This window comes from Diadema antillarum, unplaced genomic scaffold (genome assembly GCF_040938485.1).
Source record: "Diadema antillarum isolate AM-2024a unplaced genomic scaffold, OU_Dant_1.0 seq00000160_RagTag, whole genome shotgun sequence".
NCBI classification, from domain to species: domain Eukaryota; kingdom Metazoa; phylum Echinodermata; class Echinoidea; order Diadematoida; family Diadematidae; genus Diadema; species Diadema antillarum.
The window spans coordinates 2,988,933-3,052,242 of record NW_027271231.1 but is presented as its reverse complement, the minus strand read 5'-3'; the positions used below and the strand labels follow the sequence as shown (position 1 = coordinate 3,052,242).

The window sequence follows — 63,310 nt, the reverse complement described above, 5'->3', positions numbered from 1 at the left end:
CATTTCTTTACATACATACTGAATAAAATGTTGAAAAATCAAATGCTGCATAAATTGACATATGTGTATAGTATGATCTGAACTTTATTATGGTTGAGCATAAACTGTGCAGTTTTTGAAATATGTCTGTGTAATTTATATGTGGTGTGTGTGCTTGTGCATTTTTTTTTTCAGGGAATAGAGAAGATGAATCACTTTGGATGAGGATGAAGAATATAATGTAGACTATCTTATGTTTTAGACATATTCAAAATAGTAACAGGTGACAAAAGTTTTATGTATATAAGAGAAAAATATAGACTACACTACAGGAAAAAAAATGTGTCATGCCCTGACTGTATATAAATATATGTATATATATATATTCTTATTCCTTTGGTGTTCCATGCCAAAGACCCGGGCTCGATTCCTGGCGGAGACCAACTTTTCAACTCTTGCATTTTTCCGAAAAGGAGGAACAGTGAGAGGAATAATGATATCAAAGCTACGCACCGTTTTCTCCTTCCTTTCTCATATATATGTATATATATATATATACAAGTATATATATATCAGGGCTCGACACTAACGGTGGTCCGGTGGCCCAGGGCCACCAAAAATGCAAGTCAGGCCACCAAATTTCAGAAAAGGGCAAATTTGTTGGCCCGCCTCGGGCCACCAAAATATTTTGAAAAGTATGTCAATAAATTCGTAACTTTTTGCGCCGGAAATTAGCAGTTAAATTTGTTCAAAGGATGGATGAAAAGGACTGAATGAATGCCTGAGAGTGAGTGTTGCAAGTTTGTTGAAGTTTATTTATGAGTAGATAATGTCCAACTTCTAATTCTTACTATCATAAATGTTAAATATTTGACTCATTAAAGAAAAAGGACTTTTAATGTTCTTTACTGTTTTTTTTCGGGACACCAAATTTTTCTCTCGGGCCACCAAAAATTTGAAATTTATGATTGTGGTGGCCCCATCAGGCCACCAAAGAAAAAAGTTAGTGTCGAGCCATGTATATATATATGTTAGGTATGTGAGTGTATACAAATTATGTATTTAAGTTGTTCATTTTCTCCACCATCCATGCAGAAAGGAATACCCACATTACTTTACAGTAATATAATTTATATTTTGATGTGTTTATTCATGCAGTCAAAGAGAATTGAATGATGAAGAACGGTATTTGCCAGAAGCTTTCACACTGCAGCTCAGTAGTTTCTTCAGAACATTATGATGTTATATTACTTAAAAAAAAAAAAAACATAATGTAGAAAGCTACAAACCTTCCTGTTATTTGCCACAGAAAGGAATTCAATCGCAACGCTGCGTGGCAGCAATATACAGTACAAACAAAGAAACAACAGCATATACATTAATACAGTGGACACAAAAGTGGGAAGTTTACACTGTATACATATAGGAACTCTCCAGCACATATCAGCTTTGAAGAAGAGGTTTAGCGTCACAGTATTGAATGGCTTGGACGCTCTTTTGCGTCTCAATTTTTGAATTAGCTCCACGCATAGATTATTTTATCAAATGAGTATTTGTATTCTGGATGTTACAACAGGTAAACATTTCTGGTAAACGGAAATCTTTGCTTTTCCAAGGAAACCAGCTTTGAAAGTAACATGAAAGGACATTGTTTGAACATAAATTTTCCCAACTAGTTCGCGTTCCTTTTTCCAGTAGATTCACATGTTTTTGTCCCCGCCGAACGAGTTCGAGCAGGGGACTATGAAACGGGCTCCGTACGTGTGTGTGTCCGTGTGTCTGTCCGTCCGTGCGTCCGTGTGTGATCAAAATGTTCAAAATGCTACTCCTTCGCCATTTCTAACCCGATTTTGATTCTGTTTGCTTTATATAGCACTACATGGGAGCTTCAAAACTTCTACACAGAATTTCAGTCGTGACCTTTGACCTTGACCTTTGACCTATATTGTACATTTTGCTTCAAAATGCTACTCCTTCGCCATTTCTAACCCGATTTTGATTCTGTTTGCTTTATATGATAGCACTACATGGGAGCTTCAAAACTTCTACACAGAATTTCAGTTGTGACTTTTGACCTTGACCTTTGACCTATATTGTACATTTTGCTTCAAAATGCTACTCCTTCGCCATTTCTAACCCGATTTTGATTCTGTTTGCTTTATATGATAGCACTACAAGGGAGCTTTGAAACTTCTATACAGAATTTCAGTTGTGACCTTTGACCTTGACCTTTGACCTATATTGTACATTTTGCTTCAAAATGCTACTCCTTCGCCATTTCTAACCCGATTTTGCTTCCGTTTGCTTTATATGATGGCACTAGGTGAGGGCTTCAAAACTTCTACACAGAATTTTGACCCTTGACTTCTTTGACCTCTGACCTTGATTTTTGACCTGTATTGTACATTTTGCTACCAAATGCTACTCCTTCGCCATTTCTAACCCGATTTCGATTCCGTTTGCTTTATGTGATGGCACTAGGTTAGGGCTTCAAAACTTCTACACAGAATTTTGACCTTTGACTTCTTTGACCTTTGACCTTGATTTTTGACCTATATTGTACATTGGCTACAAAATGCTACTCCTTCGCCATTTCTAACCCGATTTCGATTCCGTTTGCTTTATGTGATGGCACTAGGTGAGGGCTTCAAAACTTCTACATAGAATTTTGACCTTTGACTTCTTTGACCTTTGACCTTGATCTTTTTACCTATATTGTACATTTTGCTACTAAATGCTACTTCCGGCGGGGACATATATTACGCACCGCGTAATTTCTACTTTTCCTTGTTGTTCTTGTTTTTATAATTCTAGATAGATAGGTGTGGATAAACCTGATCTTTTGCCATGGGTTACTTTTCCGATTGATATGTGGACCGGTATGCGGATAGCGTGAAATGAAAAGTAAATTGTATTTTGTCGATGTAACTTTCTACATCACGTCATGTAAACCTCACAATCTACCCCCCCCCCCCATAATCTACTTTGCACGTCAACAGGTTTTCTCACACATATCTATCATCTATTAGAATTTTTTTTTTAATCATTTGTTTAAAAAGCACTTGATTTCAGGAGGGACATCTATGAAACACTCAACAGTAATCTATAATGTATCTCCCGGTACAGTCCATCAAAACTTTTCCTTCAGGATCATTCACATCACACGTTATGGGCAATGTACAAATCGATATAGGCGTACTGACGGTACGAATATTATGTGTAGTGCCAGAGTACTGCAATTGTTCGCATAAACAGTAATTACTTCTTCTTTTTCGATTTTTTGTTTTTGTATTTTTTTTTTGTCATGGAATGTTTGACCTTTGCAGCCTCTTAAGAAACTGCATTGCATCTCTATATTTATTGCGTGGGTGTCTCTTTGCCACTAAAGTCATGAATGCCGTCCAAACGAGTATTTGGAAAATGTTCAAATTTGCTTGTTAGTTTTTGCAATGAGAATGATTTGGCAAGAAGAAAAACTGAAAGGTCACATACAACAAAATAGTACAAGGCATGCATGTATTGTACATAGATAATGTCTGCTTTGTGAGGCAAGCTGAATTGTGCAGTAAACATCAAGGAAAGAATAGCAAGATGGAACGTATTTATGCGAGAACATCGTTCATCTACCAGTCTACAAAATCTAACTGTCCATTTTGCATGCAATACCATCTTAATACATTGTATATCATACTCAGTAATTCTGCAATTGATGATATCTATTCTTTCACCTAATTGCAATCAAAAACAATAAAATCAAATGTCTAATTCGAAACTATAAAGATCTTATAATTATAGGCCTAGATGTTACACACATGCACAAACAAACATTAAGTTGCGCATTTGTACCTATTCAAATTAGTTGTGGACAACTGCAAATCTTGAGCCTTGAATAAATCGTTAAAGGCATAATTTACCATTTGCAGATGAAACAAAAATCCAGCATTAGTGCTTTGAAATAAGTCTAAATGTGAGTCAGGGATAGAAACAACCACTTTAAAAAATTGAATCTGTATAATCGATGTTAGGTGTTGTTAAATACACAAAATGTAAACAATAGCTATAATAAGAATGTTTCCAGACTAAACCGTCTACAGTTACGGTTTATTGCGAAAAACACTGATATCTCCTTATATTTTAGGCTTTATTGCAAAAATTTTATATGGTAGAATGTTTTGTGACACAACAGACCTAAACATTTGCATTAAATGTGATATCTTGAACATTTTTGAAATCACTGTTCCCAAAGGTAAACTGTGCCTTTAAGTCCATTCGAATAATTTGGTTACCTCTAAAATTATAGACAATGTGTAGTACACAAATAGTACAAGATTATGCCACACAATTTAGAATTCAAACTCACTATTAGTCTACTGTACTCCAAACAAAGTCATGATTATGCATGTTCTTCTACAACAAAAAAAAGTTACAAAAATGTATGTTCTTCCGCGGAAAAATAAAACTTCTTGTGTATCCAACACGATAAGACAAAGAGCTATGTTCATGTTTATGTTCATGTAGCAGATTTTGGTGACGTTTTCAACCTAGATCTGATGTAAAGTACCAGGTTATGTTTTATAGCTACGGAGTGAGTGTTAAAGTAAGGGAACTCCAGCTTCAGACATTCTGATGAAAGTAATTGATATGACAACTTGTCAACCTCAAGAGCAATTAAAAAGATTTGTTTTTCTCTCTCCATGTCTCGGATGTAAATAAATAAATAAGTAGATAAATAAATAAATGAACAAATTAATAGATAAATAAAAAGAAGCACGAACCATGGCATCATTTTCTTCCGTTCATAAAGTGGCTGTTATTGATGAAATGAAGAGGACCCTTATTATCCATTTAAACCAAATTTACATTTCTGTTCATCTACCGATCTGCGAACGTTATTACAAGCAAGCCCTGAACCTTGCAAAAGACTGGCAGAGCTTCTGTTTAGTTCGTGTAGATTGTGTCACCGTCACCACTAATATAATGATTTCACTTTCTGTTGCTTTGCAATATCGTACATATTGTATCTCATTAAAGAAGAAATCTACACCAAACTAAATAAACTGCACTAAAGGAAGAAAAAATCCCTACAGAACGTTCCAAATGAATGACAAAATCTTATAAGAAATAAGGAAGATGTGACATTTTGACATTTCGTTTTTCTTTTTTAAAAACATTTCTTGACCAGTCCTTATGAGTATACGAACGAGCAAGTTGATGATGTCATGCCCTCAAATTTTTTCATTTATTATGTTATACATGAAATTGGGGGGAAATTGTTTATTTTAGCTAATACAGTATATCAGAGGTAACATTTGTTCTTTTTTTTTATTTTGGGTGGTTTAAGGCAAGTTTAATATTTAGACAGCTGATATATGACATTTTGTCATTTTTCTACATGAAATGAATGAAAAATTGTGACAGCATTAAGACATCATCACCTTGCTGATTTGAATAATTCAGATATGTCTGGTCAAGAAGTGTTTAAAACAAGAAATTTCAGAATGTCAGAACTTCCTTATTTCTTATCCGATTTCGATCATTTTTGCATTGTTCTGCTGGGAATCTCTTCTCTGTCTCATGGAATCGTTAAAATTTTGGAGAGGTTTTCTTCTTTAATAGTGTTTGCCTTCCACGTGATCTGAGTGATTATAAGAGTTGTCATGGATCTCATCTCTTCACTGATCATAGAATGTACTTCCGGCATTGGGTTTCTCAGGCTCATCGCTTTTGAAGAAGTCCAACACACCTGAGATGAAGGAGGAACGCGAACTTGGCCTTTCCTTCTCTTTCTTTTCATCATCGTCTTCCTTCCCGTCCGTGAACCAACTCTCGGATGCCTCTACGCGCTTCTTCTCCTTCCGCTCTTTCTTCCGCGTGTCATTGCCATTTTCGTCACCATACAATCTCGCGAGTGCCTTTGACTGCGCTTTATTGACGTCTTTCTCGCCAGCGAACCAACTCGTCGACGAGTTGGGTCGCTTATTATTGTTCGCTGTCCGGCTCGTTGAGGAATTCGCTCTCTGTTTGTCTTTCTGCTTCGACTTTCGTTTCTTTTTCTTCTGGGACCCCACGTATGTTTCATCCCCGTCGCCATAGAGCATACTCGCTGCGGACACACTCCGTTGAGGTTTCTCCTCCTTTTTGGCTCGCTCGCTAGACTTTGGGTCTCCGTACTCCTCGTAGAATTTGTTTGCCGCTGTCGGCTGGACCTGGGAATGGCAGTTACCCATGGCGCTGTTGCTATATCCACTTACAGCGGCCAATCTATTGAGTGATATGAAGAGAAAACATTTTTATTCTGATATCCATCTGAAGTAAACACTCACCAGTGGCTGATCCAAGAAGGGGCGCACCGGGCGGCCCTTTAGTTTTTGTTAAAACAAAAGAAATAAAAAGAAAAAATGGGGGGGGGGGTGCGCCCCCCCCCCTACGGAATTCCTGGATCCGCCCTGCTCACCCAAACACACAATTGAACATCAAGCAAATCCCAAAGGTGCCTGATTATGCCTATCCCTCTCAAAACCCAATTAATGAACGAATATACATTGTAGTTAATATAAGTAAGCGAGTTAATAGAAACATACAAATCGATAAATGAATAACGAATGAGTAAATAAGCAAATGCACAAATTAATAGATAAATAAATGAATAAATAAAGAAATATAAAGGCATACATGCATACAAAAGTAAATAGAGAAAAATTACCCCCCCCCCCCCCCCCCCCCCCCCGGCTTTCCGGCAAGAGGAACTACCTAAACATCGAGATCTCACCAGCTATAGTAATTACACTCGCCGTAAGAGTTTAGCTACGATTGAAGAATGGTTCTTATATTATGACCCACCAAACAGCTTCATCGCCAGCGAATAGCAAGTTGCGAGACTCCGAGGTTTCGGTTATTCCGAAGGTTTGCAATTCCACAAAATAGTCAAGTTTGTTATTCTGTATTTAGGTTCGTTAATCTGCCAATGAAATAAGTTTCATTGTTTTGAAGAAAATCCAAAAATAAATTTGATGTGAATTAAAAACTACAAAATGGTTCGTCATTCTGATGGTTCGTCAATCCAAAAAACAAGAACTAAAGATGGTTCATTAATCCGAAAGACCGTTATATCGAAAACGAAATAAGGTTTGTAATTTCATGGTAAAGGCTCGTTAGTATACGCATACCGTTAATTTTTTTTTTCACTTGTTCGTATAATTTTGTTTGTCGTTGTTGTTTTTTCTGATAGTTCATTATCTGATTAATGTGCCCTCGCAAGAACAAAATTTATTTCATTTTCGGAATTATGAGCATTTGGTTAACGTAATGATATTCGGATCAAAGAACCCTGTGTCAGTTTCTAGGACTATGGGTTAACGGAATTGTGTGATTCGTATCTTTAACGTTATTCAATTTTCGGATTAACGACCCTTATACAGAATAACGTGAGCCCTACATTACCCTAAAGACATGCATGCATCTTTGTGTTTATGTGTGACTGTGTGGTTGGTTATCAATTAGGACTGTTCAGTAATATGTATAAAGTTCAGTATAGGAAATGCAAGAAATAAGTTAAGTTATGTTTGACGGTGATTTTTTTCAAACATGGCGTGAGAATAGAGATAACTGTGATGTGTAAGCAAACTTGACACCACTAAGTTATCACTCATGCATAAAAACTTGAATCCTGTTATTCAAAAAAATGGTATGATTGTTTTTTTTTTTCTTTCAAAATCGTCACAAAAATGGTACTTGTATAGGCCTATCCTCTGATCAGATTATCTCCGTTTTATTATAGCGTCTGTTATTCATTATCGTGATTATAGTCGTTATCATCAAATCTTCCTTTCTCCATATAATTAGTTTATGAAAAACCTTCTTCGTTATGTCGTCAACAATATCTTTCCCAACCCCAAAACAATGAAAAACCGTTCTCAACCTTTAATCATCTGCACAACACCATCTTCAACTCGCCTTGATATTCATTCTGATCACTGCTTACGTCCAAACGGAAAATGTTATACGACCATTACGATTAGTACATTCAAACGGTTAGCCTTCTTATTCTTGCCGTTTCCAACGCAGATAGAATGTATTCAGTACCGTTCTTTTTTCCCTCGGGTCAATTCTTGTCCATCCGATCTTACCACAGTATTTAAACGCCAATGAAACCTGCAGTCCAACTAACTCGCTATAATACGCTAAAATGCTCTGTATTTTTTTTTTTTCTTATTTCCTCTGGCCATATACCTCAATGTCACTTTATTTTGTTTATCTGTATCTATAGGCTTAGCAACAGTATTGTAAGCTGTACTGAGTTTTTATTTCGATGTAACTTCTTCCGAGAAACATGAAAATAAACGAGAAAAAAAATCCGTGGAACCACATAAAATCGTAATGGTGATTAATTTAGTTTTGTGATATTATTTTCGTGCTTTCTTTTCCTTTTAGAACTATCTTCGATTCCCTTCCCTCTGCCCTTTTCTCCATTTATTGACAACATGCTGCCGTCAGACGAGATCAATATCAATTAGTGTTAAATCGGAGTGTACGGTGATATCACCGTTACTGATCTGTACAATGTATAGCAAAATGTAGAAAAACTATATCACCGTCATGTCCCATCAATGGACAGCTGTTTATGCTTGTGGTTCAAACTTGTTTTCAAACTTTTTCCAGTTGTCTGCACGGCTATACTCATCATCCAAAGTTAATGTCAAAGAAACGAGATATTAAGTTATGGCTGACAGATCAAACGAACGTGCTATGTTAACGAGTTTAACGTTAGAATGTCAGAAAGTTTCTTACCTTTATAGAGAAGCACCGGATAAGGTCCGGTGTAGATGAACTACACCAATTCCATCATCTTCGTGATTTCCCATTTAAAGTCTATAGTCTCGTCTTTATTTTCGTCTCTCGTCCTGCATTTAGCGGCGAATCTAAGGACAACTGCTATAAATCCACAACACGCGGAGACGCTAAGGATTGAGGTTCTACTGATCTAAGTGGTCAGCTCCCCTGTGTCCCCGCGATGCCCGTCTCGATTCGGTGAGTATCCAGGAGACCGCAGTGTGTAGGGCGAAAATAACAATGCCACTGTGTTTGTTCGGCCGCACAGACCCATGCAGGTGTGCTTTACTAGGCGAGGCCCTTTTATTTCACTACAATGTCTTCGATCTCCACTCATTGTCCAATGAGAAGTGTGATAAATACGTTTCAACTGATCTATTTCTGTCACGATACATTTCGGCGATGAGGACTCTGCGATGGACTTAATGACGTCTATCATTCTTAAGCAAGAAACCCCGCGTAGCCCGTTTGGTTAAAGTTATACCTTGAATTCATTCTCATTTATGCATTGATCTGAATCAAAACAAGAAGATCTGCAGTACTTTTGACTACATATACTAAGACCTGCACCCAATATCCATGAAGTTTGATCTTTAATGAAGACCAATACAAGTGATAACGGTGAATTAGTAGGTCCTATATTTTTATCCTCTCAGAATATTCTTTCTGTCCAAATTCCTTGTTCAGAAGACATTGTCGTTTTACAGGCCTACTTTCCAAGGACTGTCATCAGCCGGTGCAGCCAAATTTGACCAAGAGGGATTGAACAATATAATATAGGTTTTCCCGGCCAATTTGGCACTTTTGACAGTCCAATTCCTTATTGCTGCATTCAATTTACCAAAATTTAGCGTAGATGACATGTTCGGTATTTCAATTTTATGATCACTCATATTCATTTTGGAACATTCAAATGACCTTTAACTTCATTCTAATTAACACTTTTTTTTCAATTGAAATTCGTTAAACACTATTTCGTTATTCGTTCATTTAATTTAGAAAGATAATTATAGTCACGTGATCACGTATATGCTGCGCTCGTTCATTCGAATTCATTTTTGGGCATCCAATTTAACATCTTTTGCATTCAATATAGTACACATGTTTATGCTTTGGTTCTTTCTTTTTTTCGACATAGTTATTGTATTGTAAGGATCATTACATTTCATATTTTCGTATTCATTTTAGAGATTTTGGCATCAGTTTTTTTTTTTTTCAATGTGCTCATTGAGTGTCGCAGTCCGAAGATATAGTGCATGTTGCCACAACCTATCTGGCCGTTGAGCGCTTTATTCCGAGTGTGTCGGCCAGTTATAGGAAGTCAAGGTTATAATCAGCAAAATGTTCATATAATTCTTTCTCTGTCTTCTTGAGATATACGTCTGTCTCTAACTTGTGCTGTCATGACTGTAAGAAGATGAGGTTAATTTGTAGTATTGGTACATGTAGTTCTATAGTGACATGTATGAAAGAAAAGGGACGGTTTACAGAACAACAAACTCGAGTTATGTACTGCTTATAGGTGTTTGGATGAAACAAAAAGTCACATAGAAATACACGTTTAAATGTTCTCATTCTTTCAAAAAAGAAATAACACGGCGTTAATCTTAATGAAAATGTTTGGAATTTGACTGCCCATTAGCAAAATTGAATGACTCAAATACCCTTTTCGGCGAGTAGTGGCGAATTTGAATGAACGAAGAGTACCAGCCAATTTGAATGCCCTTTTTACGAATTCGAAAGCCACATGTGCAAATTTCATTGATCAGAATGCTAAATTGAACGCACAAGTTGCAATTTTGAAAGACAGACTGTGCGATAACGAGGGGTTTTGCTAAATTGAATGAACCTTCTATCAACTGGACTGACAAAAGTGCGACATTGGCAGGGAAAACCTGTAGTGATGGGCAACACATTCTTATCCAATGTACGCGCATAGCAGGATTCGAACCCACAACCTCCTGATGATTAAGAGCCTACAGCCTTTTGTCCACTCTGCCATAACACAGTGGTCAAATCTGAACAGCAATCTTACGATTCTTGCACACCGCCATGAATAGCCACCGTGCAAGAGGGATACCACTGCCAAAATACATAAAGAATCGAGGTACAGGAAATGACAAGCATATAGTTCAAAGAGTTTTAAGAAAACTTTTACACTTCTCTTTTGGACATCTTTTTAGTTTTGCACACACACACTCACACACACACACACACACACTTTTTTTTTAATATTCTTTATTTGAGCTTCATTCAATGTGAAATCCATATTAACAATAAAATTAGTACATCCACCAACAAAAAAAGCAGCTCTATTCTTCTTTCTTGTGCTGCTAAATCATTTTTCAAACATACAGTACGATATATTTGATTCTTTTTACCAAATCATACCTTGTTTTTATAAGAGAAATGACATAAGAATCTGCATAATTCTCAGAAAAAGCTATTTTGATCAGCCTAATCAAGCCAATCCGAATGTGCCTTACCACTCACACACCGAATAAGAAATGTGTGCTACTCAATCACTTTTTTACTTAACTTCCTCCTCTCTTTTTTTTTTTTTTTTTGGCAGAGCACACGCTATGTACATAAATATATCAGATAAGGTATAACTCTGAAAAGGGGAAAAAAATTCTTGATCAGCTTGATCAGATTGCTCAATATCCACTTCATTACATAAATTCTCTTACACTCTCTTGAGAATACAGCATTTCCTGAAACATATCATAAAAAAGCATTCTTTACTTAACCGAACAAAACTCATCATTTTTTTTCTATCTAACCTATCAACCACCCCTCCCCTCCCCGTACAGCACAAAATAACCATATGTGTATATCATCAAAGCAAACCATATTCCTGCCTAACCCCTTAACCATTATTCTACTATTGCCTAACCACATCTACCTAACCCTAACCATCCCCACCTATTTCCCCACTAACCATTACTCTAATCTTGCCTAACTACATCTACCTATAACCCTAACACACACACACACACACACACACACACACACACACACACACACACACACACATATATATATATATATATATATATATATATATATATATATATATATACCTATATAGTCATCCCCAAGGAGAAAAAAGAATAGAAGAAATGCCGACAGCTTCTATGCACCTGCTTTTGGTAACACGTCAACGGGAGAAATCAATCAATGCCTTGCTTCTGAAGAAACGCCAATAATAAAAGTAGTAGTAGTTGTACTAGTAGTAGTAGTGATAATAATAATAATAATAATACAAATAATAATTACAATGACGATACTACTACTACTACTACTACTAATGATAATAATGATAATGATAAATTTGTTGTATAGTAGTAGTTGTACTAGTAGTAGTAGTGATAATAATAATAATAATACAAATAATAATTACAATGACGATACTACTACTACTACTACTACTACTAATGATAATAATGATAATGATAATAATAGTAATCGTGATACTACTACTACTACTACTACTACTAATAATAATAATAATAACAATAATAATAATGATGATGATGAAAATAATGAAAATGAAAATGAAAATGATATTGAATCTTCAAACGGTATAAGATCACTCTTATTCGGCAATAGATATAAGTTCACTCAATATGATATGTGTGGATTGAGTGAGTGCAGCAATATCAGTAAAACATATCAATGAAGTTTGAAGGAAATCAGACAAAAGTTATTAAGTTTTTAGGCTTCAGTGTCGTCATCCCTACAAGATGAGAAGACTGCAACAGTCAGTAACATAACTGCAAGACAACGATGCAAAGAAAACATCATGTGAATTCTATAAATATCATCTTTTAATCAAAAATTGACATTTCCTCGATTTGTAACTGGCACATGTTATGTACATTATAAGGATAATCGTTGTTCCACCTACTCAGTACTTTCGGAAAGATGTATCAGTCAAGAACTCTTCTATTTTACTGGAAATGTGATAATGATACAGAACTCTGCTTAAATTTCATTTGACAAATGCAAACTGAAGAAAACTGACCAGAAATGAATATGATTTATTAAGTGAAAAAATGAGCAAAGAAAATGGGATTCCATCGGGATGGAATCCCATTTTCTTTGCTAATTTTTTCACTTATATATTTCATTTGATGAACTTGCATGTCGTTTTACAGTGGTTGGGGTAACAGGGCGGTCGTCTATGTTAGCAGCAATAAACGTCCACATTTTGTGAATGTTCAGATGCGATTTTCATCTGAGTGCTAAAGTGTACCTTTCTTGCATTATACTCCCTGAAAGAGATACTGGATATTCCGGATGATGGCAAGCATTACTGAATCAATTTAAAATGGCAGAACATTAAAACAACAACAACAACAACAACAACAACAACAACAACAACAACAACAACAACAACAACAACCCGACATTCACCAAGCATTGTTTTAGCGTCTTCCGCTGTTCAAAGGATTGCTCAATTTAAAGAAACACTTTGATTTTTGTTTCCGTAGCCTTTTGTCATTCATGGTTTTTTTCAACGATTGTCCATAATAGCCTACTATTCCTACCTATCCTACCTAGCCTACCTATTCTAATTCCCTCCCTGTTTTCTTTTGCTTTGTTCCTCTATTCTCTTTCGCCTCTTGAAGGGATAATAGTGATGGTTGAGACCTAGCTTCAGGTTTCTAATATTCTTTTCGTGAGATAATGAGAAACCTCTTATGAAATGTGAAAGAGCATGTTATTCCAAGAGGAATTCAACTTTTATCTGAGAAAAATTGGTTTTGAAATGGCTGAGATATCCAAACCAGAGCGATCCTAATAAAAGGTGGGACCCACCTTTTATTATCCGATTCTATTGCTTTGTAAACCAAAAAACTTTGAATTCCTCATAGAGTAGTATGCTCTGTACTATTTCATAAGTGGTTTCTTGGTATGTTACAAAAAATTAAAAGCCCAATTCTGTTCTCCGACACTACTATACCATTCCTTTAACCAAATGGATGCATCTTCTTTCCAGTGTCTGACATTTAAAGGTGTCTGGACGTCATGCGTGTTTGCGGTGTTATACGTACATCAGCGGGTGGGGGCGTCCCACAGAAGCCGTCGAGTACAATCATGTTGGTCTGGCAACTTAACTTGCTTTGAATTAGGGAGGTTCACCTCCCTGCTTTGAATACAGCAGAAATGAGGTAGGCATGGGCCTCGCTAATTTCCAATCAGGCGCTCATCATTACCATCATCTCTTCTAGTTTTCTAGCTTTCTTTTTCCTTCATTTTCCATGCATACATTCTTTTCCGTTTGGATAAGAGTCCGTATGCCGATTGGGATGATGGCCATGATGACATGACACTGCTATCTATGAGTCTCTAAGCGACCATTGAGTACGCCATAACTACAAACATTATAATCATTGATGAAATTGTAACAATAGCAAAAAAATGATAACAGTTTAATGATAAAAATGATAAAAGGAAGTGGAAGATGAAGAAGAAAGGAGAAGAAGAAGAAAGAAAAGAAAAAAAAACAATTAGACAAAAATAAAGGCATTCGATCAACATTTTTTGGGGAAAAACAGAAGATCAAGAAAGCTGTTAACGCCAGTCAAAAATCTGAAAATGTATTTCGTTCCACTTAAGTTTGCTACAACTTCGGATCAAGAATTTACTCGACCTGATCCAAACATAGTTATTAACACTTGCATACCTGCAAACATACTAGTATGCACACCAAACAGAGACCTATTATCTAGGCCTATATTTATTGAGTATAAACCATAAACCTTTATAGACACGCAGTTGCGTCTTGCCCTTTCCTTGCTGGTTAAAAAAAAATAGTTTTACGGACTACAAATTTTCCTAACACATATTTCTGCTATGTAACCATTATGATTGATACAGAAAAGACATGGTCCAATAGATAAGGGCTCATCACGGGCACGCACAGTTCACAAGGGACTCATCATCTCCGGTGTTTCCTCTTTCAGTTGTCAACTCCAGCCTAGCTGCTTTGCTTGAAAAAAAAAATGTTTATGAAACAACAGACTGATGGGGGTATGCTAACGCTTTATATCACTTCCCCCATCCTTCGAATTGATCAGTGATACAGGGGCGGATCCAGGAATTCCGTAAAGGGAGGCGCAAACAATATTTCTGGTGCTACTTCCGAATTTATCTCATTTTTTTCTTTTTATTTCTTTAGTTTTAACAATAAATAAAGAGGGGGCGCGCGCCCTGTGAGCCACACTCTGGATCCATCACCGAGTGAAATAAATACGGGTACTAGGCTTGAGAGAGACTAAGTATTGCGTGAAAGGATCAGGCTTACAATGGGATGCTCTATTGTTGTCGCTCGGGGAAACCGTAGACGCTAAATTCTCAACAGATATGGGCGAGTACACTGCATACGCTCATTGCCAGGTAACTGGCATGCGTATTAATACTTCACCACCACTGGCGGGCATCACGATGAGTCGCGAATTGCATGCCCCTCACTAACATCGAGTGGGCGAGCAGAACGCATACGGATTGATTGATTGAGGGTTGATCGATACGGGAGGACCAAGCTAAAGATCTAGGTATATACCCCCTATCGAACACATCCTGAGCCGTAAAGGGTTGGACAAGAAACGCATCGAACTCGATTGCTGCGAATTGTAAGTACAAACACGATTTTTAATGGTCGTGAATGTAGGTAACGTCGATGTGATTTTTAACGTCGTTTTTGGTATTTTGGTAACCCCCATTCACAAAAATCAGACATGCCAATCATATCCCTTGTATGATTTGTGCATGAGATTATAATGCGATGTGGCCACATGTATGATACAGCATGATAACATTATTGTGTTGTTGTTTGTTTTTTTTTCGATCCTTAGTTAGAACATGCAGGGCGATACACGAGTTATTTACTCACGGTTTTATCATTATTACCAGCAACGTAATTTCAAGAGGGGTTGAGAGTGAAAATTGAAGAGACGGAATGAATGGAATAGCTCGTTGAATGAATGTGCATTGATCATGTATTCACACTCTCTTATACACGCTTGTTAAGATAGTGGACAGGTCTGATATACACATAATACTATTTTGATAACGACAGGGTCAGTGCGAGCCGGGAGCCCCGGGCATTTTGTTATATCAATGTCATATGAAATAAGATTGTGTTGATAAAATGATTTGTCTAATTAAGCTTTATATGCACAAAAGATTCAAGTTTTCTCATAGAATATTTGGCTAGAAGTTAATGTATCTATATTCCATGTGAAATGTAATTTGATTGACTAACAACCTGGTAGGTTCATAAAAAGGGTAACTTTATGCATGAGTGAACACCTTTGTTTTTCTCTTCAAAGGCACAAAAGTAAAAATGGCAAAAACAACAAAATGTTATTCATGCCTAAGTGCTCTTCCATGTAACAATAAGAACAAAAGATAAATTTAACACAATAAAAGCGCGACTTATAAGCTAAGCAAAAACTAACCTACAATGTACAGCTCGTATATGATCTCAATAATATCTTTGAAGCCCAAAAGATCAATAAAGGCTTAAATGATGCAGGAAAATTAAGAATCTTCTTTCAATTCCAAATTCAAGTGAAATGAGAAAAGAAGCAATATTAACATAAACGATGGGAATTTGAATTAATTTCTCATATTAGGAAAATTGAAAATAATATTTGGTCTTTTATTTGTCTCATGAATTCTGAAATTACAAATTGAAATTAAGAGAATGAAATACAGATTTTCTGTTCATTTAATCATCTTTGAGCTCTTTCTCCCCTGGAATTTGAAAGTTGAGTGGACAGAAATTCTTATTTTATCTATCTATCTATCTATCTATCTACCTATCTATCATCAATCAATCTATCTATCTATCTACCTACCTGCCTATCTATCATCTATCTATCTATCTACCTACCTATCTATAATCTATCCATCTATCTATCCATCTATCTATCTATCTATCTATCTATATATCTATCTATCTATCTATCTCTCTATCTAACTAACTATCTATCATCTATCTATCTATCTATCTATTATTTATCTATCTAATATACAATATGTATCTATCATCTATCTACCGATATCTAAATATCCATCTATCTATATACATGTATCTATTTACATAATTATCTATCTATCTATCTATGCATATATCTATCTATCTATCTATCTATCTATCTATCTATCTATCATCTATCTATCTATCTATCTATCTCTATCTATCTATCTATACCTACCTACCTATCTATCATATATCTATCTATCTACCTACCTATCTATACTCTATCTGTCTAACTATCTATCATCTATCTATGCATCTAACTATCTATCATCTAACTATTTATCTATCTATCTATCATTTATCTATCTAATATACAATATGTATCTATCATCTATCCACATATATCTATACAGTTGTATATCCATCTATCTATATACATGTATCTATATACATATCTATATATCATATATCTATCTATCTATCTATACATGTATCTATCTATCTATCTATCTATCTATCTATCTATCTATCTATCTATCGATCTATCTATCTATCTATGATATTCTTATATGTATAAAATAAGTTGTCCACTTGTTGGTGCAATAATATCATCAAAAATAAAACTGAAACCAAGTTCATGCTGTAATCACCAACAGTTTATTATTTTCGAGCGATTCGCTCTTTTTCAGGTGTTCTTGATTCTGAGAGAACAAGCGTCAATAAAGGCCTGACCATACCGACAGGTGTTATAGAAAGTATGTTGTGATGGTGATGAAAAGTGTTCAGATGGCACTTCGTGATGTTATTTTGACAATGTAGCTGATCATATTTTTGACACTGCGCTGGTGTTCATTCAACGATGACACTGAATGGTGTTGATTTGATATTGCTCAGAGTTAATACGATCAATTAAAATGGTATAACATCCTCCCAGTGTCAATAGGAAACCACACCAACTGGTGTTACTGGGGTATGGTGTCAATGTGTTCACAACTTTTTATTTAAAAAAAAAAATCAAGTACTTTAACGGAAAGTTATTGTTAGTCTTGTTGAAGTTCAAATTCGACAAGAAGAACATAATACATTTAGGCCTACCTACCTATATACATGTATACAAAAGTTTTATATTTTGAAGTGATACCCGGAGGTGTCAATTTAACACCAAAAATGAGCACTGGAAATTTAACACCACAGTTCGGTGTTTCATGCAGTGCATGCATTCACGTGCAGAAAATAATGCATTGCGCCATGTGTAATATACACACACTTATTTGTGCACAATATGCATTATGATAATATGCGTGTATGCGTGTAGAAAGGTTTGTGTAGTGATTTTGTGCTGTGTTGAGGTTAGGGTGGGTGAACTGAACACACCCATAGAATTTTATGTTTCTTTTATATGATTAGATATTCAAATGGAATATGATGACAGTTTATGTTTCATGATTCTGTTTATGTTTCATTTATGTGTATGACATACACAAATTGTACAAATTGTACATGAAATAGGGCCTCAGGGTAGGCCTTTCACAATACAAGTGGAATCTTGTCCAAGTGTGTGGAATATTAAAAGTGATAAATGACTAGATAAAACCTACTTGTACAAATGTATTTGTAATTGTGTGTGCATAATACAATTACAAATACTAGATTATATTGTTGATATGATTAATATAAAGAGACTCTACATTAGAGTATTTTGTTATTATCATCATTATTATTATGTATTGTAATGTTATATAAAGGTACAATAACATGGCTTTAGCGCGGTTTAGCGTGTTTCATAACTATGCAGAGTGGATGTCACAACATTTGCATGAACCATAGAACTGAAGAATAGGACTGGATATTCCCATCGTTCCACGGCATGGCGCCGCTGGCGTGGCGCTGTTGGCATTACGGTGTTGCCCATAAAAATATAAGACGTCCAGACTTTGTTTTTACTATAAATATGCTTGGTACAACCATCATACTTCAATACACTTATCATATACATTATAGATATAAGTAATAAATGTATTTTGAGTGTTTAATTTACAATATCTAACCAATTTCTGCAAGAAATATATTGGTATAGGAATATAGAGCCTCGCAGTAGACTAACTCCCATTTGCTCGTCAATTTATTCCAACCTACAGCGTGTGTGCGTAGGCTAGGCGACCATGGGATGTGGTTCATCGAACTCACTGAATGTGCCGTCGGGTCCGGCTGATTACAAATACATGGTGAAACAGACTTGGGATAAAGTGTCTGCCACTGTAAATCCCGCCATGGCGGCCAAGCAGAGAAAACTAGTCGTCAAGAGATCAGGTTGGAAAACTGTTAGGATCTTCGTCTCATCGACATTCAAGGATTTCCACGCAGAAAGAGAAGTTCTAGTGAAGGAGGTTAGTACAAGAAAGCTTTCTCGGATTAATTACGTGATGACGACAGGCCTAGCTCCTGTCTGTACTGTGTAGATAGAGACCGTCGTAGTGAACGATGTAACGTTAGAGTAGCTGGCTGGGCTCTGTGTGCATGATACATCAATATCATGGTACGGGTACAGTTTATGCCTCTATGCCTGGTATCAAAAGGAGTTGTCAGAGACATAGTCCTTGGTTTATCAAGCAGTAGGCTCCTACTGTCGTGTATTGAACATTGCTGAAGCCTGAAGGGTGATTGAAATTGACATTTAGCTGTTGTGGTAGTTCCATAGCGTTTACACCGTCTGACAATGTTTGTGCGGATTTAACTGTGTTAGGTGTGTAACTAGAGTCAACTCAAGTCAGGTTGTCGCTGAAAAAGTCAGGTTGTCGCTGAAATTTGAAGTTGTCTTCATTCATCAGTGCTGATCTTGAGTGATACTGTAAAAGTGGTTTCTTTCGCGTACAGATACTTTCCCGGTTTCCATCGGTGCCGACTTTTTCGCGTGTGTTTATTATATTCACGGTCAGCAAAATCTGTGAATTCACAGTCGGCAAGAACTGTTTTATTATGCACATGAAAACCCAAACTATAATCCTAATTATTATCTTATTTATCAAATAGAAATTAAAATTTAATGCAGGCTTACCTGAAATCCCGTCTCTCAAGTACTTTTTATAACATGCTTGTACCTACATTGCGTGGTATCACTGTGTGTGTATTGACCATCAATACACTCAATGCGCTGAATCTTTGTGTGTGCATGTGCCGTAGGCCCCTACACTTTTATGTGCGCAGTAGCGTTGTAACAAGCGGCGAGTTCAAAACATTTCCTTGTGTGGTTAATTTCGCGCGACTTTTCAAAACATCTTCGCATGTTGTTAAATTCAGGGTTCAACCTCAAAGCGCAAAAAGCGCGAAAATAAAACCACCGCAAAAGAAACCACTTTTACAGTAATGTGTTAAAACATGCGATTAAAATGGCGGAGGCACATGTGTGATAAGCATCATTATAAAAAAAAAAAAATGTCCTGATCCCACAGAATTAAAAACAAGCAAAATTCACCTTATCAAGCCCAGCCATGCATGGAAATTACTCGTACACAGAATATGCATTTTTACAAAACGGTAGGACCTACACATGTATGGTAGATTTTACTAACTACCGGTATGGAGGTGTATCCTATTACCAAACAATTTTTGTTTTATTGCTCCAAACGGGCAACATTATGCAATAATTCAGCCAAAAATATCCTTATAGATAATTGAAATGCTGATGACTTTAGCTGTAACGAAAATACTTGAAAAATAAGCCAACTTCTAGAAATAATCCATATTTCAAATAACCCTTCCACAAAAGTTGTCTCTTTTTACCGACGCAAATCGTATTGTATTACCAAACGTGCGCCCTCTGTATGGGGAAAATTGTACATTGTATTTTCGGTCAATGTTTATTAACGCAGGACAATGAACATCGAAATTTTAGCAATTATTACGTACAATGTAAATTTGAGGTAAATTACATTTTTTTTTTTTTTTTTGCTGTAGTTTAGCAATTTTCGGCACTGGCTTCCCCTGTGAGATAACAGTGTGTAGTGCAATGAATGCGTATTCGAGTTGTTGTACGCGCTCCATTGACAAAGTACGAGTTCGGTAATAGGATACCGTTCGGTAATAGGATACCTGACTATACCTGTACATGTATGTAGGCGTATATTTGTACAAGAATAGACCACGCTTTGTAGAATCAACACTGTACTGTACATACAAGTGTACACCTATAACCTTAAACATTAGAAATTAAATGAATAAATTCTCAATATTTGTAAATGTTCAACCAGATCCTGCTGACGTTTATCCAGTACAAATGTAGTACCTGTTTGTTGTTGTTCATGAAATAATCCAGCAATTGTGACTCTTATACACGCTTGTACATGTAAGATGAAAGGGGACTATTGTTACAATGTTTTATCACAATTATGGTATTGATCAAGGCATAATTATTTTTTTTTAGATCATAGATATAGCCAGTACATTTATTTCATTTATATATACGCAATGTTTGTTCATTTATCAATTTTTTTTTGGACAAACTGAAAGGAGGCTGCGAACTCAAATGTGTACATCCTATAATAATTGCATACTTACACTGTATCTACCAATGTACAATTGTACACTGTACTTAAAGGGAACGTAAACCCAAAGAGCAATGTGAATTGAGTTAAAGGAGCAACATTTAGAACACATCAGTGAAAGTTTGAAGAAAATCGGACAATCGATGCAAAAGTTATGAATTTTTAAAGTTTTGGTGTTGGAACCGCTGGATGAGGAGACTACTAGAGGTTATGACGTATGAGTGGACAACAATACCAAGAAAATGTAAAGAAAATTCTACAAAAATCCATTTTTCATGAAAATTACAAATTCCATCAACTTGATATTGACATTATGTTAAGGGTAGCAATCATTTCTTGAGCTTTTTGTGTGATTGATGAGTGCGCACTAAGGTTTCTGCTGTTTAGTGCATGCAGTTTCGCCATTCAATCAACCACCGTCTCTAAAACACAATTAGTAAACAAACAACCAACTGCATTACACATTTTAAACAAAATCATGAAACTATCATATTTATGCCCCTTTTTTCAGGTAGAATTCTCTGAGTCTTTAAATACTAGTACACGTACCGGTACTCTATACTAAACTTAAGCACAATCATTGCTCCGTAATACCAGTAATACATTGTACTGTATACGCTATATATTTCGCGGGGGTTTTATTTTCGCGAATTTCGCGGGGGTTTTATTTTCGCGAATTTCGCGAGTCGGGAGCTATTTGCGAAATTAACAACACGCGAAAATATTACCTTCCAAAATGAATCCCTTGCCTTGATGATGCGAACATTTCAGTACTAGTATACCATGTCACGGCTTACCGAACAGACCATACTGGCTAAGCTTGTTTACGCTCGTCCACGTCTACTTACGAATACTGTAGAGAGCCAATCCATTATCGCAAGGGGAGCACTCGTCAGAAATCTAGCGCGATGGACTTAACCACTTCAAAAATTTTGAATTCTAACTTACTAGTTTGCAGAGTTTGGTAATACAAGTTTTTTTCATGCAGTGTATAACTAGTATCATTCTTATTTGCTAGTAAGTTGAAAATTCACACTTTCTTTGCCACTTCATATTTTCTCTGGTCCCCCAATCGCGAATTTAACACTCGCGAAAATGTGTGACAGCGGCAATTCGCAAAAATTTATGTACGTGAAAATTATAGCGTATACAGTAAGTGATGATTTTTACACAATTTCCTGTTTGTACGTACACTGTGTATGCATACTGCATAATAAATGGTTGGAAAGGAAATTCTTGTTTGATATCAAAATACAAACTACATTTTTCATTTTGTGTGTGTGTGTGTGTGTGTGTGTGTGTGTGTGTGTGTGTGTGCATGTGTGTGTGTGTTTTTGGAAAAATATATGTACAGTGTACTGTACTGATTTCAAATAAATTCGAATGGGCAAAATGTGCATGGGTGTGAATAAGCAGGAATTCATGCAAATGTATCCTCAAAGTAAAAAATTTGAGGATTCATACCAGAGGAAACCTTCAGTGAATACAATGTACATCTATTATTTTCTTTTCACAGTCAGTAAGAATGTATTTTAAAGGCATTATTTACCATTTGCACGGAAGCAAAAACCCAGCATTAGTGCTTCAAAATGGTTCTAAAATGTGAATTTGGGATAGTAAAAACCAATGCAAAAAAAAAAAAATTGAATCAGTCGTATGTATATTGAGTAGTATATTGTTAAATATAAAGAATATGAACAATAGATATGATAAAAAAGTTTCTAGACTAAACCATCTACAGTTATGTTTTTTTTTTTATAGAAAAGTAGGGATATCTCCTTAAATGTTTTAGGCTTTATTGCAAAATGTTTACATGGTAGGATGTTTTGTGATAAAACTGACCTACACATACATGTAAGCATCAAATGTGATATCTTGAACAGTTTTTGAATCACTGCTCCCAATAGTAAGCAGTACATGTACAAATGTACCTTTAAAGGGATGGTACTGTATTCATGGAGATGAAGATGGAACTTTTAACTTTTTACAAGATACTCCCCAGAAACCATGTAAAATGAAGTGTTGAAGAGCATACTGTTCTAAGAGGAATTCAAAGGTTGTTTTTTTTTTTTGGAAAATTGGTTTTGAAATGGCTGAGGTTTCCAAAAACAAAGTACAAAAAACAAAGTGATCCTAATAAAAGAGGGGTCCCATCTTTTTATTAGTATCCATTTGTTTTGAATATCTTGGCCATTTCAAAACCAATTTTCACAAAATAGATTTGCATTCCTGTTGGAATTACATGCTCTTTCATATTTCAAATGAGGTTTCTCATTATCTCACCAAAACAGTCAGAAACCTGAAGCCAGTTCTCAGCCAAAACTATAAAATCCCTTCAAGTCATCAGCATTCTCTGTACATTCATCTTCCATGAAAGGGACTGTCCACTGTCCTAAATGATGAAGCCAGTTGGTACTCGAACCACTGCCATTATACACTGTATCTATCAAGTGCACATACAGATGAATGTAGATGACGTACATTATGTACAATATTGTGAGATGATAGGTGGTCCACCAATGTCCTTTAATTCCTGAAGACTTGCCTCATGATACACATTTTTTTCCATAGTACCCTGCAGTGCAGCCATGAAAAAATACATTACAGTCCTGTGTACAACATCATAAATGTAAGCTCAAGTTCTGACCTACATGTGGAGACATTCTATACTATTAGATGAGCTCACTTTCAAGACATTTTTTTTTTCTCTCTCCCCCTCAACAAATCTTCTACATCACTTGTTGCACAATTAAGCCCTAAGACATGTTGGTAATATATTTAACATTTCTTCCCGCCTCCTCCCCCCCCCCCCCCCCCCCTTACAGGTTTTCCCAGATTTGAGACAGTGGTGTGAAAAGCGGAGGATCCATCTTGTTGACTGTGATCTGAGATGGGTGAGTAGAAATTCATGATGATTCTATGGTATTTCATCTGGCTAGGTACAGACACCTGTGCTTCACTACCTCTACTACATTGGTCCTCTCTCTTAAAGCTTCAGTTGCTTTCTTCTTCCATATATGCATTGCTTAGAAATTGCATGGTCTGAGAGATGAAAGGGTGTTGTTTTAAAAAAAATACATATATATATATATATATATATATATATATATATATATATATATATAGAATATATATATATATACATTTTGTATATATATATATATATATATATATATATATTTTATATATATTATTTTAGATTGAATGGTGATAATGTACGTAATACATGATATGTAAGAGCAATGGATTTCCCCAAAAACACGATAAAATCTTAGGTGTTAGAAAACAGTTAGAATGTCAGTATTTGTGTCATCTTTGATGCCATCTTATAACACAGTATTCAGTCATAGCACCTCATTTTGACATTTGTGAAAATCTGCATAAAATCTACCTAAAATGTGCATTTCAAAAGTTCATCGTGGAAATATGTGGGTGCTTTAGTCTTGATTATAGTAAGGCACTGCATACATGCATGACCGAAACTTCACACTTGCATGTATTCATATTGAACCAGTCTGTACACCTGCAGAAATCACAGCAGGTCATGGTTCAGTGCATTGACCAAACGTTGTACCATGCAACTGTGACAGTCACTACAGGTGTACAGGTCCTATACATGTACGGTACATGTGTTTGTTGTACATTGTACGTATTCGTAGTGTAAACCTGTAGGCAATCTTTTTGTGATCTCCACTGGCTATATTCATGTATACACAACCATTCAGACCACACAGATGCCAGTGAGTTATGAATGGGGACAGAGAGGCTGTACATGTCGCAGTTTATTGTCCAGTTGCTATGTACACAGACTGGTGTGGAGGGCAGGAGTGTTTGTGTGTGTGTGTATGTGTGTGTTGTAATTTACTGTATGGCTGCAAAGTGCTGCTGAGTGGTGGTAATGCGAAAACTGACAAGAAGGCACTTAGCAGGTTGCTTTCAGCCAGTTGCTCCAGCATGTGGGTCAGCACTGGTGGTGCCATGGTTACGGATAAACAGAAAGTGGGCGGGCAGGAGTGCTGCTAATGTGCGTAAACAGTGCATGCATCTTTTACGCATGAACAGCATCATGTAGAGTGTGTGAATATTGATGAGAATTAAGAAAGTCAATGAATAGCCATGGTGACAGGGTGTACTAGCATACTCTGCCATGACCATCCGGCCAACTGTAATTTTGCTCTCCTCCAGACAAGTCTTGGAGCAGAGCTCCAGTTATTATGAGCTGCAATATCAAAAGTCAATAATGAACGATGTGTTGCCACAAGAGTAATACCGGTAGTGTGTAAATCTCAAGTGCTCTGAACAGGTACTTGTACATTGTGAGGAGTGACTGCTTGCTTCGCTGGATATGATGAATAAGGATTAGGTTTTACAGTTTGTTCTGAGCACCAAATTTTTATCATGTCAATCTCTTTTCTGTGTACTACATCGTAGTTACCTCTGCCAAGGGAGGAGGTTATGTTTTCGTTACCGTTGGTTTGTGTGTTGGTTTGTTAGTTAGTTTGTCCGTGTGCATGCAAAATAACTCAGAAAGTAGTGGACAGATTTGGATGAAACTTTTCCGTGTGCATGCAAAATAACTCAGAAAGTAGTAAACAGATTTGGATGAAACTTGCAAGAAAGGTTTAGAATGATACAAGTAACAGATGATTAAATTTTGGTAGTGATCCGAGAATTTTGGGGGAATTTCTGGAGGATTTTTGACATTTTGGCTGGTACCAGGTAGGGTCAATGATCTTGGGAGTTCAGGCTGCGCGTATTGAGGTTTGCATGCGCACACTAAAGTGCGTGCTCTAGTTTCTTCCAGGGCGAGACGCGCAGTGCAGCTGAGGGTTTATGACGTAACAAGGGCTTCTATATTGGAAAATCGGGCGACTTTCAGCACACAATGCTATAAGTACATATGGGTGGAAATCACTTATCCATTGTATCTCTATGGAAGAGTCAAATAAAATCTAAAATCTAAATCTAAAATCTAATGGAAGGACAAGATCAGTGGTGGAAATGAGCTGCATGCTTGAGGAGGTCTGCGCTCTCAGAGTGCTTCTCTAGAACTACAGTATGTCAACATCTTTGTCAGGTGGAACTTTTGACTTCAATGCATTTGAAATCAGTCTGATGAATTGATATTGAGATGCGATGCGATTAACCAAGGAAATGCATATTATGGAAGTACATGGTACATACAGTGGTGTACATGTACTTTGCAGAAATGTTGTCGATATGTTAGGAGGAACTGAAATGTAGACACTTTTAGCCGAAGTTTGAAAAGACACAGAGCAAGACAGGTGAATCTGTCAAATGAGAATATCTACATGTATACAATCCATGCATCATTCCTGTTGTGTGATAAGATTTGCCATGAGTTAACAAAATTTACCATTTTGATGAAATGCCCACATTTCTTACATGTATAATGACTTTGCTTCTTAATGATGCTAAAAACAGGAAAAGCATATTGTGCTACAGTGTAAAATCATCATTCAGAAAAAAAAGAAAAGATAAAAAAGTGGCTGGATGCTCTGAGTTCTTGGGGATATCAATTTGAACTCGTGTTGATTGAAATTTAAATACCGTACTAAAACAGTGTGGGATTAAAGGGGAGTGACACATAGTGAATGTGTGTAGTCTGAATAAATCAATGTGTACAGCACCTACTGTATTTCATAGCAGTTACATGTAATATTTTAAATTAACTTTGTGTAAATCGTTTAGAAATCTTGAGATGGTACATTGAGTCAAATATCATTAGAATGGTAAAAAGAGACAGTACCTCACATCGACTGTGCACCACATACATACATTTGTATTCTCTTAATACAAATGTATACCATTAAAAATATTGTCTATTTCTGCTTTTTGGTGATCACTGTCACAAATGAAGGCCATGTTTCCAAATTTCCTGATGAATCAATGGAATATGTTGTATTTGACACCAATAGCTTCTGCTCTATGTTTGGTATTATACAAGTAAGTCTATGTTGTAATTAGTTTGTTGCCACACATAAGACTGAAATTCTGCTGAATAGTTTCCAGTATAATGTGTTTTACTCATACAAATTCGAGGCTTTTCTAGAAAGCATGTACAATCTCCAGATTTAAGTGTATGTTGATGGGGAAAAACAATAAAAAATGTCATTGCTTCATCACTATTCAGTACTGACGTCACCCATGGCATGTCTCAGAAACATGTGTTACTTTTTGTACCAATATGTGTGGCTTTTACTTTATTTTCGTGTACAAATGGAGGAGGTCACAAACACTTTGGCGAAATGTTGTTTTCGCTTAAATTGACACTGATGCTATCATAAATGCACTATTAACCAAGCGCAAAGTGACATTTTCGCATGTTGTTAAATTCGCGATCTGACATTGATTCTTAAAATTTGCAAAAATAACAGCTTATACAGGACTATGCCAAAACAACATTAAAAACACTGTTTAACTGTGCTCGTTGACAAAGCCAGTTTTATTTCACCAGCCAGCAAGGATGTCCTTGCACATCACTTGTTGCTCACAATGATAGGCATGATGTGTTGATTATCTCTACAGGGTGTTCCAAAAGACACAACATCAGAGGAGACTCTCAGGACGTGCCTGGGGGAGATAGACAGATGCTACCAGGATAACATCATGCCCTTCTTCCTCAATCTCACCAGGTATGTCAAACAGGAGATCCATCAGAGACAACCTTGAAGATCCTAGTCCATATTACAATGTAGCTTATGTGTTGATTTCTCATTCAGAATATTGTCTTTTATGAGTATCTCATTGGTATCCATCAGTAACTTAAGATAAGAAATAACCACAACAGATAACAGAAAAAAGGCACAGTATATACTTAAAGCTGATACCCAGGTTTTACATCATATTGATTTGATACTTGTCCCCAGTAATGTGATGTTATGATGTGCCTTTAATGAGTTGTACTGAGGTTCACCCCTAGAGTCTAAGTAACAGTGGTATGTCTGCAAAGTTTAAGTTATTTCTTTGACTTTATTCTGTACACGAATGAATGAGAGGAAGACTTCTGCAGCTGGTATTTTACTGCAATACATGATTTCTTGCTCCTCCCCCTACCTACCCCATAGTGAACGCTGTGGCTGGATTCCTACCTCACATGATGTGCCGGAGTCGCTGTCCAAAGAATACAGATGGATACACGGCCTCTCTGTCACCGAGATGGAGATTCTTCATGGCGCGTACCGGATAGACAACCCTAACTGTGAGCCACTGTAATAGATGCTATCTTTGTCATTACCTGTGCATGAATGTAGCACTGATATTAATGAGTGTTTGCAAGACACCACATTTGATGATGCCTTGTAAAGGGCAGGATATTAGTGCAGTGCTGAACATTGGGGCCAGTCCGATGGTCCCAGACCAGTAATCACTGTTGGGTCAGTAACTTATCTGGAATTGCCAAGTTTACTATGCTGACTTGACCACCAATGAAAAAAGCATCATATCTTCGGGCCAGTTGAAAAAAAGAAGAGAGCTAATAAAGTTTAGGTTCAGACCAACAAAAAGTGGAAAAACAAGGTATCTACTGGTTTGCAAGGAACAGGTTTGACTAGCAGAAAAAAAAGGGTTTGTTTGCAGCCCTGGAGAGAGAATGTTTTGAAGAATTTTGAAACGATACTATTCTAGGAGGTCAGAGCATTCTTTTTTTTCCCCAAACAACAAGTGTTTCACCACAATTCTCTGTCGCAGCAGCAAGGTATTAAAGTCAGCCTTCTTACAAAATATATGCAGTTGCACATTGTTACTGGGGTGACGAGACCTAATATCTCCATTCACATAATTATGTTTTTAGCTCACCTGAGCCAAAGGCTCAAGTGAGCTATTGCGATCGTTCTTCATCCGGCGTCCGTCGTGCGTCGTGCGTAAACTTTTTACATTTTCGTCTTCTTCTTGAAAAACCCAAGACCGATTTTCACCAAACTTGGCAGATAGCATCCCTAGGGGGTTAGGAACTCAATTTGTTAAAATGGGCACCATGCCCCATCCAGGAGGCCCCAGGGGGCCCCAATCCCCCCAAATTAAAGAATCTTAAAAAATTTGGGCCCTTATTGTACATTTTCATTTTCTAATTGAGAATGCGTGGTCAAATTTCAGTAGAGCTGTGAAAACTTTAGATTTGTGACTGCGTGAAAGGTGAACTTGCGATACTCAGGTGAGCGCTAGACCTGCGGGTCTCTTGTCTGACCATGTTACTCAATTTCTAACCCATTGAGGACGAGTCCCGAGCATACTCGGGCAAATATCTACGGGTAATGCTTGTTGTAGCAAAGTCAGCCTGTCCTCAACGGGTTAATATACAGTACATTACTGATATTTTACGCATAGACTTGTGTTTCTTTTCTCCATCCACAGCCGTGTTCATGATTCGAAACACATCTTTCTTGAAATCGCTACCCGAGGAGTTTAGGGATGAGTTCGTTGACCCCAACCCCATCGCACCCCACAAAATGGAAGTTCTGAAGCACATGCTGAAATCAAGATTGGTAAGGAATACACCAGAAAACAAGACACATATGTTAGTACATGTGCAAAGGGGGAAACCACTAAGATGCCTACTTTACCTCAAAGTCCGAACCATACACTATGGAACATTAAGAGCAGATGCCAAAAATCATGGTGTACTGTGTACATCCATCTCAAATTGAATTTCATACCTTTTATTAGCAGTGTGTGATCCATCGAACTAGCAGACAAAAATATTTCTTTATTTTTTATGCCAGATGACATCTGGTATTTTGTAATAAATAGTGAAAATGCATTGTTTAACTTACATGTTTTGATATTCAAAATCAATCTAACAGCTGCAGAAGCTGAACATGTGAAAACAAATACTAATTGTAAATGTAGTGACGTGTGCCCTGTTCATGTGATTTCATGGTGCGCTTGTAAGTGGTAGGTTGCTAAAGATTCATCCTTATTTTGTGTTTGTGAATTACTATGTGTACAGAGGTGCGGCCGTGCCAACAAAGGCAAGAATTATTCAAACTTTCATGATAACCAAGTTTGGCCAAAAGCAGCTGTTGCTGCTGTATGGTGTTACTATTGCAGCAAAGTGAAAATGGGAAACTTCCAGTTTATTTCAAACAGAGGAATTTTCATCATGGCCTTACACTCACAATGGCCCATTTGTCTGAGTACCAGAGTTCACAATTGTTGAAGCTTAAATACACTTTATTATTGTTATATGATTATGATATGTAAATTTTCAAAAACTTCCTTGTGAAAAAGTGGTGCAGTTCTTTGATAGATGTACTGATTGATTTGTCGGCTACAGGGTAATCGTGTTCACTGGTACGATGTGGAGTACGCTGGAGTAGACGAGGATGGGAAGGTGGAGCTTAGCGGTCTGCAAGACAACTTCTCGACTCGTGTAAGCAGCAATTCATTTTCATTTTCTCCTGATGTCTTCCTCCTTTTGCTTTCAGTGTTGATGCACTCTTTCAACTATAGTTTGATCTGTCATGAATGTTACCTGTGAAGGTCAGTTCGCTTCTCCATCAAATGGGGAATGTTGTTGTAAGTTTCTTTCTGGTTTTATCATCAATTCAACGATTTTGATATAATCTTTCTCTGGTATAAGACATGCAGAGGAATTCAAAGTTGCCAATTTGATAATGGAAAGATTATAGCTTCTGCAGAAAAATCCCCCCAACGTCATGCTGGAAATTCCATTTTTAGGTAAAAGTGTTTATTCTCTTCTGAAACAATGTACAAAGAAGGGGGGGGGGGGAAGATATCAAAATAAAACAACAACAACAACAACAACAACAACAGGAAATGTTGATAAGTCTATTTTCAGTATTGTGCATTTGAATGTTTAATATGAATACAGTTGCTTCTGTACCTGCCAATATATATTTCCACCCTATCCTTACAGGTGTTTGAGTTCTTCCAGGAGAGAATCAGTGAGCAGTATCCATTGATTGATATGAACCTTGACCCCTACCAGCAGGCCAAGGAGGCACATGAGGTAAGAGGAGATGCCTTGCCTGTCATAGCACCCTTATCTGTCACTCTTTTGAATGAAAACAGAAAGGATAGAGAAAAGGCCTGGCAACTGTGAAACCGTTTTACTATTTTAACAAGTAGATGAAGACAAATACATTCTGTTCCACAGAGTCACATATCAATTCATTATCAGTCGATTGAATTGTCGAATGGAATCCCTGGATATGCGCAGTGATTTCTGCATATATCTTCAATCATTTATGTTTAGCATGTAAACTTTATAGAGGAATCAAAATCGGCGCATAGTAGTTTTTCTGTTTTTCTTCAGTTCTCCATTTTTTGTTTCTTTTATATTTTTGACCATCATTATGTAGATTGAAACAAGAAAATTACCCCCACAAATTCCGAGTATACCTTTTATCCCAAATTAGCTTTGGAAAAAGAAACTTCTCATTGTTGATTTCCCATTACAGGAGATGGGAGGGGTAGGGAGAAGCTATGTTATCTCATGTGCCTACATGTTCTTTACCCCACCTTCCCACCCCAGTCTTTTCTCAAAAGTCGGGGCGGCACTGTCCTCGGCCGCGTGGACATTCTAGAGCAGATCCAAGGCTACGTGATAGAACCTGCTCAGGAGAAGACGCTGACCATCACTGGCGGTGCGGGCTCTGGGAAGTCATCGATCATGGCACGTACGGCAGACGTCGCCCAGACGATGGCCTTCAACAAGCGCATCCCAGGGTAGGTGGTCCCAGGAATAAAAACAGAAAAATGCAGTGTGAAAAATATTCAGTCCTATATTCAAGACATCCTTGAACGTACAAGTACTCAGGCTCAGGATGAAATATACTCTGAACTGAACTGAACTGAACTGAACTCTCTGAGATTCAGACATAACTGCTGCCATTATACTGCATGGGATAGAGCATTTCCCCAAATTGTCATACCATTTGGTTATAAAATATCATTTGGTTTAAAGGGGTTCACATATTAAACATGTCTGCTTGTATTGTATGGTGAATTGCCGAATAAATGATAATAATAATGATAACAGGAATATGCATGCCACCTATGCATGTGGTTTTCCTTGTCATATAGTGGACTCTGTAAGGGATTTCGGTCACAAACAAACACTCTTCAGCTTTTGGTGTCAGCTCATAGATCATTTCTAATGTCGGCCTGTATGGCTCATCACCTGTGCCAGGTGTGTTTAATTTTAGTCTCAGCATTTGATAGTGTGTTTGTTCTATTAAGTATGATTGTGTGAGTTTATGAAGTATCAGAGAGAGTGGATGGTGTAAAAGTATGCTCTAGAAATTTTGTAGAGAAGGTTGCAATTTATCTGAACTATTGTTCAAGTAGTTTGATATTGTAAAATATCAAAATTGTTCTGTGTTGTTTTGAACAGGGGTGGTGACACAGGTTGGCATGTCTTCTACCACTTTGTTGGCGCCATCCCAGGATCAACAGACCTGGAGCTGTGCCTCCGCAGACTCCTCAAGGAACTCAATGCTTTTAACGTAAGTTGTGAATTGCCGCACATACACTTACTTTGTAACTCCCTGTATATCTAGTAGAATTTTGTGTTTGAATTCCTCCCCTTTTTTTGTACATGGTCACTGTCATCAAAAGTTATATTGCAATATATCCTAAACCAAGCTAATCTTTCTGATATTTATCTTGTTTATCTTTTATATATATTTCCAGTGTATCCAAAGCACATTGTACATAGCATAAAATCACTATAACAAGTATCTTATCATATTTTGATGGTTAGATAACTGTGTAATTATATACAGGGAATAGGCTGCGAGAAGTAGCAAAATATCAAAGTAGATGACGTAATATAGAGCACAGCTGTGAATCATTTGCCAGCATCCACATGTATGCTTGATAACAAGATTTTGGATGTGATGATAGTGTGGCCCTATGAAAGAGCAGTGGTAACAGTGAGGCTATATTTGGTGAACAAGACCATATCAGGCTATATTTGATGAACAAGGCCATATCATAATATGATAAAGCTTTGAAAATTTCCTCTGGTATATGTTAAAGGTTGAAATTTAAGAATTCCTCAAAAACTTGCTGTTTCATCTCATCCCTGTTTCTACATTTGCAAACATATTAGATAGATTCTAACATTTACTGCAGTTTTGTATCTTCTTTGAAACTGAAACAGGTTATGCCTGTAATTTTGTGCCATATGGCTATGATTGCATGGCTATAATCGCTTCTACTGTGTGTAAATATGTTGCAGGAAGCTACAATGCCAAAGAACCTGGAGGCGTGCTGTCAACTGGCCTGCGGTGTCCTGTCCAATCCAAAGACACAGCCCGTCATCGTCATCATAGATGCCCTCAATCAGGTATGGCAAGCTTGATCGCAGCACTGTCTTCCATACTCGTGTACAGAATACTGTTTAACAAAAATGCTGCCTAACATGGACTACAGAACTGGCACTGAAAGATGTGTTGCAGATAATTGGTGATGCCCTTAATTAGGTACAGCAGGCTTGATCACTGCACTGTCGCCCTTACTTGTGTACAAAATAAAAAAAACATATTGCAGAAAGAGTGCCTTCTGCGGAATACAGGAAACCAGATCACAACATTTTTTTTCTCCTTATAGGCAGAAAGATGTGTCACAAATTTATTGCCTTCAATCAGAACAAAGAATTTGAAGGGACTTTGACAAGTGTCTAGCCCTCTATTCACAAAGAGACCCCTAGTTTTCAGTGAAATGGCTTGACCCTTCAAGTACATTGTACTTACTGGTATATATCTCTTTTGCGTGACCTTTATCCACCCCCTCTATGGCTATACCCAGTTTGATGACGACAAGTCCTCGTCCGTGCTGAGCTGGCTGCCCCGTAAGCTGGCTCCCCAGGTGCGGGTCATCCTCTCCATGATCAACGACACCCCGCCCCACAAAGAGCTCCACGAGAGGACCATCAAGCCCCAGGAGATCGAGGTCACACCCCTGGACATGCAGGCCAGACAGGTGGGTGGTGGACAACAACTATTGATTTCTCAAATTCATGAAATTCTTCCGTCGAGATGTTTTCATTCCAGCTGATTGACAAATTGCCATAAATTGACGTAGACTACATTTATGTCAATGTAGAGCAATTTGTCAATCAGTTGCAACTATTGATTGATTGTATCCTGAAGAGAATTTTATCAAGTTGTAAATTTCACCATAACGGGGTGTTCACCTACCTAAAATCAATTTGATTGATGTCCTTGTTCCTTTATTCTCTGTATTTTTTTTTTAAAGTGACGAATCTTAGAAAAACATTTATAATCTCTATCTTTTATTGGTTTCCTACTCTCTAGTTAACCTGTAAAAAAATAAAACAAGCAAACAACAAGATTCTGATTCATTTAAGACAATAACTAGTCCTTCCAGCAAGATACAGTGACTAGTCTGTACTTGATCTGTTGTATTTTGAGTTATACTTAACAATGTTATACAGTTGAACCTCTCTTATCCGGCCTCCCTTTATCAGGATCTCTCTATTATACGGACGCAATCTCGCCGTGATTTTTTTAAAAATAATTACGGGAGGAAAGGGGGATTCCCAACTCCTTGAGAACTCCTACACAAACACACATGAATTACATACTTATACTTGATACATTTCTTAATAATTATTTAGGTAGATCATCCTAAGAATTTATAAAAGAATAACGATTTCATTCTTGCAAACACGAACCTCTATTTTGTGGTCTGTTACTTAGTGTAACAATAAAAAGGTTGCAGTATACACATTACTACATGTGGTACTACAATGGGCTAAATCAGTACATGTGTATGTATATGTACATGTATAAAGCATTGAGTCTCCCGTATCCGGCCAAATCCCTTATCCGGATGAGCCCCGGTCCCGACTTGTCCAAATACGAGAGGTTCAACTGTAATCTCTTTGACCATTCAGCAGTTAGTGGCTGAGTTGTTTGTATTCCACTATAACATTGACTTGCCAAATCTGAATTGTAAACCAAGTCATGGCTCAATGCATGTGATAACACTGCCTGATAGATTTGATCCAGAGTCCAGTACACATCTTTATGAACCTTAGAGAAAGGTGACTGAATTCATCCGTTCAATTCCCTGCCAATGTCCACAGCAAATAGTGACTGAGATGTTGGGCAAGTACAACAAGAAACTGGATGAAGACCAGATGGCTAGTCTGCTGGCCAAGGAGTCTTCCCAGAATCCCCTCTGGCTGGCTGTGGCCTGTGAGGAACTCCGCGTCTTCGGTCTCTTCGCCAAGGTGACCGACAAGATCAACAGCCTCGCGGACGGCCTCCTGGAGTAAGCCCAAAGCTCTTCTGAAAATCTCTTTACTTTCATATGTACTGACCTAGCAAACCTTTAATAGTTCACTCCTTAACCTATATCTGCTGATCTCTGGGATATCGCGTAGTTTGTGCAGCAAGTGCTGATCTACGGGATAATCTGTAGCGGACATGGCTTGGATGGTAACATCATTTATATACTAGCTTATTATATCCTGTGAACTCGGACCTGACATCTCACAGTCCTTTGCCTGAAACAACACCAAACCATGCAGAATGCAGTACCTGGGATTTTGGTTTTATTAAGTTGTGACTTTCTGACCAATGTTTGATAGTTCCAAGAGGGAGGCTGTATTGGTATTTCCTCAGTGTCATTGCCAGTATTTTGGCTTTTTCTTGATGACCAAAAATGTTATCAAACCCTTTTTGACCTCTGCAGTGTCTACATCTTTCAGGTTCACATCTTGCTTTCTCAGTCTTAATTGTGCTAGATTGTGTGTAGATAATATTGATTCTGTCTTGAGCATGTTACTAGATGGAGTTGGCATGCCTGTGTATGGGATAAATTATGATTATTAATTGTTTAAAAGCACAAATGTACACCATTTGTTTATTCTCTCCGTTAAAGTATCAGAGCAAAATCTGTTTTACTCTTATGCTCTTCTTTCCTTCCTAGTGTGAATTCGGTTTTTCTTCCATGTTGTTGACATTGTGAAAACCTCCTGGAATTATGTCCCTTATTTCTGTGCTACTGCTGGGATGTTAAACATACCTACTCTCTCTCTCTCTCTCCCTCTGCTGCCTAGGCTCCTTGAACAGGTGTTTACACGGTTTGAGGAGGAGAATGGAGGCATGCTCCTGGTGGCCACCCTTTGTCTCCTGGAGTGCTCCGCCACCGGACTCCTGGAGACTGAGCTCCTCCTCATCCTGGGAGATGAGGACAACCTCATGCCAGCGGAGAAAGAGTCAGACAACAGCAAAGGTGAGAAGGGGTGAAATATGATGTTCTAGGGATGAATTTGAAGTGATGTTAGACCATGAGCATGACTCCGCGACGATACAGGCTTGTAAGGTGCCAATGATGGTAGTGGTGATGGTGGTGGTGGTGATGGTGGTGATAGTGGTAGTGATGGTGGTAGTGTTGGTGGTAGTGATGGTGGTAGTAGTGGTAGTGGTGGTGGTGGGGGCGATGGTAGTGGTGGTGATGGTAGTAATGGTGGTGTATTGATGTTAGTGGTGATGGTCGTGGTATATTGATGTTAGTGGTGATGGTGGTGGTGTATTGACGTTAGTGGTGGTGGTAGTGGTAGAAGTGGTGGCAGTGATAGTGGTGATGGTGGTGGTAGTGATGGTGGTGGTGGTGGCGGTGATGGTAGTGGTGGTGGTGGTGGTGGTATTAGTGATGGTATTGGTGGTGGTAGTGGTAGAAGTGGTGATAGTGGTGTTACTTGTGGTGATGGTGGTGGTGACAATGGTAGTGGTAGTGGTGGCGGCGGCGGATAGTGGTGCCGGTGGTGGTGATGGTAGTGGTATTGGCGGCGATGGTGCTGTTCCTGCTGCTCTCATTGAGGGTGGTGACTGGGGTTGTCTGCAACAGAAAGACAGTCCACTGTATTTCAATGCTATGATTCCCTGAAGAAACATGTAATATTTTACTGTAGGTGTTGGTTCATTTCGTGCAGTATAAAAGATAACAGTTTTTGAGATGTAAAACCGGTAATGCTATAGTGCTGCTGTCATAATAAAAAGATATTGGAAAAGGTCTATATGTCATTCATTGACAGATACGTAGTATTATAGCAAGGTGCAACATTTTCTCTGAGACTGTATTAACCTGTTGAAGACGGTTTGATTTTGTTACAACACGCATTTCCCATAGACCCTTGCCCGAGTATACTCGGAACTCGTCCTCAACGGGTTAAGCAACATCATCTCGCAGACTGGTAAGACTCATCTAGTTTCTTTAGTGAGCAACTAGGGAAAATTAAATTGCAGTTCAAAGCAGATGGTTCAGTAGGTGTGTTGAGCACCCTCAAAGTGAGAGATAAGTTGTTGGAGATTTGGGTAGGGTGTCTTGCACTTAGTATGGAGAGAGTGAAAATAGTAAACTTGATAAAATATCCTCTTCCTTACTGTGCTGAGCACTTTATCACAGTTGTGTGAAACCCTTTTGGTTTTCTTCCAAACAGATCACGGCAAGAAGGAGAAGAGTTCCAAGGATGCCTCACCCCTCCCGGCAGCCAAGTGGGCGGTGGTCTACCGCGCCCTGAAGCCCTTCATCAGACCCTTTGGAGACAGTGGGGAGGGGAGGCTGGACTTCTACCACAGGGCCCTCAGCAAAGCTGTCAGGAGAAAGTGAGTTGCACGTCTTAATCAATTTACTGAAGTGTTCATGTTTGGTTATTTGTCCTGCCCTTGGGAGAATTGATGGGCTCCAAACTTCTATACTTGGATATGATCTTTTTGTGGTAATGAAATAGGACTGTATGAATTGCTGTTGAAACTAATCCATTACATGGATTTTTTTTTTTTCATTCGCAGCTCAAAATTTGATAGCAATATTTCCATTACATGACTGATTTTCTTTTTTCATTCATAGCTCCAATTTTGATATCAGTTTTTACAAGAAGTAGTTTTGGTGTTAATTTTGACATTGATGATAATATTCTTTCACTTTATTTGATGCATTTAGCACAGAAATGTCCAAGCTTTTATCTCAATAAGATTCTATTTTTAATTAGTTGATTTCCTGAAAGAGCTGAGCTCAATGCAAAGGCTGGACATTTCAGACAGGTTAACTGTCCATTGTCAAAATCGAGTAGAGTTGGTTTGATGATCTTTCAGCAACTTTTTTTCTTTTGGTGCAGCTCCAAAATGGAGGGCTGTTGCTTTTAAAAAACAGGTAGTAATACTGTGTACAGCTGTGTTATAGCCTCCTCATCAAGCTGTCTGTATGTCATTCAAATGTGATAACCTTAATAACTGCGGCTGTCCTAACTCCTGCCCCTTGCCCTTCTCTTCTCAAGGTACTTTGACAACACCACTGCCAAGAGAGTGTATGACCGGTCATGGTGGCACAAGAGACTGGCCGATTTCTTCTGTGATATCAAGTCTGTGGACAGGAAGGTGGAGGTGAGACTCACTGAACTTTGACCCTTTCTGTACCGCAGACCCCTGACAATGGTGTACAATGCAATGGGATTTTCTGTGCCCATTGGCTCTCAAAGCACACAAAAGGGTCAATTATAGATCTAATAGCTTCCTTTAGTGTTATCAAAATTTGCTGTGTGTCAGAAAAAAAGAGCACAGTTACAGGCATTAAGGCTGTGACATAAGTCATGCTTAGTGATAGATAATCAGAAAGGCAACTATGTTGTGGCTAGCAATTAACATAAAGGGATTGTATAGTTTTGGTTGAGACCTAATTTCAGGTTTCTAACATTTTTTGGTCAGATAATGAGAAACCTCTTATGAAATATGAAAGAGCATGTAATTCCATGAGGAATTCAACATTTATTTGATGAAAATTGGTTTTGAAATGGCTGAGATATCCAAAACAGAGCAATTCTAATAAGTGTGGGACCCACACTTTATTATGATCGCTTTGTTTTACTTTGTTTTTGGATGTTTCAGTCCTTCCAAACCCGATTCTCTTCAAAAAAACTTTGAATTCCTCTTCAAATGGTTAGCTCTGTACTATTTCATAAGCGTTTTCTTGGTATCTCGCAAAAAGTTAAAAGCCCAATTCTCATCCCCACCAATTCTGTACCATCCCTTTAAGGTAGTTCAAGGTGTGTAAAGCTTAAAGATTTTGCATGATGAACGCATAAATAAACCAATTGCAAGTTAAAACATGACATAATATTTTCTTCATGAGGGCCACAAGTGAAAGACTAACAGTCCAGTCGTGTATTTCCTTTTTTTTTTTCTTTTTTGTTGTTGGTAGGAGCTACCCATACACCTGCTGGCCATCGGGGACTTGGACAGACTTCAGGATTGCCTGACTGACTGGGATGTCTTTGACAAGCTCTACAACGAGGACTACAGCACAGTACTCCTCAAGTACTGGAGAGAGGTATGATACCCTGACCTCTGACCCCTTACACTTTCCCTGTTTTCTGTTCCCCTCCAATTAATTTGACTGTCCTTGAGTCAATGGGGGATGGGAAGGAGGGGGTTGTTCTTGGTCCTTTGGCTGAAGACCATGTGTTGCATCTAGTATTCTTTAAGCTTGGCAAAGATCAGTTTGCCTTTTTACCATGGAATACAAGGGGAAACAACAGAAGGGGAAGCTTAAAATTTAAAACTACTATTCTGTCAAGAGGTTTGGCTCCATGTGGCAATTTTATGAAACAAATAGGGCATATCTTCAGATTAGAATGTATGCTCATGTAAGGTATACTGATTATAATAATTCTTGTGTGTGTGTGTTTCCAGGGATTTGGACAAGGTTGGCAAGCCAAAATGTTGGACATGTACCGAGCATCAATGGAGAAAATTGCCAGCGGGGACCTACCCAAGGATACCATTGCTAGGAGATACGAGCAGGTCGCAAGGGTCATGTAAGTGTCAACGGGTCAAAGGTTATTCTTTCTGCCCTCCTTCCTTCGTTTCTGTCTTTCTGAAAGTTTCCACCATCACTGGAAACACTTTCTCATGCAGTATCTTCCTGTCAATTTTCTGATCTGCTGGTCTGATTTTTCATCTGTTTATCAGTCTTTCTATGAATCTACCAGTCGTCATCTACTTTTGCAATATACATTCTCGAATTTTGTTTATTTGTCATATCTCTATGGGATACATGTGTTTATAAACTGTAAAACAAGATACACTTGTGGCAAGAAATTTTTGCGAATTGGAGCCAGTGGCCTTTTTTTGTGGCATGGAATTTTTTGCGAATTGCCACTGGCATTCAATGCATATAGTGTAGACAAGAACCTTCACATAAATTTTAATTTGCGAATCTTGGCTCTCACAAAATTTGTGAAATTTGTGTGTGCTCAAACAATCTCGTTTTGCAGTGTAACTCATTCATTGCTTTTTCTGGTGCTGAATTTTGTAATTGCAAGTGTTTATCCATTGAAGTGGATTTTTTTTTTTCAGAATTTAATTGATTTCTTGTGTGTCGACACAATATACAGACAGGAATTTATCATTTAACTGCATTATGTGACTATTGTGTTGACGTTATTGTCTTCCTAATATTTTCGTTTCTCACAGCAACCAATCTGGCACCCATATGGAGGCCTTGGCGCTCCTCGATAAAGCCATGAACATCGAGCTAGGTGAGCTGGGGTCACGGCCCGAGCGCATGGTAGAGCTCTACCACTTGGCGTGCACCATCTATGACGAGGTGAGCAGTGTGTTTTTGGTAGTGGAATGAGTTGAACTCAGTTCAGCTTGATCCAATTACTGAGTTGCTTTAAACATATCGAATCCCAGATGCCACATTCTGTGGCTTGGCGTTGTATTTCTTTGTCATGATTTTTTTTAATTTTTTTTATTTCAATTGTTATTATTCATTGTTGCACAAAGTGTACATTAGATAAATTGTGTTATTTTAGCAATTAGTAAGGAATGAGTCATAACCCATAAGGCGCACCTGGTAAAGTAGGGACTGCGAGCGACGGAGAGCGACACTCAGCGACGGGGACATATTGCGAGAACAATGAAGTGCGTCGCAGTATGTTTTCACTCCGTCGCTAAGCGTCGGTCAAAGCAGTACGCGCCATCATTTTGATGATACCGCGACGCTTGCCGACGCTTGCTGACACTTGCCGACACCCTCGAAAGAAGCTGTTGATTTTTTCTATGTTGCGTGACCTCCGCTCACGCAAGTGTTCGTTTTAATAGCGCCGACGTTTCGGGACATGGCGCTTGAGATGTAGCGAGATTTCTGAATGGTCACGGCCAGTGCTCAAATTGAATAGCGAGCGACGTGTCCAGACGCGCCTCTCCAGATTACAAAATGATGTTCGTGATAGCCCGACGATGAGCGACGTGTCCCGACGCTTTCCTTTGTCTCAACATTGGTTATGAGTTGATTTGCGTTTCGTTTGGCTACTGTAAAAGTGGTTTCTTTCGCGTACAGAAACTTTCGCGGTTTCCATCGGTGCCGACTTTTTCGCGTGTGTTTAAATTCGCGGTCGGTAATGACGGCGTTGTAACAACCCACGAGTTCAAAACGTAATTATGGGGTGTGATCTCACTGAACGGGGAACACTTTGAAAGTAGCGATCGAAGAGGGTTTATGAAAACACATGTAGGTCTACACTTAAACGCGAATGTATGCCTTAATTAGGCAGCTCCATACATGTAAAATTTTGCATGCATGAGGTGAGATCTTTTTTTATCTGTCAAGTGACTCAAGAACTAAATACAGTGTATTACGAAGTCGTCCTATTTCTCCCGTAGGAAAAAGTCAGAATGTTTGCCTTTACTTTTGGAAATGAACAGCGGCAACAATCGGCTCCGCAAGATGCTAAAATTAATGCCAGGTGTTTCATTTTAATTTTGGAAATGAATAATGGTAATTTCGTATGATACTAAAATAAATGTCGGATGTTTGTTTATACTTTTGGAAATGAATAACGGTAAGATTCAGCTCCATACGGTGCTAAAATTGATGTCAGATATTTGATTTTGCGATCGGAAATGCATAAGGATAACATTTTGCTCCGGAAGATGCTGAAATAAATGTCGAATGTTTGCTTTGACTTTCGGAAATGATTAACAATAATATTCAACTCCGTACAATGATAATAAATAAACGCCGCATGTTTGCTTTTACTTTCGAAAGTAAATAGCAACATTTGGCTCCAGAAGATGCTAAAATGACTATCAAATGATTGCTTTTACGTTCGGAAGCGAATAGCAGTAATATTCTGCTCCATACGATGCTAAAATAATTGTCGGATGTCTGCTTTTTAAATTTCGAAATGAATAACAGTAACATTGATTCATTAAAATTGATGTTTGATGTTTGCTTTGACGTTCGGAAATGAATAACAATTATATTCAACTCCGTATACGATGATAAAATAACTGTCTGATGTTTACTTTTATGTTTGAAAGTAAATAGCAATAACATTCAGCTCCGGAAGATGCTATAAATGCTGGATGTTTAATTTAACGTTCGAAAGTAAATTAGCGATAACATTCAGCTCTGGAAGATGCTAAAGTAAATGTTGAATGATCCCTTTGACGTTTGGAAATGAATACCAATAATATTCAACGCCGTGTGATGGTGAAATAAATGCCGGATGTTTGCTTTAATGTTCGAAAACAAATATCAATAACATTCAGCTCCGGAAGATGCTAAAATAAATGTCGAATGATCCCTTTGACGTTCGGAAATGAATAACAATAATATTCAATTCCGTACTATGATCAAATGAATGTCGGATGTTTGCTTATACTTTCGAAAGTAAATAGCAATGACATTCGGCTCCGGAAGATGCTGAAATAAATGTCAGATGATTGCTTTTACGTTCGGAAGTGAATAGAAGTAACATTCTGCTCCATACGATGCTAAAATAAATGTTGGATATTTGCTTTTACATCTCGAAATGAATAACAGTAACATTCAGCTGCGTTTGATGGGAAAGTAAATGTCTGATATCTGCCTTGACGTTAAAAATGAACAACAGTAGGCCCTACTTTTCGGCTCCGTACGATGCTAAAATAATATTGTCAGATGATTCATTTCACTTTCGGAAGTGGACAGCAGCATATAACATTCGGCTCCGTATGATAAATAAATGTCGGATGTTTGCTTTTAAATTTGGAAATGAATATCAGTAATATTCTGCTCCGTACGATGCTAAAACAGTAAGAGATTGTTGCTTTTACATTAATTTTGGAAATGACTAACTGTATCAATCGGCTCAGTTAGATGCTGAAATAGATAGCGGATGTTTGCTTTCACGTTCGGAATGAATAAGGATAACATTCAGCTCCCTAAGATGCTAAAATGAATGTCGGTAGTTTGCTTTTACATTTGAAAATGATTAACGGTAACATTCGGCTCCGTAAGGTGCTAAAATACTAGTAAATGTTGCATGATTGCTCTTACGCACAATCGGAAATGAATAACGATAACTTTCGGCTCTTTATTGTGCTAAAACGTTAATGTCGGATGTTTTTAAAATGTCTGCAAATGCTCCCACTTTCTCATTTCAAACGTAAGATTTGACCACCTAAATAGGCATCAACTTTTAAGTAACTAACAGTGTGTGGGATTATTCCGAAGGTGCCTTAGTCTGAACACTCTTAATCCGGCACGAAATTTTATTTATTTATTTATTATGTATTTATTTATTTATCTATCTATTTGTTTATTTACTCATTTATCTTTTGAGTTTAACAACGATTTAATATCGACCCCCGTTTCGTTTTCGAGTCGACGATTCTTCAAAAAACGATTCCCCCCCCCCCCCCCCCCCCCCCCTTGTTCGTCAATTTGGGATTTACGAGCCTTCGGAATGACTGTAACTACGTTTATTTTTTTTTTTCAGTCGATTAGGGGATGGGGGGGGGGGGGTGATTCAGAAAATAAATATAGAAGGGAGTGAAAATCTTGAGGCAAGAAATACAAGTAAGTGAAATTCTCAGTTTGATATCGTTCATTTTTTTTTTGCGTGATGTGTGTATTCTGGAAAGGGGGAAGGGTAATTCAGAAAAGAAATATATAGACGGCATCAGGGAAAATTTTGAGGCAAGAAATCAGTTTCTCAGTTTGACATTGTTAATTTCTTTGCGTGGTGGTTATTATTCCAAAAAGAGTCAGGTATGATGATACCGGATAGGTGTATATACTTATATTCCGATGGTTCGTTCTTCCGTATCCGAAAAACGCAAATTCCATGTTTGTTACTATAGTAATCTGAAAGTGTAGTAGGGTTTGTTAATCCGAACATTTTGTGACATTCCGAAGGTTCGTTAATCTGAAAATGGGAAATACGGTTCGTTAATCTGAAAACGAATAATGTGGTCAAAAATTTGTTTTGTTTTCGGATTAACAGCATTTAGAAAACCAAACCTTCCTTCGTTTTTGAATTGACGAATCTTCAAAACAGCAACACAGTTTTGTTGTTGCTTTTATTTTTTTTTCGAATAACGAGACTTCGGAAATTGCAAACTTTCAAAGTAACGAACAGTTACGATTTTTTGTTAATCATTAAAGCGAGTAGTGGAGGATAATTCAGAAAAGAAATATAGACGGGAGGAATAATCTTTGATTGATGATGATGTTGGTCATGTTTCTGAATGTTTATAGAAAAAGGCTGAGTGATCTGAGTGATGGTGATGATAAGTTATACTAATGCGAGTGTAAGACAGCTTGCAGAACATACTTCTTTCCCTTCCGGCCCATGAATGGTGCAAAAAAAAAAAATATACATACACCTCACAACAAAAAGAACCACGTGCTAGCAACCTTCGTAAAGTTAAATCTAGAAGTTCATTACCAGCAAAGGGGAAAAACACAACAGTAACTGAAGCAAAGAGATTGTGTAGGCACTCTCTGGCATTTACGAGAAACTTGACACCCCACCCTTCTCCCCTCCTTGTGGAAAATTTCCACAAAACCAGGTGCCAGACCCAAGGTGCCAGACGAAAGAATGCGCGCACTGGAATAAACCGCGTGTAAATAGCCTGGAAATATCGATCGAAGAACTAGCTCATGAGTTGTCATCGCAAAGATCATGATTCTAATTATAGCCTTTCTTTTGACCGTTAGTAGAAATATCGAACAGTTTATTATTGTGTACTTAATTGAGTATTTTAAATGTTTACTGAACTACAAATTGTACAGGAAGGGATTGGTTACTCACAGAAATATACGAAAGGCCTCGTATGCCCACACAAATTCACTACGAGTATGTGATGCAGCCACTACCGGGTTAGACAGCAAAATCCTGACAATTTCACGCTCAAAACTACGTATTACTTTGGAAAATTTGAAGGAACTTCACCTACGAACTGTGAAGTTATTTGGCTATCAACATTCGTTCGTTTTTGTTTTTTCCTCGTTTAAAAGACATAATTTCTTCGTATGGAACGTAAACTGTTTAGCGAACATCGTTATGGCAGACTTTGTGATATCAGTCAGGGGGAAAGAAACTGGAATAGTTAAGATGTATAGAATCCAATAAATAACATGAAAAAGCCTGTAAATAACACATGACTATGTTTTATAGTAAACAATAACTGGATATACCCAAAACATTTTGCATTGAAAGAAAGATATTATTCAGAGGGGTGAAGGTTCAGATGCGAGTTTCTTCACTTTGCCTCCCTCTACAAATTAAATTTGTTAAGATCGCAACTGCTGATCTGTAAATCAACAAACATGTACATCTGAACTTACTCGTTGCCCTATTGTGATGTGGAGCGAGTTTTACCTTGCATTTTAAAAGGCGAGTTTTCTTTCTGTTAAATCATCCTCAGTAACTGATCTCTGCAATATTAATGTACGAGTAGGCCCTTTAGCTTCTTACTTAGTCTAAACACGATTTCAGTCGATTTTGCTATTAACAGTTCAAGTTTTTGCGTTTGTAAACGGCATTCACTGGTGCTTGCTTGTTTGCTTGCTTGGTACATTTCTGTCATGCGGCTGGCAGTTCGTGACTTATATTTTCCACCTCTCTTTTACGGTCAGCAACGATTTGATAAACAAATTCATAGGGTTCATCAACAAGATGGTGCACATAACGTGATACAATGCGTATTCAGCACATTGGCGTGGTGGCGTAGGAAAATTAATGAACAAGCACTAATCTGTCATTTTTTTACGCATCGCACTGTGTCTTGCAAGGAAGGTGTCTCAGTGACCCCCTACACCACAGACTTTCAAGTACAGTGTACAGAGTAACTTTGATCAGAGACAATTACGGCTTGCCGATTTCAAAACAGAATGTCCACGCCACGCCTCGTGCGAACAAAAGACGGATTAGGAGGCAACTCATTCACTAACTACCCAGCCCTTGTCGCTGCATAGAATTGCACTGCGTCTGGTCAGGCTTACTAGCAATTCCCTCAGAAGAAGGTGACGGGCACTCTCCGCAGAACTCTAAAGAAGTTCTGTGGCACTCTCTCGTTTCGGGACAATTATTTTGTGATTGAAAAAAAAGAAGATTTTTGGGAATGAACTGGATGATAACACATTTGCTCCTGCGATAATTGTTCTTGCATGTATTTTGTGCATGTGAAAAAGCGTTCGAACTTTGTTTCCAGTGTCCCGTGGAAACTCGATTAGGCATAGGAGATCCTGATGTAACAAAATAATACCCGATATAACAAACTAATTTCTCCGGTCCCAACGAATTCATTTTCTGTTTTGTATTGTTTATTGTGTACTGATAAAGATTACAAAGAACAAAATATGTCTGTCTCAAGATCTCGTCATAGCGAGTTGCCACGTGTTGACTTTGTATAATTTTCGCGTGGTGTTCGCTGCTGCAAACTTCGGCGAGGGCCTTTACTCATTGTTTTATTTCCTCTGTTTCTCATACCTCGTTTGGTACGATTTCTTTTGTTTAATGTCACTTTATTCGTTCCCTTTGTTTCGAAGTACCGGTATGTAAAAATTCTTTCAGGTGTCTCTCTGGTTACAGCTCGTTATTCCGAAGGTTCGTTATTCCGAAGGCTCTTTATTCCTAAGATTTGTTATTCCGAAGGTTCATTGTTCCGAATTTCAGATTCGGATTAACCAATCTTCGGAGTAACGAACCTTCGGAATAACGCCACAAACTTTCGGATTAACGAACCTTTTTCATTTTCGGATTAACGAACCTCTAGGTATAGGGAATTTGCGTGTCTGCGTCTGATTAACGACCCTTCGGAATAACGAACCTTCGGAATAGCGAACCTTCGGAATAACGAACAGCACCCGTCTCGGTTACTGCACATGTATTTTCGTAACGGCGATTTCTCCAATTTGCTGTAGTACTGCATATTTCGAAGGAAGTTCGATCCCAGCCTCTTCGGTGTGCTGTGTGATATTTTGTAGTGTTTGTGTTGTTGTCTGAGAGGTTGTTGGTACTTTGTGATTAGTTTGCTTAAGTGTTATCTCGAGTGATGATGGTGGTCGTGTTCCTAATTTTGATACGAAAAGGGCCAAGCGATGGTAATGATATTACTGATGCTGGTGTAAAAGACAGCTTGTTGAGCTACGTGTCCTCCGTCTGATTTCATTTCTCCCTCTTTCACTCTTCTTCTCTTCCCATGAATGATGGGAAAAATACATACACCTCACCTTCGTTAAGTTAAAACTAAATGTTCATTACCAGCAAAGGAAAAAAAAAATAAGGGGAAAAACACGAACGGATTGTATGCGGTCGAACCTTATTTAATTTTCGAATGAACGAACCTTCGAAATAACGAAACTTCGAAATAACGCCACAAAATGTTCCGATTAACAGACCCTTTTTCATTTTCGGATTAACGAACCTCTAGGCATAGGGAATTTGTGTTTCGGCATGTTACGACACCGAGATAACAGTCCATGTGAGCACCTCTCCAAGTTTACAGCCAAGGGACTTTGAAAGCTGTCGTGCGTGTCTGTGGGTGTTAAGGTAAGTTAGTAATCGACGCTGAAAATTATCGAAGAGTCCGTCGACGTTCAATCGACGAGGGAATTGCAAACCCAACGGCTGCTTATAAGGTACCACCAAGATAGGAAAGAATGAATTTTATGAAAACCAAAACAAACGAATGAACACGAGTGTGAGCGCTGGTACCAAGGTATGTTGTGATACACATCGATAATAACATTTTATTGGTGATGCAGTTATGTTCCCTATCTATATACATTACTTTTTTGTCTTAATACTAGATGAATGATGATACTGTTGATTCGTGAATGGACAGAGAAAAATAAATCGTGATGAATGAACAGTCACTGATGCCAACATGTGAATGTCCAGACCCCCTTCTTTGATGAACATTTTAAACCTTTTCGTATTTAATCAGTGTGTATATAAAGACGAAATTTAGACGAAAAGTTTAATGACATAGGTTTAATACAGAATTTAAAACTGCTGTCATGAATGTGACAGCTTTGTAGAGCAGATCTATATCAGCAAGATGATGTTCTCTCTTTGAAAACAATGGTTTTACCAAGAATTACAAACAACGCACCAACGCGCGCTGGAAGATTAAATACTACGTTAGTATGCTTCATGATGATGACTACAATCGGCCTCGTATCTATACTTGCCACTAAATACAACTGTACTTAGTGGGTGCTGTTCGTTATTCATTATAAAGTAAAGAATGGCATTATAAAGTACAAGTGTATAAAGAAATTCGGCATTTTATATCCTTAACTTTTCCACAGCTGCGTGCAGTCACCAGCTGTCCGAAATACTTCCACAATCCCCTTTTCCGTTTCTCTGTCCAGCGTGCAGGCACTCTCTTTATTTCTTTCTTTCCCTTCTTCCCTTAAATGTGTGTGTGTGTGTGTGTGTTTTTTTTTTTTTTTTTTTGCTAAGGGTATTCCTTTCAATCGTATCCCCCTCAGTTTAGTCATGCCATGTTGTTGTGTCTCTGTTCTTTGTTTCATTTTGTCTTATTTCTGTATTATGTACATGTACTTGTACTTACAACAAGTATTTTTGAAGATATTTTAGAGTGGTCCACAATCTACAAGCAATGCTTTTTAGTGGACCCCTCAGTTCTCATTTTTTTATCCTTCAAACATAACTTTGTAATTCCAGTATGTGTGCATATCTTTGCAAGTTTGTTGATTACCATTGATTGTTATACTTTGTAATGTATATAATTATGCTTATGATTGAATTTGAGATTTACTTTGTGTTATGTTTTGTGGAATGAAAGAAAAAAATGAAAATGAGAATGAAATGAATCAAATCAAATCAATTCAAAATTCAGAAGGTTCGCTATTCTGAAGGTTCGTTATTCCGAAGGTTCGTTGATCCGAAATACGCAAATTCCCTATATCTAGACGTTCGTTAATCCGAACATTTGTGGCGTTATTCCGGAGATTCGTTAATCCGAAAATGAAATTCGGGAATAACGAACCTTCGGAATAACGAGCTATAACCTACTTAGTAGCACGTAAGGGACTATCACAATTTGCTGAAGGTCTCAAAGAACGCATTTAAGAGAAGAAAACGAATCACGTTTTACTTCCAAATCCGTAGTATTTAGAGTAACTTTACGCTTCATTAAGACATTGTAAGATAATGATTAATCTTCTCTTCTTTGTTTGCCAGTACAGTTTAGCGCTTTCTATTCATTAAAAAACAGCAGTCGCCATATCAGAGAGGGACTCCTCGGGACGCATGATGACGCAGTTAAGCAGAAAGCAAAATAAAATGTGATGTGTGTATGCTGTGGCGACGGACATCCAGTCGCTGGTAATCCAGAATGCGTCCGGCATGCAGGCATTCTCTACTTCATTCCCGGTCCACGCATTCTGCCTGCACTGAGAATGCCCTATTGTTACTCCCCTCAGCCTTGTGAATAGAGGCATTCCGTCGTATTCCGAGAATGGGGATTATAAAATCCTCTATTCAAGGCGTCCGGAATGCGTCCGAGAATGCAGACGCGTTATACTGAAACCATTCATTCACGAAGAATGATAGCGGCCTCGTGCACCTCTACTATTGTCTTTGACCTTCAAAAGAACTACACGCCGCCCTGTTGCGTTGTGAGAAAGAAAAGTCGCGCCATTATACACGTTGTGTTTCAGTGTGAAAAAAAAAATGAGTGAAAGTGTCTCTGGAAACTGATTTCTAACACAGAGATTTTGTTTTTATTCGATTTTCTGTATTGGTATGTTGGTTAATTTGTTTTTTTACGATATAATACTCGTCGCCTAAAATTGCGTTTCGTACCGCAGTTCGATACATTCGTATTTTTTCTTGCCAGATTGAGACGCCAACCCTGTTGCTAGGAGGTACCTACCAGGTATACCGTCAGGTCTCGATACTAGCGGTGGCCCGGGGCCATCAAAAAACGCACGTCGGGCACCAGAATTTCATATACAAACTGTATGAAGATTTTGGTGGACCGATCGGGCCACCAAGAAAAGTCGGATGTTTGCCTTTATACTTTTGGAAATGAACAGCGCTAACAATCGACTCCATAAGATGCTAAAATAAATGTCGGATATTTTGTTTTTATTTTCGAGAAATGAATAACGGTAATATTCGACTTTATGATACTAAAATTAATATCGGGTGTTTGCTTATACTTCTGGAAATGACTACAGTAAGATTTAGCTTCCTAAGGTGCTAAAATTTATGTCAGATATCTGATTTTGCGTTCGGAAATGAATAAAGATAACATTCGGCTCTGGTAGATGCTGAAATAAATGTCGCATGTTTGCTTTTACGTTCGAAAGTAAATAGCAATAACAGTCAGCTCCGGAAGATGCTAAAATAAATGTCGAATGATCCCTTTGACGTTCGGAAATGAATAACAATAAAATTCAACTCCGTACGACGATGAAATAAATATCTGATGTTTGCTTTTATGTTCGAATCTGTAGCAATAACATTTACCGCCGAAAGATGCTAAAATAGATGTCGGATATTTGTTTTTAATTTTGGGATATAAATAACGGTAATATTTGACTTTGTATGATACTAAAATAAATGTCGGATGTTTTCTTATACTTTTTGGAAATGAATCACAGTAAGATTCAGCTCCGTACGGTGCTAAAATTAATGTCGAGTATTTGGTTTTGCGTTGGGAAATGAATAAGGGTATCATTCGGCTGTGGAAGATGCTGAAATAAATATCGCACGTTTGCTTTGACGTTGGGAAATGAATAATAATGATATTCCACTCCGGACGATGGTAAAATAAATGCCGGATGTTTGCTTTTATGTTCGAAAGTAAATAGCAATAACATTCGGCCCCGGAAGATGCTAAAATAAATGTGGAATATTTCCTTTAACTTTCGGAAATTAATAACGATAATATTCAACTCCGTACGACGATAAAATAAATGTCACATGTTTGCTTTTACGTTCGAAAGTAAATAGCAATAACATGCAGCTCCGGAACATGCTAGAATACATGTCGAATAATTTTCCTATCTGTAATTTGCCCGTTTGCTTCATGGTTGTGAGGGTAGCTCGTTAGCCACGCTGGTCTGTAATTTCATAACAGCCCTGTCGCCTTAAAAACGCTTTGTAATACATTATAGGTCCTGCAGTATAAGATCAGTAACTTGTAATCATTCGTAGTGACGTAGAATGCGTTTGTATTGTAGCATCAGCACTGATTTTCATATTATTATTCATATCAGTTCAATTCTGTTTGATCCAAATCCGGTTAATTTCACATGATCGGCATTTGAGGACAATTTATGGAACTGTGCAAAAGTATAGGAGACAACATGCTCAGCAGACGATTCCTCCTTTTGATTCCCCTCTCCCTGTCTCATTCCCTCTCAGCTCACTTTGATCTTTCCTCTCCCCAGCCCACCCGACAAAGAAGAAGTTCGGTACAATACAAAAACAAAAACTAAACTAAACTAAAACTAAAACAAACAAACAAAGGAACATGTGCTAGCTGAATAAATGGGAATGATACCTATGCCCCAGCCAGGCAAAGCTTGTGGAAATTTCCATGAAAGCAGAGTGGATCAATCAATAAGTTAGTGTTGCCTGCCAGCAAAGGAATGCGCGTATGCATTCCTTCACACCCCACCCTTGTTGTAAACCACGTGTAGATATCAATTAGACAGTCTGGCCTGGGAGTGGGAGTGAGCCAGGGACATGTCTCTAGCACTAGTCTTGAGTAAAAGCCCCTTTTGAGTTCCTGTAAACGTCATATGATACTGTTTTGTCTTTCTTTTCGCCTAAAAAAAAAGCATATAGCGAACAGACCTCACCTCCCTGATATCATAAATGTTCACGTAGCCATGCAAAAGGATTGATTTATTCCTTCTCGGCGAAAACTGAATTAAATGTCCTTTGATAGAAAATTCGAAATCTAGCATGCCTGTATAAAGACTACCTTGGTACCTTCGCAATACCAGGCCAGCTAGAGATCCAGCCACATGTTCGATCGTTGAGAGCTAGCGAAGGAAGCAAAACGGTGAGCTAGTAGCGTCATGTACGTATACAAAATGCACCTCATTGGTGAAAGCGTGGGGCTGATGGAATGCATGCTAGAAGACAAAGGTTGTGAACCCTGGTAAATTAATCCTGTTGGTAGTGTTACCGTTAGGTTTTAACAGACAATAGAGAGATTAGACAAAGTCACCCTTATTGTTGATGCATTCTCAGTTTCATTCCGGAATGCCCGGCTTATTTCTAGGCCCTGTTAAGCTGAGCATTCCCAGGCGACGGCCGGAATGGGTATAGAATGGGCGCATTCTCGAGTGCATGCCACTGAGATAAAAGGTACAAAGTGTATTCCGAACGCATTCTGGAATACCAACGAGTGGATGTCCGTCGTGCCAGTAACAAAAGTTGTTGGGACCAGGGCTCGCTGGCCCTGTGAGAGATTTGACTTGCAACTGCAAATAAGTAATACAGTTTTGCCTGAAACTGTGCGTTGAATTAGAAACAAACGCAAATTGGCATTGGATTCGTCAAGGTTGCGTTCGATATTTTCCCTACGAAATCGAGCGTCCGCTTAGCAATGAACTTGCTTGTCGCTCTCGGGCGGGAACTTGCATGTGTTGATGCTTTACCTCTCACAACTACTGAAATTTCCCAAGCTCAGTGCTTAGATTATGTGCACTATACCACACGCTATATTATAACACAATACTTAATGCGTATCGGGGATTTTCGGAACGATATCGGGAGTTGTAGCGAACGAGTAGCGCGAAACAGTAAATTCGCGATTTTTGTAAGCATCGGGCAGCAATTCTACCTTCATACTTAATGCCGAATTTGGTTCGAAACTGCACTGCTGAGGAGCTGAATCATGTCAGACTTCATTTCTGTAACCTAGAAAATCAGTAAGTGTAATTTTCAGGTCAAAACAGTGCGTAGCCCCAAACCCTGTTCTATTGCTGATGGCTTCTCCGCTTCGTCTGCTAGTAATATGTAGCACTTTCTATTCCATTTGATTAGCGAAGGTTGCGTTCGATATTTGCCTATACGGAATCACGCTTCCTTTTAGCAATGAACTTCCTTGCGTTTAAATGAAAATTTACGTACGGTGCGGGGACTTGCATTTGATGTTTTAGCTCTCACAAGTCACAGCTGTGCTTCATAAAATTTCATCTCAAGCCCAGGGCGCAGATTGTGTGCCCAAGTATACTCGGACGCTGCACTACGTACACGCACGCGTATCGGAGATTCGTATGAGTAGCGAGCGAGTAGCGCGAATTAAACGGTAAACTCGCGATTTTTTAAAGCATCAAGCAATAGTATATTTATGGCATTTCCTCCTTAATACTAATTGCCGAATTTGGTTCGCAGTTGCATTGCTGAGGAGTTGAATCATGTCACAATTCATTTCTGTAACCTAAAATACATTAATTATTTTGCACATGTATCAGTAAGTGTAATTTTCATGTCAAAACAGTGCGTGGCCCCAAATCCTGGATTGCCGATGGCTTCTCCGCTTAGCACTAGTAGTAGCACTTTAGTTTTCTATTCATTACGAAACAATAGTCGCCATTCAACGAGGGACGCCTCGAGACGCATCGGGACGCATCGGTAGGGTAGAGGGAAGGAGCTTATTTCGCGGACGCAGCGAGACGGCCACCAGGTAAGCTCCTTTTCGTACATGCAACGGTCCACTTGTGAGGGCTCGTCTTTTACAAGTATACTTGGGAGTTAGCCGACGCTTTGCGACGCTCGGCGGCGCCCGCCGACACGCAGTCTAAACTAGTGACTGTACGCCGTCGCTAACCGTCGCTGGGTGTCCTTTGACGTCGGAAATTGAAAGAAATTTGCAGAAGCGTCGCACCGCGTCGCTCGCCGTCCCTAGTTTACCAGGTGCGCCTAAGATATAATACAACTTTATGTACAAATAGATATGTCATTAGAGAAACAATGCATACTTTGCAAGGATGACGAAAAAATGAACATGGCGATGGATAAGAGTGATCTACTGAAAACTGGAACTTGTAAGATGTGCATCTCTGAATTTAGTCTGCAAATAAAATGTTTATCCAAAATGTTTTCTATGTATAGTTAGAGCATTTGTCAACTGATTTATATTGATCTAAAGTAGAGAGGAAAATTTTACACAAATGTAAAAGGAGACATTGTTACAGTACACACACTGTTACTGTAAAAGTGGAAATTTTTGGGGTATTGAAATTTTCGCGCATTTTGCGCAATCAGAAACTAGCACGAAAATAAAAGCACACAAATATTTTTGTTGGCCATATGTTCCTGTAGCTGATGTCTTGGTACTGCGGAATTAAAAACATCCAAAACTCTTCTTATCCGGCCGAGCGCGAAAAATTAGTTGCGCAAAAATATCCACTTTTACAGTAATTGAGCCGTGTGTACTAGTAAGATATTGTGACAAAAGCAGCAGTGCACACATACACGCACACTTGTCCATAACATGCGATTGATATGCTTAGGATTAAACTTTTGTCACTCTGTTGGCAGGTGATATGATAATGGAAAGTAGATATGACTTGTCGGGAATTTTCAAGTTAATAACCCAAATTCACATTTTGTTTTTGTTTTCTCTCTGTAAACCCTATGACAGAAACTGAAGCTGTACGAATACGTCGATCCCAAGCAGATGAGGGAGCTGAGGCCCGCAGTGGACTTCGCCCGAAAATCCATCGCCATCCGCGAGACGCTTGATGGAGAAATTCACAAGGTGGGCCCCCTCTCAATCAAAGTTCGTCATTCTAATGTTGGGCTCCGTAGTGACCAGGAGTAAGGTCTTCAGAACGATTAGGTCGTCTCTGCACTTTGGCTACCAAATGAAAATATGAAGTGAAAATATAATGCATACTGTATAAACACAGTGACAAATTTCAAACTTCTCAGAAGAACACAGAAAAGCGGCATTCAACCGGAGAGACAATTATAAGTGGTTAGTGTCTTTTTAAAGGTACTAGCCCACATTTGCAAACCCACGAAAATCAAAACTGCATAAAACAGGTCCAATATGACTTCAAGTACAAGTTATAACAGTAACATACCTCACTTGTTGCTCTTTGTCTATACCATTCGATAAAAGAGCGAAAATCATCGTTTTAAAATCAATTTTCAAACCGGGTCAACCGGACCCAAAATCGAGTTACGAACGTGGGCTAGCTACGTACATGTAACTTACACATATATCGCATGCATGTACAGTGTATAGTACGTACGTGGACCGGAGCTAGCGAGCGTTATACGCATGCATACGATGCATTTTCATTTATTTTTATGAAAGTAATGGACTAATTGGAACGAAATTTTGCACAGGTGTTACTGCAATCATACCCAAACTCCATGCTAACTATGAGACCAATTGCTGCAGGTTTACAAATGTGGGCTAATACCTTTAAGATACTGCAGCAGACTAGAGTGCAATCATATAATCTGAATTGCATTATCCCCACTCAATGACACTAACATCAAACTTTGATGAACACAAGCATGTTCAAGGGATGTAAGGGTGATATTGTATTAACTATTTACCACACCGGTACAAGGGGCCTAGAGCATGCAACTACAAAGTTTAATGCATGGATTTAGAGCAACAGGTATATATATATTTTTTTTTTCGTAGGATAGGAAACAAATTCAATGTAGAACAAATGGTGTAGTGTTCACAGTAAAGGACTCATTAGTATACAGCTTGTCTCTCACCAGTTCAATGCCTGTGGTGAGATACAATGTAGTGTACGTTAGGAGTGGCTGTAATAGAGGAGACCTACTTTTCTCAAATAGGTAGGGGCCCACCAGCTCTTTGAAAATGAAAGTGATCAGAGTTTGCAGCATGAATGTGTGCATGTTGTTTTTTTTCCAACCCCTTCAGTTCAAGCTGGGGCGTACCCTCATCCAGCTAGCCTTCAACCTCCAGGCTTGGATGGAGTGTGGTGGAGACAACACCTTGAGTGAGGTGGAGGCCCTGGAAGAAGCAAAGGTCACCATCGAAAAGGCCGTCACACTTTTTAAGGAGGTCAGTGTGGCTTTTTTCTCTTTTCCTTGTTTTCTTCTCTTTCTTTTTCTTTATGTTCTTCTCTTCTTAATTCCCTGACTGCTCTTTCTTCCCCTCTTTCTTTTCTTCTCTGTCTTTTTCCTCTTCTTCATTTCTTCTTCTGCTCCTTTTGTTCGACGTTGTATGAGGTACACTGTCATTTGAAACAACAACATCAGATTAGCATTGACTAGTTTGTTGGATAATTTGAAGGATAATATATATATCGCACTGGAATTGTCAACAGTGATCACCAGAGTTGAGAACAGGTTTGCAATACAAACATCTCGATAGAAGAATTTTAATGAATTTGAATACTTAGGCAGTACCTGCTTGCATGCTATAAAGATTAGACCCAGCACTGGCTGTCGGACAGAATCTCGGTGGTCTAGGGGAGATGACCCCTCCCGTGAGATGAGGAGGTCGTAGGTTCCAATCCTGCTGGAGTATGTATGCCCATGATTTCTTTTGTCATGACTTCTACTCAAATGCTGATCAATTCAGTGCTTATTTACATCAATGTAGAGTAAATTTGTCAATCAGTTGCAAGGGTTGTGTAATACTGTCTTTGCTTTTGTCTTCCTCAGCTTGGTTCTGATGGCCACTTGTCTGATGCTATCATGACCAAAGGGGTTCTGGAAGAGAGAGGATGCCAGGCGCAGGTGGATGTAAGTAGAAAGTGATCTCTTGTTAATCATCTTTCCTTTGTCAAGTTGATATTGTGAGTTTAACACTTGTGCAAAGTATACACGATGTGACATCAGCATTGCCACAGTGTACTCATATATTCTAATCGCAAATATGAAAAAAGCTATCAGTTATATTCATATGTTGAAGGATTGGTCTGCTATTAAAGGGTTTGGAACATGTGACCAGATTTTTATACTGGTGCTTCCATTACAAGTAACACAGTTGTGACGAAATTTCTTTACAACAAAGTGAAAATTCGGGCCCCCAAATTCTTATCTTCATATTTCTACATGCTCTGTTAGTATAACTAACTTTCAATATGGTGACAGAAAACCGTCATTCCGTAGGAGTCGGCTGTATTAATATGGTATCGTGCAAGTGTCATAGCGATGTAGGGGAATAGATCTGTAGCCCCGAGACTTGACCAATTAATATTTCCACTATCCCTTCTGCCACAAAACAGACGATGTCTTATTGAACTCTTGTCTTTGTACGTTCAGATTGTCTTTAATCAAATGAGCATGACATGACTGAAGGGTCATATTCAAGTCTCGGCAAGAGTTGCATATGGTGCCAATAGATGCGTGTACATTATGTGGTCTTGTGTTGACGTACTAATAGTGCAAGAGAGTTTGTCATGCTTATGATTATGCAAAGATATTTATAGCCAAATTAAAAAAAAACAACAACAAAAACATTTCACCAATCATGGTATGCAAACTGTCTGACTTTCCCTGATGTCAAACTGACAGTAGCCCAAATGCACAAAAGTAGTTTAAATCAAAGCCATGGTATGAATTTAGCTCATCACCTAAAACAAGCGCATTGCAGGCACACCTTGCACATGCACTTACCATGGTTCAGTTATTATTGGTTGCTTGTAGTTTACATGTGTGCCACTCGCATTAAAGGGACTGTACAGTACTGGTTGAGGTGGGGATTCTTGCTTTGAACATTCCTAAGTGAGATAATGAGAGACCTCTTGTGAAATATGAAAGAGAATGTAATTTTAAGAAAGATTCAACACTTATTTGATGAAAATTGGTTTTCAAACGGCTGAGATATCCAAATAAGTGATAATAATAAAGGCGACAGGCCATGCTTTTTATTAGGATCTCCTTGTTTCACCTTGTTTTTTGATATCTCAGCCATTTTAAAACCGATTTTCATCAAATAAACTTTTGATACCCCTTAGAATTGCATGCTCTTTGACATCTCATAGAGTGGTTTCTGAATATCTCGCAAAACGTTAAAAGCTAAATCCTCACCTGGACCAGAACTGTACACACCCTTTAACACAAGCAATATTCTCACAGTCCATAGACTGGCTTGAAACTGCCTTTGCATATTTTGAATTATATGTCAAAACCCCCCAAGACACACCTGTGGTCCCACATACTGTAAATGCTGATGGCTGAATTTCCCCTCATTTTGTAGCTGTACATGGAGGCTCTGGACCTGTGCCTGCAGGCTTACGGAGAATTCAGCGTCCTGACGACTCGTCTCTACCTCAACATCGGCATCATGTATGAGGACAGGCGAGAGTACCGAGAGGCCTACAAGTGGTTCATCAAATGGCAGGACGTGTGCGAAGAGGTGAGTACGAAACTTGTGCTGATGAGCACATAAAAACATTGTGCTAGAAATGATAGCGACTGCCTCGTGAGTGAAGTGTTTTCATTTCTTGATACTATAACCCACAAAAGTTGTTAAGATGTTGATTATTGTTATTGTTTGTATATTTTTCTGTTTATATTAAATGAGCTTGGAATGTACAACAATAGTTAGGCTTCTACCAACCGTTGACAATTTGTGGGCAAGCTTTTGTTCACTCTTGTATGTTTTCTTAAGCCTTTCTTAGCTCACTCTTACAACAAATACATTTTATTGCAACTGATTGACAAATTGCCCTACATCGACGTAAATAAGCACTGAATTGATCAGTGTTTTAGTAGTAGCCATGATAAAAATTCATGGGCGTACATACTTGAGCAGGATTCGTCGATGTAGGGCAATTTGTCAATCAGTTGCAATGAAAACATCTCGACGGAAGAATTTTCATGAATTTGAAATACATTTTATGCTCAACTCAGGACTCCTCAGACAAGACACTTGACACAAGTAGTTGAGATTTGGCAGAGCCCAGTGGGTTGTTCTTTTATTACACTCCTGACCGCATTGTACCACAAGGTGGTGCTGTTAACTCAATATCAACAGAAGATGTGAACACTGCACATCAAACTCCATAACACTGTAGACATTCTCAAGCCAAGTGGTCAATAGTCACACTGTTTCTCCTTGTTTTCTGTGTGACTATCACATAGCTTGAGAAGGTCCACAGAAGTGGTCAAATTCTTGCCCACAAATTGTTAAAGGTCGGTAGAAGCCCAAACCATGTTGTATGATCATCCCCAACTGATGAAAGTTTTCGGTAGTAAATGGGAACCTGTAGTACACTCACTTGAAGCTACAAAGTAATGTCTGTGGTAGCATAGTACAATCCATTTTGGACCAAGTCTGAATAGAACTTTACTGTAAAGTTAAGACATTCCACCATGCCAATGAGTATTGCTTATGAATTACTGATGTGTATGTTGTCACTTGATTGCAGAACATATCGTTATCTCTAAGATTGATTAATTCAGTGGTTGATATCGCGCTGCTCATTGGCACATGACATAGTCCTATGCATGATTACAAGTGTGTTGGTTAGGCAGGTGTTTTTCTGAGGTTGAAAGACAATATTTTGCTTGTGCTGGCGTATAGGCTTCACCCCGACTTTGCTGCTGTATTTTTCTTTGAAATAGTGTGGCCTTGTCGCCGGCGAATACGCTACTGCTCTCTATGCTTCCCCCTCATGCTAATTTCTTTGTTCCTCCCTACATGTCTCTCTCATTGTCCTCTTCCCTTCTCCACCTTCAGGTCTTTGGCTACCACCACCCCCGTACTCAGCGCTGCAGGAACTGTCTGGCCGAGCCGCGGTACGTCTTCGTTCGGCGGCAGATCGAGGCGGAGGAGGCCAAGAACACGCGCAACGCCCAGGGAGGGAACCAGGTCTCCGAGGACCGCGGCCTCATCATAGACGAGGACCGGGACGTGGATTCCGACAGCGATTATGAAGAGTAGGCCCAGAGTCCTCCTCCCATCGGACAGAAGACTTTGTTCCAAACTTTCGCTATATATGCAGCTAACATAGGCTGCCGGGCTTGGTCCAGGGAATAGTCTAAAGGGCTCCAAAGAGAGATGGACGATGAAATCTATTTATATATTTATCCACTTTTGTCTAGTCTTGTTGCCCATCATCCATCAAAACATCAATGTTGACATTTTTATCTTTTTTAAAGGAGTTATAGCAAACTTTCTTCCCCTAGGAAAGACCATTTGTCACCGTCCAGTTTCCAAAAGAGTTTTGATTTTTGAAATACTCAATCTTGTGTTTTTGGTCCATTGGCCCAGGAGCTGTAAAATTCCTTCTGTACTACAGTTTCACATGGCATCCCGCCACATGAGATGGCCTGTACATGTACAAAAAGATGAGTCATTGCACTGTAGTACAGAAAATACCCAACCTTTAAAAATGTTTTCAATGAACTGCTTTTGTCATTTTAATCCGTTCCAAATAATAGTGGTGTGGAACAGGGCAAGTAACAAACATGCTGCTACCACGGTGTATTTCTGTTAACCTGTTGAGGACGAATCCCGAGTGTACTCGGGCAGGTGTCTATGGGAAATGCGTATTGTAGCAAAATCAGTCCGTCCTCAACGGGTTAAATTTTACGGGATATTTGGAACCACATAGAGAGTTCTTAGGTGATAATCAGGAACAAAACAGGTACAGTAGTAAAAGATGCTTTACCCATTACAAAATGCAGTTCACTTCAGTCTTCATGAAGTGCTCTAGTAGGTATACAAACTTTGTAATTATTTTTTTTTAGAGAAAATATATTGTGAAATAAAAGTATTACAACTGGAATGTAAATGGGTGGGTCTAGAGTGATGATTGCTAAGTTTGCTGTAGAAATGGTAAGCTCCGTTTGGGTTGCTGCAAAACTTTCAGGCTTTTTAAACAGTATTGTAACTACAATAGTTCGATTAAAACAAAACAAACTTGACTGAAAATAATGGTATGATATGAAATGAATGTCAAAAGCCTTTGAGACAGGGTAATTGTGTTGACTTAAATGGATTTGTTCTGTAAAACAATACAACTTCTGTGAACGTGCATTATGAACTGTGGAAAAAAAAAATCTATACATAGATGTTAATGATCCATTGGATGTGTCTCAATCTGCCACGATCACTGGTCATTAATTTGATTATCAGCAGGGTTATATTTGTACTGATTTTGTTTGCAAAGCTTCATATGATTCTATTGTAAATATGTGTATGTTATTTCAGTTGAATTGTAAATGTGCAGAAGTATTTTGTATACTATTGTGTGTTTCCTTTGAAAAGAAAGATGTACATGTATATTTTATAGAAATAAATTAACTGTGTCTATACTTTAAGCATATTAAATGGTATAATCATAATGGAAAATCACATTGATCTATAAATTTGGTTTTTTGAATGTAAATCTTCAAAAAAAAAATTCTGAATACATGGGTGAGGGCCTCTGGAGTTTGTCTTTGCTGTGAGGCAAATTTGCCTCCAATGCAGTACATATACATGTAGTATATCTTCTCAGTTTATAAAGCATAATACATATACTGTTTCAACTATTGTACAAAACTGCCATGACAAACAGATGGTGTGTGTGTATATATACTCCAGTTGCTGAAGACATGGCGTGTAAGAGAGTGATACAGGTTGTATATTCCGATTGGAAATTATTTCATTTTGAATTTTGTTGAAAGAAAAATTAATGCATTTCATTTATTCATGTACACTTGGGCTTCTTTGTGCATGTGTCCACCAGAGAGCTGGAAAAAATATGATATATTTTTATGTTTTAGGGCACTTTCTTGTGATTATAGTATTGCAAAAATGTTCTGTGTCTTTTTATGAATCATTATCATCATTTATCTAAATGTCAACACAATTCTCATGATTGCAGTTTCTCATGACAGTAAAATGTGTTTGTATGGTCAAAGTAAAGTCAATTGATCAGATTTTTTTTGCAAGTGTATACCTGGTACCACATCTGTACTATTTTTTACATTCCTGTTGAGTGGAGAATTTTAAGTTTTACATTTATATCTGCATACTGATTGAGGGAGTGATGGCAAAGGGTTTGTGAGCTTTAAATCTATCACTGAAGAAGTGTTCATTTGTACTTTCTTCTCTGGTGGACAGAATTTCAGAATATGTCCTTGTATTCAACTACTTTGTAATCAAGATACCTTTAAATTGCATTATCCCAAATGAACTGGTATGTTGCAAACAGGATTTCAATTTTAGTGACATAGTCTCAAAGTGAGAGAGTCTACTCTGTAAGGAGATTTCGTCATTTAGGAACACTATTCAAAATATGTCATTATATTCGACAACTTTGTAATCAAGATGCTTTTAAATTGCATTTTCCCAAATGAACTGGTATGTTGCAAACAGGATTTCAGTTTTAGTGATGTAGTCTCAAAGTGAGAGAGTCTACTCTGTAAGGAGCATTTGTCATTTAGGAACCTCCCAAAGTGAATCACAAATCAGCCTGTACCAACCACTCTTGACTTGGCTATTTATGAACAAACGTACAGCCAGAAACCAAAGGATAAAATATCAACATTTTTTTCTCTCTCTCACTCTTTAGTATTTATGCTATTTCTTCAGACCTAAATGGAATGTTTCTGTGTTTGTTAGCACAGCATGATTTCTGTACTTTGAAAAAAATCTGCATTATTTTCTTTTCAGTTTGTAAATGTATTTTTTTTTTAAAGAGATCTGGAGTTTCTTTTATGTCTTTCATGTAC

At 38.1% G+C, this 63,310-nt stretch overlaps 1 protein-coding gene across 1 annotated transcript; it reads left to right on the top strand.

The window, feature by feature from the left end:
- The first annotated feature begins 18,966 nt into the window (after positions 1-18,966).
- On the top strand, positions 18,967-60,591 carry LOC139727967 (telomerase protein component 1-like). Its single transcript, XM_071638942.1, has 23 exons — positions 18,967-19,191; positions 24,171-24,239; positions 27,895-28,001; positions 28,434-28,567; positions 29,719-29,849; positions 30,641-30,736; positions 31,244-31,336; positions 31,862-32,055; positions 32,723-32,834; positions 33,572-33,679; positions 34,141-34,314; positions 35,444-35,631; positions 36,422-36,597; positions 37,805-37,970; positions 38,642-38,747; positions 39,562-39,690; positions 40,053-40,177; positions 40,836-40,968; positions 55,284-55,400; positions 56,553-56,696; positions 57,302-57,382; positions 58,842-59,000; positions 60,327-60,591. The coding sequence occupies exons 1-23, from the start codon at positions 18,967-18,969 to the stop codon at positions 60,528-60,530; spliced, it is 3,171 nt and encodes a 1,056-aa protein (XP_071495043.1). The 3' UTR covers positions 60,531-60,591.
- The last annotated feature ends 2,719 nt before the right edge of the window (positions 60,592-63,310 follow it).

Bases quoted from the DNA above. Each gene is read 5' to 3' on its own strand.
- LOC139727967 (XM_071638942.1), top strand. From the start codon at position 18,967: ATGGGATGTGGTTCATCGAACTCACTGAATGTGCCGTCGGGTCCGGCT. The intron at 24,240-27,894 runs GTGAGTAGAAAT...TTATCTCTACAG, and splicing joins TTGACTGTGATCTGAGATGG to GGTGTTCCAAAAGACACAAC. The intron at 40,178-40,835 runs GTAAGTGTCAAC...CGTTTCTCACAG, and splicing joins GAGCAGGTCGCAAGGGTCAT to CAACCAATCTGGCACCCATA.